This window comes from Peromyscus maniculatus, chromosome 13 (assembly GCF_049852395.1).
Source record: "Peromyscus maniculatus bairdii isolate BWxNUB_F1_BW_parent chromosome 13, HU_Pman_BW_mat_3.1, whole genome shotgun sequence".
Classification (NCBI taxonomy): Eukaryota; Metazoa; Chordata; class Mammalia; order Rodentia; family Cricetidae; genus Peromyscus; species Peromyscus maniculatus.
In genome coordinates, this window is record NC_134864.1 from 62461600 (window position 1) to 62533688 (window position 72089).

The window sequence follows — 72089 nt, forward strand, 5'->3', positions numbered from 1 at the left end:
AACACACCAGCTAATCATGGACTAGACTGCTGAGACTTTGACTCATGAACAATAATTCTTCCTTATCACATATTTTGCTACAGTAATGGAAAAAACACAGAGACTACTGTAGTGGGTAGCCATTCCAGCATGGATCTGAAAGTTCCAACCCCCACTGAGACTCTGGCAACTGTCATGCCTACGAGGCAGGGCCAGGGGAGGCACCTGGAGACCGGAGAGGTGGATGGGCGAGCGCTCACTCAGTGCCGGGAAGCTGAACAGTGAAGATGGACTGAGCAGAGCTCCAGAGAACACTGCTGGACTGCGGTATACCTTCCCCAGACCCTGCGACCTACCTATCCCTTAATTTGTGAGTTACGCCATTAAATAAATATCCTTTTAACTACATGGAGTGGCCTTAATAATTTCACAAATATCTGGTGCTCACATGGGGCAAATTCCAAAGGACTGGGCAGCTTCCACCCTCTCCTCCCCAGCTGGCGGGTACCTAAACCTGCCTGCAAAGTTCCATATAACCAGGGAACACCTACATGGTTCCATTCCTGAAAAAGGAAGCAACTAGTCCAATCTCAGTTCCCTAGCTTAGCCCTGAGACCAGCGAAAGAGGCAGGGGAGTGCTGGCTCCGATTTCCTCCATCTCCAACTCCAGCCAAGATCGCCCCCAGGCCCTGTTTTGGAGCTGTACCAATGCCACCTGCTGACTGAAAAGTCCTACTACACATCCCTAAAACTTCAAAAGGTAAGCATATTATTTCAAGTAAAGGTACTTGATAATTTTACACCTTAAAATTGACTAACAAATTTTGAGTAATTTGTGTAATATGGCCAACAACATTACCTCACAAGAACTTAAAAACCTTTTTGCCTGTGTGATGAATGACATCTTCCTGGAAATATAGGACATTCCTAAGGCATATCTGGCCTGTACCATTTTGGCACTCATCACAATAATTCACACAGTGTTCAAACACTGGTTTAAGAACAAAGATGAATCATTATTGGGACTGATACAGGCTTTAAAAGATAGCAATGAAGGCTTACAGAAAAAGATTCTCTTTCTGGAATGTGCTAACCAAGATTTACAGGCTTTCAAAGATAGCAATGAAGGCCTACAGAAAAAGATTCTTTCTCTAGAATCTGCTAGTCAGGATTTATAAAATAGGCTTGTACCCAAAATTTATTTTATTGATAATAAATATGAATATTTAATGGATAGAACACTAACTCTCCAGAGTGAAGTTGTGGCTACTCAGACAGTATATAAGGAAGAAAGATTATCGTTAATTGATAGGATAAGGTCCATGGAATCATGTGTTTCTGAGGAACATAAAAACTTCTATGATTCCATGAGAAATCTGGAGTCCCTTGCAAAAGAGGAGGTTCACTCCCTAGAACAGACCCTAGGTGCTCATTTGCAAGCCCTAGAAGAAACTCTCAGTAAACATGACAAGGGAACTAATAAGCAGAAGGTCAAGACCATAGAGGTTGTAACATCTCCAAATGGCTCTCATACAATGGCTTATCCTTTTATCATCCATGAGAAGCCAGAAGATGACACACACCCGAGCCGTATATGACATATATATTACAACCAATTTCAACAAGGGACTTTAAAAATATGAAGGAAGCAGTAGTTGCCTATGGGATACACTCCACATACGTAAAACAGATGTTAAATTCGTGGTCTACCCCACATAGAATCATTCCAGATGACTGGCATCAGTTAATTTCAGCTGTTCTAGAATATAGCCAGCAGTTACAGTGGAAAAGCTGGTTGAGAGAAGAGGCAAAAAATTTAGAACAACAAGGTAAAATCAGAGGTTTTGTGATCTCCCAAGAGCAAATACTTGGTGAGGGGATGTTTCCCTGACAGGAATGTACAAGCCACTTATGATGAGCATACAATATCCCTATGCCATACAGCAGCTCTAAATGCTTGGGAAAAAATTCCAGAACCTGGAAAACAACTGAGGTATACACAAAGATACTTCAGGGACTGCACAAACTCTTCACTGATTTTTTACAAAGACTGAACACATCTATAACAATAGCTGTGTCAGACAAAGAATTAAGAAAAGTATTAACTGAGTCCTTGGTGTTCAACAATGCTAATGCAGAATGCAAAAGAATACTTACACCATTAAAGATCAGACAGCTCCTTTGGAAGAATGGATTCAATATACTAATGGTGTTCAGTCTCTTAACTACAGTATTGAGGCTTGGATAGGAGAGACAAATCCCAGAGGTGAAAGAAGGCTCCATAGTACCAAATGTTTTAAATGTGGTACACCAGGTCATATAAATAAAAACTGTACATGGGGTACTCCTGGAAGTAATACTCCTTCTAGGAATAGCCTAAGCAGGAGACCCCAACCACCTCCTGGATTATGTAGAAGATGTGGCAAAGGCCAACATTGGATCAGTGAGTGCAGATCAAAAATAGATTTACAAGGCAACCCTTTACTGGCGGGAAATGCCTCAGGGGGCTTCTTGCAGGCCCCCAAATCGAACGTAGTATGAACATTCCCAACCACTGTGGAAGAAATTCCTCTACAGGACAACTGAATAAACCAATGCCTAATGTAAAAATCAATACTGCAATGGATGATAAAACAACTTTGATAGATGGATCACAGTTTGCAAAGAACACTATAAAACAAATATTTCGGCAGACTTCCATAAATGAACAAAGACCAAAGCTTAGAATTCGAATTAATGGCCTGGTTCTGGAGGGCCTGGTAGACATAGGTGCAGATGTGACTATAATTACACCAAAATCATGGCATCCGAATTGGCCTCTTCAAGAGGTAGATGTCCAACTTTTAGAGATTTGGCACCTTATCTCAGATAAAACAGAGTTCGAGATGGGTTGAATGCATAGGGCCAGAAGGACAGAGAGGAAGGCTGGAGCCATATGTAGCAAATGTAGCAGTAAATCTTTGGGGCCGAGATCTGTTACAACAGTGGAATACACAGATTAAAATTCCTACACTTTCAGAAAAGGAATACAGACCAATGCATGTTTCTAGGAATAATATCATAACATGCTATAAAAATCAGTCACCAACCATTCAGGCTGTTCACAAACAGAGCATGACTGTTGTTAAACTCTCAGAAGTACCAACTGCCTTACCTTTAAATGGCTAACTAATAAACCTGTCTGGGTTGGACAATGGCCCTTGACAAAAGAGAAGCTACAAGCTTTAGAACAGCTGGTTCAAGAGCAGTTAAATGCTCAACACATTGAAGAACCTACCAGCCCTTGAAATTCTCCTGTATTTGTTATTTAAAAAAAAATCTGGTAATTGGAGAATGCTAACAGATCTGAGAGCTATTAATAAAGTAATTCAGCCAATGGGCTCTCTACAGACTGGGATGCCCTTGCCCTCTCTGCTACCCAAAGAATGGCCTATAATAGTTATTGACTTAAAAGACTGTTTCTTTACCATACCCTTACAAGAAAATGATAGAGAAAAATTTGCCTTCACAGTACCTAATTATAATAATTCTCAGCCAGTCAAGAGATATCAATAGAAGGTCCTCCCACGGGGAATGTTAAACAGCCCTGCTTTGTGCCAATACTTTGTGCAGAAACCATTAGAGATAATTCGTGTAAAGTTTCCACAATCCATAATTTATCACTATATGGATGATATCCTATTAGCTGATTCAAAGTTAGATACATTAGAAAGCATGTTTGAAGAAGTAAAAAAAGTTTTGCCTTGCTGGGGACTGCAAATTGCTCCTGAAAAAATACAAAGAGGAGATTCTATTAATTACTTAGGATATAAGATAGAGCTACAAAATATTAGACCCCAAAAGGTACAACTAAGGAGAGATAGATTGAAGACTCTTAATGATTTTCAAAAGTTATTAGGAAGCATTTCCAATTTTCTGGGGATCATGGGGATACCCAAAGATGGACTACAAAATTTGGCTAATACTCTAGAAAGGGACAAAGAATTAAATAGTCCAAAGGAATTATCAGCTGAAGCTGAAAAGGAATTGGCTCTAGTAGAAAAGACAATTTGAGAAGAACATGTGGATCGTGTGGATCCAGAACTTAAATGCATTCTTGTCATATTCCCATCCAGACATTCCCCAACAGGTATTTTGATGCAGAGGGGAGATATTATATTGGAATGGATATTGTTACCACATAAACCAAATAAGAAATTAAAAACTTATATAGAAAAGATCTCTGGGTTACCTCACTCAGGATGATTTTTTCTAGATCCATCCATTTGCCTGCAAACCGTGTGATGTCATTGTTTTTCTCTGCTGAGTAGTATTCCATTGTGTATATGTGCCACAATTTATTTATCCATTCTTCAGTTGAAGGGCATCTAGGTTGTTTCCAGGTTTTGGCTATTACAAACAATGCTGATATGAACATAGCTGAGCAAGTGCTCTTGTGGTATGATTGAGCATTTCTTGGGTATATGCCCAGGAGTGGTATAGCTGGATCTTGGGGGAGATTGATTCCCAATTTTCTAAGAAAGCGCCATATTGATTTCCAAAGTGGTTGTACAAGCTTGCATTCCCACCAGCAGTGGAGGAGAGTTCCCCTAGTTCCACATCCTCTCCAGCATAAAGTGTCTTCAGTGTTTTTGATCTTAGCCACTCTGACAGGCGTAAGGTGGTATCTCAGAGTAACCCAGACTCAGAAAGACAAATATGGTATGTACTCACTCATAGGAAGATGCTAGATGTGGAACAAGGATGACTAGACTGCTACTCACATCACCAGTGAGGCTACCTGGAAAACGGGACCCCAAAAAAGACACGGAGAAATGGACAAGATCTACATGAATAGCCTGGTCATGAGTGGGAACAATGAAGGGCGACAGTCGAGGGAAAGAGTGGGAGATCCTAGCTGGATCAAGAAAAGAGAGGGAGAACAAGGAATAGGAGACCATGGTAAATGAAGACCACATGGGAAGGTGAGAAGGGGAGGAAGCAGAGAGCTAGGGAGGCCCACGGAGATCCACAAAGATACCCCCTCAAAAGACTGCTGGCAATGGTCGCGAGACGGCAGGAACTGACCTACTCTGGTGATGGAATGGCCAGACACCCAAATAGTGATGCCATAAACCCCATCCAAGGACTGAGGAATCTGAAGGCAGACATCCACGGCTGGGCCCCTGGTGGAGCACTGGGAGTCTAATTAGTGAATATGAAGAGGATTTATATGAGCGAGAATTGTTGAAGCCAAGGTTGGATAAAGCTCCGGGATAAATAACCAAATGAATGGAAGCACAGGATCTATGAACCAAAGGCTGAGGGGCCCCCAACTGGATCAGGCCACCTGAACGGGTGAGACAGTCAGTTGGCTTGATCTGTTTGGGAGGCAGCTGTGCATTGGTGCCAGGTCCTGGGCTCGTTGCATGAGTTGGCTGTTTGAATCCTGGGACTTATGCAGGGACACTTGGCTCGGTCTGGGAGGGGGGAATGGACCTGCCTGGACTGAGTCTACCAGGTCAACCCCGGTCCTCGGGGGAGACCTTGATCTGGAGGAGGTGGGAATGGGGGGTGGGCTGGGGGGAGGGGTGGGCGAGTGGGGGAGAACAGGGGATTCTGTGGCTATTATGTTGAACTGAATGGTGTTGTAAAATAATAATAATAATAAAAAAAAAAAAACCAAAAAAAAAAAAAAAATTGGAAAAGAGATAGGTAAGTAGCTCATTTGTTCAAAAAAAAAAAAAAAAGAAAAAAGAAAAGATCTCTGATTTGATTCAAAATGGTAAATTAAGACTTTGCCAGTTGACAGGAATGGACCCAGCAGAAATTGTAGTATCATTAACTAATGAGGAAATTTCATCACTATGGAAAGATAATGAATAGTGGCAGAGAGCCTGAAGTAACTTTTTGGGAGAGATTAACAAACACTATCCCAAAAGCAAGAGAATAGAATTCATAAAGAAGACTGAATGGGTCCTTCCTCACATTGTACGACAAAAGCCAATTTCTGGAGTCCTCACATTCTATACTGATGCAAATAAATCAGGGAAAGCAGGATATAAATCAGGAGACTTAAGTAAAGTGGTGCAAAGTCCATATAGCTCTGTACAAAAGGCAGAACTGTATGCCATTCTTATGGTACTGATGGACTTCACAGAACCCCTCAATATAGTCACCGACTCTCAATATGCATAGAGAGTTGTTTTACATATTGAAACTGCTGAATTTATTCCTGGTAATACAGAATTAACTTCATTATTCATACAATTGCAGGAAATCATCAGAAAAAGGGAACATCCTATATATATAATACATATCAGATCCCATACAGGTCTGCCAGGACCTCTAGCACAAGTTAATGATGAGATTAATCAGATACTAATAGGTAATGTGCTAGAAGCCTCAGAATGTCATAAGAAATGCCATGTAAATAGCAGAGGTTTGAAGAAGGATTTCTCCATCACTTGGCAACAGGCTAAGGATATTGTGAAAAAGTGTCCTACTTGTTCCATCTATAACCAAACTCCATTACCTGCAGGGAGCAATCCAAAAGGTATACAAAGAAATGAAATTTGGCAGATGGATGTGTTTCATTTTGCAGAATTTGGAAGATTAAAGTATGTACATCATACCATTGACACCTATTCAAGATTTCAATGGGCAACTCCTATGAGTTCTGAAAAGGCTGATTCTGTGATTACACACCTATTAGAAGTTATGGCCATCATGGGAATACCTGTACAAATTAAGACAGACAATGCCCCAGCGTATGTCTCCAATAAAATGAGACAATTCTTTGCTTATTACAATATAAAGCATGTTAGAAGTATACCACACAATCCCACAGGCCAAGCAGTCATAGAAAGATCCAATCAAACTTTAAAGGATATGCTAAATAAACAGCAACAGGTAACAATGACTCCTAGAAATAGACTGCATAGTGCTTTATTAACCTTGAATTTTCTCAATGCTGATGAGAATGGAACAGCTGTGGAGAGACATTGGACAACAGAGAAAACTGAGCTAAACCAACTGGTTTATTTCAAGGATGTGCTGACCTCAGAATGGAAACCTGGATATGTTCTACATTGGGGAATGGGTTTTACCTTTGTTTCTGCAGGAGAAGGAAAGCTATGGATACCAACAAAATTAATAAAAATTCGATTCGAACAGGAAAAACCCCTTGATGAAGAGAAGTAAAAGATCATCCACCAATGTGACATCTCTACAAGTTTTAAGAAAAAATTTAACAATCAAAGGGTGGGGTAGCGTTCTGTTTTTGTCTTTCCAAGATAATGGAAATACCCATCTTCCAAAACTCATAAGGCCTTGAATATCCGGATGTTTACAGCAGAAAGGAAGAATCTATTGGTACCAATCTACACATGATAAAATCTCACTGTCTAACATCTATCTCTCTATCAATCTAGAAAAGTTGTGGTTCCAATTCAATTATAAGCCAAGGTGGCTTTGGAGATGGAATTGGCTCACTCCTTCTCTAAACCCAAGCATGTTGCTAAAAGAAAAGTTTGAGAGATTCTTCAGTCCCGTATCAGAAGAGCCCTCTGGTGTGAGACAGAAGGAAACCAATAAAAAGGGACCATTGTCTTCTAAATTCTAATTCTCTCCATACTTACTCTTGATTTCTCAGAATCCTTCCTTATATGCTATGTCCTCTTTAAATCCAAACCTCCCATTTTTGATGACAAATACGTTTTTCCAATAGCAATCTCAGAAATCTCCAGAAGGAAGATTGGGCCCCAACAACAACAACTCTACTCAATCCAGAATGATGCCATGGTAATCATCATCATACTACACTTCTTGCCAGAATTTCAGACAATCTTACCCATTACTCTAAAACTTGCAGGAGAATTTACAGTTAGTCTAACTGAGATTTAACTATCTGAGCTTTCTCACAGTATCCAACAGAGATAACATCACCCCCTAAACAGCAGGAAGCAATTCTAAGGAAATGATGCCCCTTCTCCCTTAGGTTTCATAATTCTCAGGGTTATGGATGATGGTTATAGGGTTGGGGGTGGAAAAAATATTAGACTCGGTATTTTTTTAAAAAAAGGGCGGGGGGAAAGAAGAAATGGAATGGATAGGCATAAGACATGATGGTAGATCATTGTATATACTAGTAAACAAGTTTAGTAAAATAGCAACCTTAGATAATTTGCACTCTAATTTGTACTGTTATGGATTCTTATATGTTGATACAAATGTAAACTATTTTTATATTCCTGTTTAAGATAATTTGTGTATTGATACAAATACAGAACTATATTTGTTATAATGTACATATATTTCTACTCTTATTTGAAATATTTTTATATTGATACAAATGTAAATTTATATCTGTCATACTTTATGTATGCTCTACTACTGTTTAGGATATTCGGTATATTGATATATATTTAAGATTATTGTCATATTGCATATCGCACTATATATTCCTACCTCTGTTATAAATATCTTGTGTATTGTCACAATTTTGAAGTCATCATTCTTCACCATACATTTGCTTACAGACTGCTTACCTTGTTTACATGAAGCCTTAGTCCTTATGTTATTTCAGTAGATAAGACTTATAGATTTATAGTCACCTATGCCTGTCATCTCTATAGCTACATTAGTTAGGTTATCCAGATTTACAGATACATAGGTCAGATGGACAGGTAATCTTCAAATACTTCACAGACCTAGAGAATATGGCATTTAAATAACTTAGAATTCTGTTGACATGAGAGATACTGGTGCTGCTGGCTGCATCAATTTGATCCCGAGAGAAGGTTGGGCTTCAAAGACATTTCCATTTGGAAGTTTGTCTTTTTGGCACAAAATGGCCTACTGGGCAAAAAAACTGCCCTTGCCTTGACAGCTGACAGTACAAATGCAATGCTGTCCTTTCTGGACAAGTGGGACACAAGGAAAGCGACCACTGTACTCTGCCAAGACAGGGTAAGATGGTCTTTCAGAATTCCTGCTTCTGAAAATGGTCTGTCAGATACTCTAGACCTGTAGCCAATTTGAATGCACCAACAATGCTGAGAAACATTAGGTGACTGTCCAGGCTGCCAGCTGTCTTGGTCTACTCTTGTAAGATTCCCGAAAGTTGTTTGCATCCATCTACCATTTCTCAGGTACCATTATGTTCCTTCTCAGGTCTTTGATGGGCTTGAAGACTAGCAGTTATAGTTACAACTTAGTATATATAATATCTTAGATAGAACATATTAAGTATTAGATTCAGTTTCTTTAGGATAGGACACTTTTTGGAATGGTCTTTATAACATGCCATTTACCTATGCTCAATACTTCTCTGGATTTTAGTATGTGTTTCTTGCTTGATATTGTTTGCATTGGTTGTAGTTCCATTTTATCTAGGTCATTATCCCTCATTATTCCTGGAAAATATTTGATAACCATTCCTTTGTATATTGTCTTGTATTAGTTTAAAACCTTCTTATTTAGACAAAAAGGGGGAGATGATATTTGTGAAATTATTATGGCCTCTCCACGTAGTTAAAAGGATATTTATTTAATGGCATAACTCACTAATTAAGGGATAGGTAGGTCGCAGGGTCTGGGGAAGGTGTATCACAGTCCAGAGGTGTTCTCTGGAGCTCTGCTTGGTCCACCTCCATTGTTCAGCATCCCAGCACTGAGCGAGCGCTCACCCATCCAGCTCTTGGGTCTCCAGGGACCTCCCCTGGCCACGCCTCATAGGCGTGACAGTTGCCAGATTCTCAATGGGGTTTGGAACTTCCAGATCCAAGCTGGAATGGCTACCCACTACAGACTACTAAAGGATTTTTAGTTCCCTTGGATTTTAATGATCAACTTTCAGCTTTTCTGGAACTCATTACCTGTAGACCTTAGGTTGGTTAGTGTTGGATTCCACTTCTGCCTTCCATGTCATGTTCCCCTTGCTCATCGTTCTCTGCTGTTGGGTCGATGCTATTTAAGACACTGGACTCAGAATATTTCCTTGATGTCAAATCTAAAACAGTACTTTTATGTGATTAATGCTGTCATCAACTGTACATATTTAATTCAGAACATTATAGAACTTTTATAGAAGTTGTTACAATTTCTGTTTTGGCACTAAACAACTTAGAAAGAGAGGCATCATCACTTCTGCTGTGAAGATTGAAATATTTTTTTGTGAATGAATGGTTTCATTAGTAATGGAAATAAAGGTTATTTTGCATTGTAGTAGTTGATATTACACAATAAAAGTCTAGTTGAGACTTTGCCTCAACTAATACATTTCGAAGAAAGTACCTATAATAGAAGTGTTCTGGATGTTCCTGAATTCCATTTTTGTTTTAATTCTTTTCAGTGGTGTCAATCCAGAGTTCAATTTCTGGTCCAGAAAATTTGGAGATACTGATTCTACATTTATCTATCTTGTATGACAGTTCCTGGCTTCTGTGTTTCAGAGTAACTAAAGTTCAGGGTATAGGAGCTCATCTTTTCTGAACTCATTGATATTGACTGCATTGCTGCAAACAACTTTTGGGTATTTTTCATTTGTTTTTAGAAAAATTAAGACAAAGAAATAAATGCCTGGCAGCGAGGTGTATGTGTGTGTGTGTGTGGGGGGGCAGTGGGTTTCTGTGTTTTGTGCTAGCTGATATAATGATCTACAAACTAATCAAAAGATATTCATTTGAACCTGTATCCTACATAAGGGAGACACAAAACGCTGCTTATTATAATATTAAATGAGCCTTTGTGAAAACTCTCCATGATTTTTCTGATGAAAATGATATCAAATTTCAAGAAGCCAGTCCTAGTTGGCCAATGACACTAAATAAATAATTTGTATTATTGTCTAACCAAACCAGTCATGTACTAAAATGTTTAAAAATACTTATCAAGCCTTATCAGAGACTGTACTCCTTGAGACAATAAAGAACCAAATTGATGTTATTTACTTCAAAATTAAAAGCACTTTGGATGAAGTAGAAGACCATCCTTCCAATCCAAAACACCTTTCATATTAGAAAACCAATGTAGCCCTGCCAAAAATCTTATCAGTCATATTATCTAGAATTCCACTATAAATATTGTTAAGCCAATTGTGTTGTGATTAATATTAACTGTCTATTTGATTAGATTGAGAAAAGCTTAAGAGATCAGTAAAGCACATCTCTGTGGATGTCTTTCATGAGCTTGCAAGAGACAATTATGTCATGAGAGCTCTAAACTAAAGACTAGATTAATCCTTTGATAGAATTATAATACAATGGTATTGCTGAGGAACAGTGAGGAGACAAGAAGTAACATCTAATTGGAGGAAGTTATGTCACCAGGGACATGTGTAGAGGTCATATCTGGCATTGGCTCTGTCTCATATTTCATTTATCTACTTCCTAACAACTAAGAGATGAATGAACTATTCTGCTCTGCTATACTCTTCCTTCAATAGGGACTGACATCTCTAAAACTGGGAGCTAAAATAAACATCTCCTCCTTTAAGTTGTTTTCCCTGGGTACTTGGATATGATAATGCAAAAACATAATACATGCTGATGCTCCATTTTTGTTATCAAATGACTCAATATAATCCCATTCAATTTGTAGGCCAAACAAAGAGGAAATTACATTAATAATGACACACACCTTAAAACACCATTTGAAATTGAACAACAATGACTGCTAAATACAGCAATTTATATTTGTAAAATAATTTGCCTATTTCAGTTGATTTAAGGAGGGCCTGGGTGCCATACTGTCAGATGAAAATGCTGCTAAACTGTGCATCAAAATTTGAAAGTACTCAATATTTATACATAGCCATCATTTATCTTTATAAATTTGATGGCACGAGAGAGGGAAATTTATAATATATAAAAGAATAATCTGTGAATGACTCATATACACATTTAAAATTCTTAATCAATTAGAAAAAGACATATTCCTAATAAAAAGTAATTGCAGGATGTAGCATAGTTCTACACAGAGATGATGAAGAAAGAGTGCAATGGGTATTGCCAGAGTAGAATACTTGTAACAAAAGAGAAGGATCTTCAAGAACAGATATGAGTTAAAAGTTATAATTAAAGAAACAATCAACATTCTATGGAAAGGAGAAAATATTCCTATATATAATATAGTGGATTGAGAAATGAAATAGCATCACCTAAGAGACATAGTTTTTTTTATAACAATGTATATTTTAATCTGATTGACTTATTTTTTTCTTTTATAAACCATGTGAAACTAAGTTGATATGTACATTATTTTCCTCACAGATGACATGATGTCATGCTCCAACCTCAAGCTTTATCAAAAAAGTGACTATGTCTAATGATTTAACATTTTTTTAGCTATAATGGTGTGACTGCTGAGTGTCATTGACCCTGACAGTGTAACCACGGCAATAAAGCAGTCATTTTTTAATGCTATTTTCATGGAAATAAAAAATTTATATTCAATTTCATGAAGATAGATGTTTGGTTTTACTTTGGATTCATTGTCACATAGCGTGAGAAGAGACATCCAGTCATCTATTATTATTGGCATCATTTGTAAATGTGGAGTAATCATTCTTGACAGCACTGATACATAAAATTACATGGGATAAAAGTAGATGAACTTAACATATTTCAGTTTGCAAATAAAACAATTTATTGAAACAAAGATCAGTGTTCTTGTAGACACACTTATTAAAAGTTTCTTTCACTTTCCTAAAGTCCATTTCAAAATCAAACACATTTTGTTTTGTGATTATTTTTGATTACTTGCAATGTGTTGTCAGATGTGAGGAAACTGAGAAAAATGACAGCAGTAGTTCAACCCTGATTATATTAGTGATTTTGATGAAACATCTAAAAGCCTTCGAAGTTGGAAGTAATGTATCCTAGGGACAAGAGATGTCATAGCACAAATACTAAGACTTTAAAGTACTGTGACATTGACTTTAAGAAGGAGAGGGAGCACGACTGTACTGATGTGTGGGGCTGAGATCCAGCAGAGAGAGATGGCAGCAGAATGCTGCTCCCCTCAGTCTCCACATGGAAAGTTTATCATTTTTCAACCCAACTGCTACAGGGTTGAGCTTCCAAGTGGGAGAGATTAATTTTTCTTGTTTAACCTTGTAAGAATTCTTACAGGGCCAAGAGGTAACTGATCAAGAACTTGTAAACTCTTTTCAACATACAGTGAACATCTCACTTGAATTATATTGCTGTACTTGAATTCAGTTTCTTGCAGAAGTAAGATTTAACTTACAATAGTGGCTATATGTAATTTTCCCTGACACATATGATGCTACATTCTATTCTACTTGGATACTTGCACCTTTAAAAAGAAAATGGTCCATTGAGAATGTCCCGTGACTATTCTTTAATAGAAAGGCATGACAAAATCAATAATTCAAGTGACAGTTGATGTTGAAGAGATGTGGAATAAAGAGAACACTCCTCCATTGCTAGTAGGAATGCAAGCATGTACAGCCAGTATGGAAACCAATATGGTGGTTCCATGGAAAGTTGGTAATCAGTCTACCTCAAGATATCTGTTTTGGGCATATACCAAAAAGATGCTTCCTCATACCCAAAGGACACTTACTCAACCATGTCTATTGCTACTCTATTCATAATAGTCAGAAACTGGAAACATGCTAGATGCCCCTCAATAGAAAAGACAATGTGGTACATTTATACACTGGAGTGTTATTCAGCTGTTAAAAGAAAAATGACATCATGAAATTTGTAAGTGTGTTGGCAGATGCTTCTTTCTCACTCACCAGTTCCCACATAACTTACATGGAGGCCTAATATTAATGACAAATGCTCTACCAATAGCTCAGGTTTGTTACCAGCTAATGCTTACATTTAAATTAACCCATATTTCTTATCTATGCTTTGCCATGTGGCTTGGTGCCTTTTTTCAGTATAGCATGCCAATCTTGCTTCTCTCTGTGTCTGCTCACAACTCCTGACACCTCCCTTCCTTTTCCCAGTATTCTGTTTGGCTATCCCACTTAACCTTATCCTGTTCAGCTACTGGCCAGTCAGTTTGTTTATTAAACCAATTATAGTGACGTATCTTTACACAGTGTTAAGGAATATTCCACATTTCCCCTTTCTTTCTAATGAAAAGAAAGGTTTTAATGTTAACAAAGTAAAATTATATACAACAAAAACAGCTATCAAGTAAGAATTACAGTTACAATATCTAGTTCATTGTTATTTGGCAAAATTAGAGAAAATATTCTATTATCTATTTTATCTTTGTGACTCTAAAGTTTTATGCCTAATTTATAGTTTATCATAACTAAGGAAAACTTTAACTATGACTCTCTTCTTCAACTCCAGCAAAGAACTCAGAAAGTTGAAATATTACCTAACAACAGGAACATTTGGTTGTCTGGACAGTCACCCAAAGTTCTTCTGTAATGTTGGGATATCTATCTATAGGCCTAGTATATCTGACAGACTTTACTGAGATGTAGGGAAAATTGAAGGACTGGCCTTTGCCATGGCAAATTCTGGCAGTCACTTTCTTTTTCATCCTGCTGGCCCACTTTGGACAGTATACTGTCAGTAACTGAGGAAGGAGCAGTGTCTTTGCCAAAATGGATAGCTTTTGTCATAAAGAAAGCAAATTACATATGGAGGTTTCTGGATGCCAATTATCTTCTCTGAAGTTCATTGGTGCTGCAATGAGCAGACATGTGTTCCTGTCAAGAAAAGCCTTATATTATTAAAACACTTTAAACGCCATATTCTATAGGTCTTTCAAGTGTTTGATGACCACTTAACCTAAATATATCTGTTTAACCTTGAGAACATACCTAATATGACTACAAGTTTGATTACTATAGATGATTAACAACTAACCTATATTTCTTAATTATACATTACATTTTAAAAGAGTTGCATAAGCACAATACCCAAAACTAGAGCATAAATATTCATATAGTATAGTACAAATAACTAAATTTTGTATCAATAAACCAAAATTCATACCAATGAAAAATAATTTGAGATTAATAGTTGGTTTTTAGATTAAAGTAGATACAATAATCTACCTTTTTATCCTATCATTTCTATACCACTCTTTTTCTTTTCAAAACAAGATCCCTGGATCTAATCTCCTTTGCTCAGCTTTTGTTTTCTGACCATTACCAAGAACAAACTGTAACCAAACTCCCTTAAATGATAATAAATAGCCATAAACCATCTTTTTGGGAATGTGGGCATAGTTCTTTAGAATACTTCTTATTTTGGGGCGTCACTGGTATCTTTGGACCAGGCAAAAAAATTAAGATATGGTTAAGTCTTGGCTGTAGTAGTCAGTGAGGCTGGATCATATCAGCCAGCAGCCTTGAAACTGTTAAGGATACTGGATCACCTGGGCCATCCATTTTCATTGGTATCTGGCTCCCTTGTTCTGAAAATATATAAACTTTTAAAGGTAACATACATATATGCATTAGTACAAGTATAGACTGCATTGTACACACAAGTCATCCAAAGATTATTTTTGTTATGTGTATGAGCAGTTAATATATACATCATGTTTCTTATAGTTCTTCTAGGTTTATTATTTTTCTATGTCAGGATGGTCAAGAATCAGAGGCTGGATAGCCAGAGACCTTGGATAGAATCAAAAAACAACTGGAGAAAAAATCTTCAATGAGATGATAACTAATGATATTCTGTTTTACTCTGTCAAGAATCAGAGGCTGGATAGCCCAGACACCTCGGATAGAACCAAAAATCAACTGGAGAAAAATTCTTCAATGAGATGACAACTAATGACATTCTGTTTTACTCCTAGACTGGAGCCTAGCCCAACTGTCTTCCAAGAGGCTTCATCTAGCAACTGATGAGAGCGGATGCAAAGACCCACAGCTGAACATTAGGTGGGGCTGAGGAAGGCAGGAGAAGGAGGGGAGAATGGGAGGAGCCAGAGGGGTTGAGCACATCACAAGACCACAGCCCAAAGAAACAACTAAGCAAGGCTCACAGCGGCTCACAAACACTGAAGCAATACTAGTAAACCTGGGTGGATCCTACCTAGGCCCTCGGGTATATATTTTCCTTCGGTACCTTGATGTTATCATGGGACTCCTAATAGTGAGAGTGGGGGATATCTCTGACACTTTTGTCTGCTCTTGCGACCCCTTTTCCTCCTTGGTTGCCTCATCCAGCCCCAATATGTGGGTTTGTGCCTAGTCTTATTGTAACTTGTTATGACATGTTTGGTTGATATCCCTGAGTGCCCTGCTTTTTTCTGAAGGAAAAGGGAGGAGGTGTGCATCGTGGGGAAAGGGTAGGAGGGTGAATGGACTGGGAGGAGCCAAGGGAGGGGAAACTGGGTGGGTATATAATATATGAGAAAAAAATTTAGAAGAACAATTAAATAACAGACAAATAATACAATTTACTATTTATATAGAAAAGATACATAAGACAATATTTCATTCTTATGCTACCAATGGAATAGAATACTTAATTGTAGCAAAATAAAATACTAAATATGTACTTTTCACTTAGACCCATGAATTAAACAGAATTTACTTTTCAAGTAGTTACTACACATCTTTTTTAAAAATTAAATACATAGTAATAATAGAGATCATATTGTTCTTATGCAGCCACAATCTTTAGAGACCTACAAATATTCAGGTCTGTGATGCCATAATTGCAGAGTGTCTTCAAAATAATCCTCAAATATTAATTATTAGACTCATATCATTTAACTGTGATTCTTATACCAGAGTCATGTTTTAATTTTTCAAAATGTCGTTGTCTTACAAATTTAGGCAGAATGGAAGGCATTCGTTATAGGTGGCTTTAGCATGAAGGAAAAATCTCACCAATTCCTGCAAGTACTTGGCTAAAGTGAAAAAATATTCTCTTAGTACTTTTTTAAAAAAATATTCTATCTACCAGTAATTTTCAATGAACATTACTTTATTTAAGACACTAATAGATGCTTGGGATAATAGTAATTACAAGAATAAACAGAGGATATGTTGATGTAGATTGGCACATTAGATTATAGCCTGTCGTAAATTATAATAAAATCCTGAGCCAAGTACTAGAATATCTACATTCAGGTTTTTCTAATAATGCTTCATTATTAGAAAATGTGAAAACCAGCTTTTCTTCAAAATGTCATTTACTAATCATGATGTTAAATGCAATAAACAAGACTCAATTTAAAAGATTGTACATGTTGTCTCATATGTTTTAAGATAATGTAAGGAAATACTATGGTAAAGCAGAAGTGTCAGAAGCAGCAAGTTGGAGAACTAAGAGATATATAAGGGGTGGATATGATCACTTATATAATATTCATCAATTAATACAACACAGTGAACCCCTTACTGTGTATAGTGATTATCTGCTAATAATAATAATGAAGTCCTAATGCAACAGTTTGTAAGTCAGTGACTATAAATTCATATGTTTATAAGAATAAGAATCCATTAATCAATCAGTATACTATTTCATTAGGTGTGGATTAATTTCTTTTTAACTATTATGTACTCTTCTTGAAATGAGGAATAAAATATTAAGAACCTATTTCATAAACAATATACACCTTTCTAAAAAGTAAACTATTTTGAATATAATTTTCCACTGTCAACACAATTTTACAAGTTTTAATCAAATAGGTTATGGATTCTTGTCATGCTAGTCTTTGATCCAATCATTTAGAGTAAGGACAGAGGTGTTGGAGAGATGGCTCAGCAGTTAAGAACAACTGCTGCTATTGAGAGGTCCTAATTCAGTTTCCAAAATACACAGGATGGTTTACAACTGTCTGTAACTCCAGCTCCAGGGCATCTTACCCCATATTATGACTTCCATGGACAATGAACATATGCTGTACAGGCCCTTACATGTAGGCAAAACACTCAACACATGAAAAATAAAAATGAACAACTATTTTCCTAAGGAATTTAATATTTTGTGGTATTCAGAAACTATAAATGAATACTTTGTCTAAGTTTAATTTTGCAATTTCAGTTAGTCTGTTGATACAATGATACCCAAAGGAGTGATTGTATGCATTAGTCCTTTAAATTTCATAGATAGTTATTTGAAGGAATGAACATGTTAAGTTAATCAAAAGTCTTTCATAGCATGATTTACTGAATATACTTTTAGTCATTTTAGAGTTTAGTTCTAGATCAAGAAAAAAAATAACCTTGACTTTCATCTCTAAGATGTATGGCTAAGTGAAGTCTTTCAAACACAGAACTTTCAAGATCTGCTGCAACTTTCCATTAAGATCACATTCTTCTTGGACAGCTCATAGAGTTCAATGAAGCAATTAGAGCCAAGTAAAATTTTTTTATTTTATTTTATTTTTTTTACCATTTATGTCATTCTGTCATTCTATAAAACTAAATGATATTACATTAAAGCTAATTGATGACAGGGGCTGCTGCCTGAATATTTTACCCCAGTCAATATAATAGTACCCAATGTTTATGTCCACTGGTTAGAATACTTACCAAGGACTACATAAAATATCACATTTACTTAAGTACATGATTATCCATTGGATTTGTAATCATCCTCCTGTAAGTGGTTTGGAAAGATGTAAAATTAATTAATTGTCACTTCAGAGAAAGTTAGTTTTGTAAGTACAGCAATAAATTTTGCTGTTATTTTCCCTACATTCAGCTTTAAGTCATAACTCAAGAGCTAATACTTAATGATGATTTTTTTCAAGGAACCACTGTCTGTATACTACAGGTATGTTCCATATAGAAACAGAGATAATATTAATGTATGTATTATATATATTATATCTTCCATGGGATATGGACAGAGGGATAAAGAGAAAAAAAGTGGTGGGTAGGTTAATCAAAGCCAAAAATATATGAAAAGTCCTTATAGAAATACACCATTTTATAATTTAAAATATAATTATTATAAAAGGACTTGGAACATAGGTTCATTGCTTACATGGACAGTGCCCTTGCCAGAAGACATGGGTTATTAAATGACCATCTCTGTGTCTGACAAAGGATAACTCTATACAGGTTATTTCTCAGTGATACCCCAAAGGCCACCCAAATTAAAATGCTGTTGCCATTGATCTTTATTGTGCACTAATCAATTAAAACATTACATGACATTGCTACCACCATTGATTGCCTCAAGAGGTGAAAGATAATTTCCTGTTGCAGAAGGGCCAAGAGGCGCCTGAGCTGGAACTAAAAAGAGTGACTCCTACCTGAGGGCTACCATTTGCGATTCTAGAAGCCATCATACAAGCTTCCAATGAGGAAAGCAACCAGCTGTCCTACTCAGCTATGGAACCTATGGATCACAATAACTACCGGGACATGATAACCCTAAGGAGACAGGTGTGGCATACATACCTTGGATGTAACCAAAACTACTCAATTGAACTTAAGTACTCCTCAACTAGAGGGAAATTGTGCTTGATATTGGAGATCTAGCTTAATTACTCATGGCTAATGAAGTCATAGTCTTGGAGGAGAACCTTCAACCAGCAATTTACTAAACCACATACTTCTAAACTACATCCTAAATATTTGTCCTTATACTCACAATTAAGTTTAGTCCTCACCCCTCATCAGGGAAATTTTTCTGCAAAACAGATATAGATTATAGAAAACTATACCCAATCAAAATGTAAAGTTGTGTAACTCAGTCTCAATGGATACTTCTTCAATACAACTTTGGTGCCTAAACTTTGTGATAATGGATCAAAAGATACATCCATAAAGTCTCACCAATATTACTACTTAAACATTAGCTGAACAAGGACAACAACAAGTGATATTGCTAAATGGATGTGGGGAAAGTCCATGATGCCTCAACCATACACAAAGAATCACAGACAACGAAAGAATTCTAAGAATGGCAGAAATCTTTCACAGGGAAGAGAACACAAATTGGATATTCAATACAAAATTGTCAGTCCTCAAAAACATACACATATATAGACTGAGAAGGTTGTATTCTTTTTTTATCTTATAATTTAATTTAATTTTACATATCAGCTACGAATTCCCTTGTTCTCTCCCCTCCTGCCCCCCCCACCTTTCTCCCAGCCCATCCCCCATTCCCATCACCTCGATGGCAAAGCCTCCCTTGAGGATTGAGTTCAACCTGGTAGATTCAGTCCAGGCAGGTCCAGTCCCCTCTTCCCAGGCTGAGCCAAGTGTCTCTGTATAAGCCTCAGGTTTCAAACAGCCAACTCATGCACTGAGTACAGGACCTGGTCTCACTGCCTGGATGCCTCCCAAACATATCAAGCTAATCAACTGTCTCACTTATCCAGAGGGCCTGATCCAGTTGGGGGCCTTTCAGCTATTAGTTCATAGTTCATGTGTTTCCATTCGTTTGGCTATTTGTGTCCCTGTGCTTTATCCAACCTTGGTCTCAACAATTCTTGCTCATACAAACCCTCCTCTTTCTCAACAATTGGACTCCTGGAGCTCCACCTGGGGCCTGGCCATGGATCTTTGCATCCAGATCCCTCAGTCATTGGATGGGGTTCCTAGTATAACAATTAGGGTGTGTGGCCATCCTGTCACCAGAGTAGGTCAGTTTCTCACCCATTGCCAGTAGTCTATTGTGGAGGTATCTTTGTGGATTTCTGTGGGCCTCTCTAGTACTTTGCTTCTTTCTATTCTCATGTGGTCTTCATTTATCATGGGTCTTTTATTCCTTGTTCTCCCTCTCTGTTCTTGATCCAGCTGGGATCTCCTGCTCCCCTAAGCTCTCTTTCCCTCGAACCTTGCCTTTCATTACCCCCACTCATGTCCAGATTGTTCATGTAGATCTCATCCATTTCTCCATCACTGGGTGATCTCTGTGTCTTCCTTGGGGTCCTGTTTTCCAGGTAGCCTCCCTGGTGATGTGAGTAGCCGTCCAGTCATCTTTGTTTTACATCTAGTATTCTCCTATGAGTGAGTACATATCATGTTTGTCTTTCTGAGTCTGGGTTACCTCACTCAGGATGATTTTTTTCTAGATCCATCCATTTGCCTGCAAACCTCATGATGTCATTGTTTTTCTCTGCTGAGTAGTATTCCATTGTGTATATGTACCACATTTTATTTATCCATTCTTCAGTTGAGGGGCATCTAGGTTGTTTCCAGGTTCTGTCTATTACACACAATGCTGACATGAACATAGCTGAGCAAGTGCCCTTGTGATATGATTGAGCATTCCTTGGGGATATGCCCAAGAGTGGTATAGCTGGATCTTGGGAGACATTGATTCCCAGTTTTCTGTATGTTTAATTATTACGTGGCGAGGGGACTTTTTTGGGGGGGTCTAGTCTATTTGGTGTTCTATAGGCTTCTTGTATCTTCATAGGCATTCCCTTCTTTAAGTTGGGAAAGTTTTCTTCTATGATCTTGTTCAATAAAATTTCTGTGCCTTTGAGTTGGTATTCTTCTCCTACCTCTATCCCTATTATTCGTAAGTTTGGTCTTTACATGGTGTCCCAAATTTCTTGGACATTCTGGGTCATGATTTTGTTGGCTTTAGTGTTTTCTTTGACTGACGAATCTATTTCTTCTACTGTATCTTCAGTGCCAGAGATCCTCTCTTCCATCTCTTGCATTCTGTTGGTTATACTTGCATCTGAAGTTCCCATGCATTTACTCAGATTTTCTATTTCCAGCATTCCCTCTGTTTATGTCTTCTTCATTTTTTCTATTTCCATTTTCAGGTCTTGGAATGTTTCCTTCATCTGTTTCATTGCTTTTTCATGATTTTCTTTCAGGGATTTAATGTTTTCTTCCAGGGCTTTATTGTTTTCTTCTGCTTTATTTGTCCTTTCCTCTAGGTTTTTTATAGCATTCTCCCCATTTTTTGTTTGTCTTTTCCTCAATTTCATTTGTGATTCCTTCTATATAATCCTCTACCTTCTTCATGTTGTTATTCATAAAGCTTGTTTCTTTTGCTTCTTCCATTCTTTGATGTTCAGGTCTAGATGTTGGAGGAGGAGTAGGTTCTAGTGATGCTGTATTGCTCTTCATTTTGTTGTATATACTTCTGCCTTGACGTCTGCCCATCTCCTTGTGGTTTTGTTCTTGGTCTTATCAGCTCATTTGGTCCAGACTGTGCTGACAGATTCAGGAAGTCTCTCTCTCTTGTCAAGATGGGAGGTCCGGGGCAGGATGGGAGCTGGGGGCTGGTCTCTAAATCTCAGGAAGTATCTGGGTCTCTGGTGGATGGGCGTGGGGGCAGGGTGTAAAGATTGCAGGGTCTGCTGGGGGTCTTGGAGAAGGGGATCCTTCCCGATGGGGGTAGAAGGGATCCTGCCTGATGGCCAGAACCTGGGGCCAAGTTGGGCAGGTCTTCCCCGGAATGGCTGGTGCCCAGGGATGGGATCTAGGCTGAGCCCAGACACTCACCTCTTGTCCAGATGGGAAGTCCGGGGCAGGATCCAGAAGGTTGTATTCTTATAGTTAGCAATATATATGTATATAAGTATACATACATTTAACTGACAACAATTCATGAATGAAGATCATTATAGAAAGAGAGCAAGGAAGGTTATTTGGAAGAATTTGGGGGGGATTAAAAAGGGAAATGATGTAAATATGTCTTAATCTTGAAAATTACAATAAATAGTTTTTAAAACCCCTATTGCAGATAGCATAAATCGCTTTGGTTGTAGGACATGTTGAAATCAAAATGTAAATGACCTGAAAACTTTTGTGCTGGGCAGCTTTAACAGATCCTGAAGTTGCTAGGCAGGCCACTAGGGGAGAAAAAAAAATCAATGGCTTTAAAGGGGACTGCACTCTGAACATAACAATATAGATCAAAAAAGGCAGAATGTGGCCACTTGCACAGTAATGTCAGGGAGGTTAGGCAGGTGACCCACTACTTTATAATTAGATCTGAGGCTTGCACCATAGAGGGAATGAATGCTTTGTGCAATAAACCTGGTCAATGGCCCAGAGCTCAGGAAATTATAGCCCCAATGAGGTATTAGTCTGGTTGTTTTGCTAAAAGTAAATATTGTCAAATTTTATTTATACCATACGTTGGTGTTGCTTTCAACCTTCCACAGAGAAATCCCTTTCTGCAGTGTGCAGCATTGCAGAGACTCCTAACTTATCAGACACCTGAGGAAAAACTTACTGTTCATTGCACAGCCATAAGCAGGGTATTTATACACACACACACACACACCGATTCCCACCCCATCCCAAGGCTGAGAGAGCGTGATGGAAGAGGGAGTGAAAACAGTGAAAGAGCCAGGGGATGGAGAGGAATGCTTTGAAGTTGGTCATGACATGGCCACTGAAGCTGTGAACTCACTGAAGTTATGGTCATCTGCACAAGATCAAGACAACAAAATCAGTTGTGATTACAACAGATAGCACTAATTTGACTCAGTTGGATACTAAACAAAGAAAACAATAACAAAAGACATCCTTTAAGATAGGAGGGAGATAAGTTGGGAGGTTCTGGGAGGAATAATATTGGGGAGTTGGGAGTAGTTATGCTCAAGATACATTGTATACATATATGAACTGTAAAAGAATAAGTAAAAACCATTCTAAAAGAATATCAAGATTGCTAAGAACAATATTGAAAGGGGATATTTTCTAAGGTCAAATTCTCTTGAATTTTAGAGATTTTACAATATGTCTTTTAAAATTCTATTACATCTCCCCCACAATGAGCTTTTTATTTTTACACATTTTGACATGTTAAGAAGGTTCATGGGTTTTTAAAAACTGACCACAAATTAATTCACTTCTTTAGTAGCAAACTCAGGATTCCCACTGGATTCTACATCATAATTTTTGTCTATTTCTTTTTTTTTTTTTTTTTGGTTTTTCGAGACAGGGTTTCTTTGCGTAGCTTTGCGCCTTTCCTGGAACTCACTTGGTAGCCCAGGCTGGCCTCGAACTCACAGAGATCCACCTGCCTCTGCCTCCTGAGTGCTGGGATTAAAGGCGTGCACCACCACTGCCCGGCTTTTTTGTCTATTTCTTATTGGATTTCAATGTATTGATTGAATAAAATATTTATTGAAAACATTTATTTACATTTACTCAATTTCAACTTTAATATTAGACTTAGATTCTCATTTTCAATTTTTTTATACCTGCTACTTAATCATATTTACTGATGATTTCTTTGTTGTTGCTGTTCTTGGATGAGATACTGGTTGGTACTCATAGCTCCTGTGAACTCATTTTTCTTTACTTCATCTTATCATTTATTCACCTAGTACTTGTCATCTGTTAATATTTAATTCATCTAAGAGTCATGCCATCACAAGGAACTTCTGTTTTCTAGTTAGAAAACCATATATTTATGCCCTTTAAGTATTATAAAACAGACAGTAAAATAAAATTATAAAATCTTTGCAACTTACCCAGAGAAAATAACATATTTACTGCTTGTGTTTACTGAAAATTTTACTGAAAATTACTATTTAATATTTCCTAGATATTTAACACCAAATATATAAATAACTAAAATATTTCTTACAAAACATTCATTCACTTAACATGTTTGTGTGTGTGTGTGTGTGTTTGTGTGTGTGTGTGTGTGTGTGTGTGTGTGTGTGTGTGTGTGTGTGATAGATGTGAGAGAACGAATTTCCAAAAGAAAATACTGTGTCAGAAAAATATCTTGCTGTACATCTGGGAAGCAAAATAGAATTTAGGTAAATAAAAGGAGCATATTCCAAACCTAACAAAAATAAGATAAATAAAAAACATATTTGCCTTCCCCCCTCTAAATGTATATGGAGTCTGTTATTCTGGAGTTTGGGGGGAAAAACTGATATTCCATTAGAAAATAACTGATTTTCCCTTTTTTAGCAGCTTCCAATAGCAATAGTGTCCACTTTGGGAGTGAGACTTTTCATTTGCATCCTCTTTTTTTTATGTGCTAGGGTTTTATCCTGTTTGAACATTTTATGCCTGTTGTTGGTTTTCTTATTTTGCTTTGATTTTTGTTTCTGTGTTGTCTTGCATTTTGGAATTCTAGGATCAACAGAGAGAAAGAACAGGAAGTTCCTCTGGGTAGGATAATGGAAGGATTTGGAGCAGTTAGCGGGTGGGAAGAACATGATCAAAATGTTTTGTATGAAAAATTTAAACAAAAATTAAAAAATAAACTTTTAAATATCAAAATATGCAAATTGGGGAAGACACTAGAAAATTGAAAGAACTCCATGGTCCTGAATTGATGGAATTATCCTAAACATAACTATACTACCAAAATCAATTTACAGATTCAATGCAATATCAGTAAAGAACACCATGAAGTTATTCAAAATAATAGTACAAAATGATCATATGGAAGTATAAATGAGAATGGATAGCCAAAACAATCCTGAGCAAACAGGATAATGCTAGGAGGATTCCTTCCCAGATTTCAAGTTATATTACAGAAATACAGCAATAAAAATAGCATGATACTGGCTGAAAATATAATTGTAGATCAATAAAGCAGAAGAGAAGATGCAACTTAGATATGCATAATTACAACAATTTGATTTCTGACAAAGATGGCAAAGATAACATTGAGTACAAAAGTCAACCAATTAATAAATGGTGCTAGTCAAATTGGATGGTTTTATATATAGAAGAATGTAAATAGAACCATATTTATCAGCATGCAAAAATTCAATTTCAATTAGGTCAAAGACCTCAACATAAGTCCAGAAAACCCAAAAATTGATAGAAGAAAAGTGTGGAATAGTCTTAAAGTCATTGGCACAGAAGAAGACTTTCAAAGAGCACACCATTAGCACAGTCTATAAGAACAACAATAAATGGGACCTCATGAATTTAAAAAGCATCTGTACAACAAAGGAAACCATCATTTGGACAAAATAGAAGGCTTGAGATTAGGAAAAGATCTTTACTATTTACACATCCAGTATAGGGTTAATTTCTAAGATGTATAAACAACTAAAAAACTTGACATGCAGAAAACAAACAGCACAATTATAAATGATGTATTGCACTAAACAAAGAGTTCTCAAAATATTGAAGATAAATAGCTGAGAAACAGATACGGAAATGTTGAATGTCTTAAGTCAGTAGAAAAAAGCAAATAAGAACAACTTTGATATTGGTGGAACATACTGCTCTCGTTCCTCTCGTAGACCCTGTCAACCACCTCTCTCCACCCTGCCCACTGCATACCTAAGTGTCAGTTCCCAATACCCAGAAAAACATTTTTACCTGGAACCTACAGTGGCCACACCTATCAAGAACCTAGAAGAATTTTCTATCAGAAAATACACAGCTAACCCACCCTTCTAAGAATCAGAGAGTAAACAGAAACCACTCATGAACAAATATGACAGAAGGTATCATCACTAAAAATTACAATCTTCCTAATCCCAGATGCCTAGACTTCATCATAAAACCATAATCAGTAACATCCAGGATAATATATCCCTACTATAGCCCAGCAACCCTGACACAGATCCTGAGTATTCCAACGTAGCTGAAACAAAAGACCTTAACACAGCCTTTGCGAAGATGATAGAGGTCCTTAAAGAAGAAATACATGAATATCTTCAAGAAATATATGAAAACACAAACCAACAGTGGAAGGAAATGAATAAGACAGTTTAAGACCTGAGAGTAAGAAAAAGAAACAATAAAAAGAAACCCAAACTGACAGAAATCTGGAAATGAGAAATTTAGGAACTGATACGAAAACCACAGAGGCAAGCCTCAACAACAGAATACAAGAGATGGAAGAGAGAAGCTCAGGCTTTGACTACACTATTGAAGAAATGGTCAAAAAGTACAGTGTAAAAAAAAATGTTGACAAGTAACTTCCAGGAAATCTGGAACACTATGAGAAGATCCTATCTATAATGGGAATAAAGGAAAGGATAACAAATGTGGGTCAAAGGCACAGAAAACATTTTCAACTAAACCATAGCAGACTGTTTCTTTAACCTAAAGATGGAGATGCCTACCAAGGTACAAGAAGCATACAGAGCACCAAATAGACTGGACCAGAAAAGGAAGTCCCCTTGACACAGAATAATCAAAACACTAAACTTAGAGAACAAAGAACACATTAAAAACTGCCAAATTGAAATCAGAAGCCAGCTGCTATACCTGTAAGATCTGACAAATGGACTGCAAAGAAAAAGTAATCAAAAGAGATAGAGAAGGACACTACACACCCACCAAAAGAAAAATCCACCAGAGGACATCACAGTGATTACCACCTATGCACAAACCCAAGGGCATTCAAGTTCATAAAAGAAACACTACCACAGCTTAAATCACATATTGACTTCTACACTACTACAGCTTAAATCACATATTGACTTCACACACTAGTGGGAGACCTCAGTACCCTCCTCTCACCATCAGGGAGCTCCTCTAGACAAAATCTAAATAGAGAAATGCTGGAACCTACACTTCAAACCAAATGGACCTAACAGATATTTACAGAAAGAATATACTTTCTTCTTAACATTTCACTTGGCTTCTCCAGAAGTAACCACATACTCCACAGAAAGTATATCTCAAAAGATACAGCAAAATGCTATCATATAATCTCACTTCCATAGATCCTAGCTAGATATTAAAATAAACTCATGGAAACTGAATAACTCTCCACTGAACTAAAAAATGGATCAACACAGAAATTTAGAAAGAAACTGAAGAATTTTTTCAGTAGGATGAAAATGAATACACAGTACATCAAAGTTTATGGGACACAAGTAAGGTGATTTTAAGGAACAAATTTATAGCACTGAGTGCCTGCATAAAACAAACAAACAAACAAACAAACAGACAAACAGACAAAAACTGGAGAGATCTCATACTAGTAACTTAGCAGCACACCTGAAAGCTCTGGAAGAAAAAGAATATATAACACCCAGACAGAATACATGGCAAGAAATAATCAAAGTCAGGCACGAAATCAATAAAACAGAAACAAACAAAAACAACACAGTCAGTGAAACAAAGAGTTGGTTCTGTAAGAAAAGTAATAAGATTGGCAAGCCCTCATTTATTTAACTAAAAGCCAGGGAGAGAATATCCAAAATAATAAAATTAGAAATGAACAGGGGAAGATAATAAACACTGAGGAAAACCAGGGATTACTTTAAAAACTGTATGCTGTCAAATTGAAAAAAAATATAAAAGAAATGAGTAATTAACCAAAGTTAAATCAAGATCAGATAAGCAATTTAAATAGACCTATAACCACTAGTGAAATGGAATCAGTCAGTTAAATCTATGAATCAAAATCAAGGAAACAAGCAAATAAAACAAAACAAAAACCCTAAAACAACAAAACAAAACAAAAACAGAGCCAGCGCGTTTTCATGAATAATTCTATGAGACTTTCAAAGAAGAGTTCACGTTAACACTTCTTAAGTGATTCCACAAAATAGAAATAGACTGAACATTGTCCAATTCTGTTTGCCAGATTCTAGTTACCCTGATATCTAAACCCCATAAAGACTCAACAAAGAAATAGAATTACAGACCAATTTTCCTTATGAACACAGATGCAAAATCTCAGTAAATTACTTGCAAACTGATTGCAAGAATGTATCAAAAAGATTATCCAACATGATCAAGCAGACTTCATCCCAGAGATTGGGGATGGTTTAAGATAAATAAATCAATAAATATAATTCACAGTATAAGCAGACTGAAAGGCAAAAATAACATCATTTCATTAGATGCAGGAAATAACTTTGACAAACTCCATCACCCTTTCATGATAAACCTCTTGGAGAGATTAGGGATAAAAGGCGCATAACTCCACATAATAAACATATTTCATACCAAACCTATAGCCAACATCCACTTAAATGGAGAGAAGCTCAATGTCATTCCAATAAATTAGGAACAAGAAAAATATATTCATACTTTCCACACCTATTTGATATCGTGCTAGAAGTCTAAAGCACAAGGACAGCAGGAGACCAAGGAGACACACTTTGGAAAGGAAGAAGTTAAAGTATTTTTATTAGCAGATGATATGATAAGTGACCCTAAAAATTCCTCCAAGACACTTCTACACCAAAGTGTTCATCAAAGCAGCTGAACACAAAATTAACTCACTAGAAATCATTAGCCCTCCCATGTAAAAATGACAACAGAACTGGGAAAGCGATTAGAGAAACAATGCCTTTCACAAAAGTATCAAATGATATAAAATATCTTGGGGGTAATTCCCAAAAAGCAAAGTGAAAGACTTGTAAGATAAAAGCTTCATTATTAAAAAAAAAATACTGACTAAGCCAGCCACAAACTCTTGATCTACAATGGTTTCCTGCCTGAAAGATATGAGAGGGCAGTGATGGCACAAAGTTTGTGGGAGTTAACCAACCAGTAACAGATTTGATTGAAGGCCCACTCCACAAAATAGAACACAAACTTCACACTCCTTAGGTGACCAAGAACCAGAGACCAGATCCTTAGGGTAAAATCAAATGCTGTTGTTCTTTAAAAAACACAAGTAGTACTAGAATGACTCCTTACACCATTCTGCTGTGCTCATACACCAGTGCCTTGCTCAGACATCAGAGAAGTTTGCTCCTGCAGTACACGGGAACAAATATAGAGACCGACAGCTGGATAATGTGCAGAGACAGAGACTTTGGGACACTCGAGCACAAATATGAAGACTCTATCAAATCCCTCCCCTTGGCATTAAATGTAAGAACCAGAGGGGAGGGGGAGGACACCAAGAAAACAAGGTGCTCTAAACCAACATAATCAAAACTCATGTGAACTTACAGAGGCAGCATGCACAAGGGTCTGCAGCAGGTATTCTGTGTATATTGACAATATGTACATACGTGTGTGTGTGTGTGTGTGTGTGTGTGTGTGTGTGTGTATGTGTGTGTGTATGACTTCCAGTTTAGTAGTTTTGTGGGATTCCTGAGTGTGTAAATGAGTGGATCTCTGACTCTAGTGCCTTCTTTTGTAATGTTTTCCTTTTGTTTGTTTATCTATTTTAACTCCAGTGTGACAGTTTTGGCTTTATTTTATATTTATATTTTGTTTTGTTATATTTGAGTGTTATCTCTTAGAATCTTGTTTTCTAATGAGAGACAGGAAGAGACTGAACAGTGAGTGAATTGGTATGGGAAGATAGGTGGGGGCAAACTGAGTCAGTAAAGTGTGGGAAAACCACAATCAACATATGTTATGTGAGAAAAAAATCTATTTTCAGTACAAGGAAAAATTAAGTAAAAATAATAAAAAAGACCATTTATAATTTTATTTCATATTTTGCTTCAGATAGTTGTGCTTAGTATCTTTGTTATAAATATATGTCCAAACTAGTATAATATTTTAAAAATATCAATATATTTTTAAAGAATGAATGTTAAAAATATTTTTAATAATTTGTCTAGTTATTCATTTCACTTGAAGAACTAAGGATTAATCAATGATTTTTCACATGCTATGGAATTATTTTGCCATTGAGTTATGGCTGCAGCCCATGAATATTTCTTTAAATTAAGAAAATAGTGAAGGTGCTTGCTAGCAATTAGTTGGTTTTAGCTGGATCATTTGTCTGAGTGCTGAATTTGCATATGTATTGAATGTTTAGTTTATTTATTAAACCACTGTGATAATGAATTATTATACTTTGAAGAGTTATCCTTGGGAAGACAGATTCTCAAATCATTGTAAAAGATCTTCTTTCACTTCAGTATTTTCTGTTTATTTCATTCCTAGTAATTTTTTTTTGTTTTAAGCTGCAATAAATTTTGTTGATTCCACAATATCATTTTTCTCTTCTTTGTTGGAAGTAATTCTGTATCATCCTAGTTTTGATATGCTCTAGTACACACCCAAAATGAGGAGGAGTTAGTTCAATGTGTGCAACTTCTGATGAGAAAATTGTTTCACTTTTAATTTTTCTATTTTATGTTATTCTCTTTAGTCAGTGATGTTAAGATATTTTATCAGTGTATGGCAGTTTTATAGAGCTTTTTTAAAAAATCACTAGGTGTATTTATTCCTAAACATGTCATATGCAATTGTAAATACACATAGTCAATTTTCTCTGCAAACATTTGTTTATACAATTTTATACATAGCTATATTGAAAAACTTGGAAGTAGTTTGTTATTTCATTTCAGTTCCATATTTACTAAATGTTTTAATACTTATATTTCATTTTGGAGTGGGAGTGCCACTTTTTGATCATATGCTATCTATTAAGGTTTGATTTGAGTTCTTTGTTTTATTTTTCAAATATTACTCTTGTTTAACTGACAATTTTTTCAATTCCCTCATTTTGTCATTATAGTTTATAATATTTTAAAGCCATATAATATTTAACCCCTAAATAAAATTCTTTTTGCACTAAGCTTTTTTTGTGTGTGTTTTTTGAATACTTGATATATGAGAATTTGTTTCAGTAGTTATTCTCAGATAGGCAATTTATTTCTTTGTATGATTTTAGCTTCCTAATATAGATTATATGCCATAGATGATTATTTTCAATGCTATTTTTATACTTTGTAAGTAATGACATTTTGACAATCTTATCTTCAGTTTAATCTCATAAGTATCCCAATGTACCAAGAATCATAGTTAGGTCAGTCTGATGATTCCTATGCCTTCAAGTGATGCATATTTGACTAACACAGTATATTGAATCTCAAATTTCCCTTCTTGTCTTATTTAAATAATCAATATTTTCTGTTTCCTTTACTTCTTTCTTTGCATTTTAAAAATTTATTTTAAGTTAATTTTTATTTTTAGCTGTTATAGTAAAATAAGATTCTTACCGAGTTATGGAGACATGTGACGATGTGATTAATGCACATGATAGAGACGCTTTTGCCTCAGACAGTATACATTGCTCTATATGATTCCTTATCCCCCCACTGGGTTGATTTGCTTTTGGCTTGGGAAATAATAAATTAAATAATGGATAGTCTTTATTTTAAATTATGATTAATTGTACATTTTACTGGAATTAAGTACATCCACAAATTCATACCTGCACCATACCCATGCATCAGTTGGTTCTGGATTTTGCCTAGGATAATTTCAAGAACAACATGTAATGTGGCATTTGTCACAATTTTCTTTTTTTGCCAGGATAAATTATTTTTTATGTAAGTATCATTTTATTTTATCCATAGGTGTTACAAAGGGGATTTATGATGTGTTCACTTTTTTATTGCTATGTTAATTTAATGTTTACTTTTTCTACTTTAGATGGAATAGAACTGAGTCACTTTCTGATATACCCTTTCCTCCCTTCAACATCCATTCCCTCCTCCCCTGACTCTCAGATTGGTAGCTATCCCCTCCTTCTTGGATTTTTATTGTTACTTACATATTTGTAGTATATATTATGACTCTATACATATTTATTATGCATGTAAGAGAATAAACAATTCTATAAATATAACCTGCTGGGACTGCTTTTGTTGTTTGCATAGATTAGTCTCACGGAAGACCTCTTTGAATCAGATTAGCTCATTCTTGGGAGAGGCTAGTTCATTTCCCAGCAGTCCATAGCTGTCCATGGTTCTTTTTCTAGGAATGAATGGGGCCCTGTAAAATTTCTGTCTTCCAAGTTAGCATGGCTATTGATTAAGCCATTTTTTTCCTCAGGCTTGTTTATGCAACCATTTTTAGGAGAGATTCTTGCACAGCAGGCTTCTCAGCAATCTGGCTCTTAAAATTCTCCTGATGCCCCTCTCTTAATGTGCAAAGAAAAAATGAAATTATGAGATTTATAGGTAAATAAATGGAACCGTAAAAGAAATATACTGAAGTAATGCAGGACCAGAATAAGGAATGATACACATTCTTTCTTATTTGTGGAAAACATCTTTGACTATTTAAAGTTTGTGTTTAACTTGAAGCACCTGTGAAACTCAAGAAATTTGAAGTAATATTAAAGGAGTGAAAAAATGTAGAATGAAAGTATAGAACAGGATCCAGTACTAGAAAGTTGCAAATAGGAGCTCAGTTTCTGTGATCCAAATATATCACGGCAGGGAAGAGAGTAAGTTAGATGAAGGTGAGTGAAAAAGACACATGGAAATGCAGTGCCTCGTGTGCCAATTGCATATGTAATAATGACAAAGAACCTGAAGGGAGAAAAATTACAAGTTTTTCCAGTATCAATGAGTTAATAAACAAAAATTGCAGTTGTAGGTGTGAAAACCCTCCATGGATGTTGGTGGTCTGGGAAGCCACAGAGACCCCCAGAACAGTACAGGCATACGCTCTTCCTCTCCGTTGTCCACTAGATGCAGACCAAAGGGCTCTATTACTGAAGACACCTCACCCCGGTTGGCAAGACACATGGAAAGGAAGCTGGAAATAAGCTGAGAACTTCGATTTCTATACTCTCAATACCATTCATTCCTTTGATACAGAGTGCAGATATGCAAATGTAATTATGAAGAATTTCATGAAAAACAAAGAGTAAGTTTAATATATAGTATTCATCACCTGCCACATCATCCTAAGAGCTGTGATAGAAAACATAGAAATAGTCCATTTTGTTTGATGGAGGATGGGATGGTTCACACAATGAAGTAGAAAAAAAAAGTGGTAATTTTTTTTTTTTTGTAGCTGAAAGAAATACATTTTATAATTCAAAGACCTCTCCCATTGAATTATTCTATGTTCTAAAGGGGTGAGCATCTCAAGCCATACATGGCACTTTGTTGCCATGGATTCGCCTTTAGAGTGTCAGGAATATTTAAGAAAACAAAATAAACCTTTTATGGTGAAAATCATCAGAGCAGAGAGATCATGTACCTCTTTTTCTACAGCATTTAAAATGTGTCAGGAGGTCACTTAGACTAAACCTTCCTGCTTAAAACTGATCTTCATTTGCATTTTATTTCACATCAACTATTCTGTCTTAGTATTTATCACCACAATTAACTTGTAATGATTTTTGACATCTAGAGGAAGGAGAGCTGAGAGGTGTCAGGTGCTAACACAAGCATGAATTTGACTGTAGTGCCATTTTAAGTTGATGATTAAGACAACTTGACAGTTTTTCTTAATTCTATATTTTTCCAGATTCTTTAAAAGGTCTTCTAGTGAAAATATAGGTGATATTTTCTAAGTGTAAAAGAAGAAGACAAAGAAAAAGATGAAGAAGAAAAAGAGGAGAAAAGGGAGGAGGGAGGAGGGAAATCAGTAGGAGAGAGAGGAAGCGGGACAAGAGAAAGAGAAAGGAGAAGATAAGAAAGCCATTGGCCTTTTGGAAGTAAATATATTTCTTTCTATAACTGACTATATAATAATAAAAGTAGCATATTGTGGTGATATTGTGTTCCCAATATATTGTGCACCCTAATAAACTTATCTGGGATCAGAGAACAGAACAGCCATTGGATTAGACATAGAGGCCAGAAAATGGTGGCACACACGCCTTTAATCCTAGCTTCCAGAGGCAGAGATCCATGTGGATCTCTATAAGTTCAAAGCCAGACGTGGTGACACATGCCTTTAATCTCAGGTAGTGATGGCAGGAAGCAAAAAGATAGATAAGGTGTGAGGACCAGGACTAGAGCTTTTGTTAAACTTTTAGCTTTTAGCAGCAGTTCAGCTGAGATCCATTCAGGTGCAGATTCAGAGGCTTCCAGTCTTAGGATTCGTGGAAACATGATCGGCTGAGAAGTTGGCAAGGTGAGGTTGGATGTGGCATGTTCTGTCTCTCTGATCTTTTAGTATTCACCCCAATATCTGGCTCTGGGTTTGTTTTTATTCATAAGACCTTTTAAAATTCACGTTACAGCATATGGCCACAGACCCTTAATTTGTAATGATAATAATCTCACAAAAAGGATACTACCTGATTAAAGTCACACCACACTCTGAGTGCCTATGATCGGTGTTTTCCTTGTTGTGAGTTAGAACATGCCTTCTTTCTCAACATCTGCTTTGTTGCTCAACATAATAAAATAAAGTATCTGTGTCCATGACTTTTATCCATTGTTTCCAGTTCATAGAAAATTTGCAAGACCAGAACGAAGTCAGTGAAATGAAACACTGTCAGTTTTGGATGAAAATTGCCAAAGCCTCTAGATTGGTTTCTTTTCTGAGCTAGGCCTTCCTATTTCATTCAGGTACTACCTCTTCCACATAGCTAGACTTTCAATACTATGTCCATCCATGATCTACATAAGATGGCCAAACATTCCTAATTTCCAGAACACAGTATAATCTAGAATTGTATATAACCCTCCTTCACAGCTCTTCAAGCTACTGCAGTGGAGTACTGTCCTCTGGGGATGTTTATGACCATGCTCAGACATTATTATGTTGTGGATATTACTCTTTATGCTGTGAATGTGTTGCTCTGATTGGTTAGTAAACAAAATGCTGATTGGCCAGTAGCCAGGCAGGAAGTATAGGTGGGACAAGCAGAGAGGAGAATTCTGGGAACAGGAAGGCTGAGTCAGTGGTCGCCAGCCAGACACAGAGGAAGCAAGACGTGAAGGCAGAACTGGGAAAAGGTACCAAGCCACGTGGCTAAACATAAATAAGAATTATGGGTTGATTTAAGATATAAAAACTAGGTAACAAGAAGCCTGAGCCATTAGGCCATACAGTTTTAATTAATATAAGCCTCTGTGCGTTTATTTGGGTCTGAGCAGCTGTGGGCCTGGGTGGGACTGGAGAAAACTCCAGCTACATTATTATATACTTATTTCTTGTGAAAAACACTCTTCAGAATAGAATCTATCTTTCTTTTTTCAGTCTCCTTATAGCAGCAAATGTGTTACCACATAAAAATGTGCACAGATGAATTGCACTATGAAGAAAAATCAAGACTGACTTTCTGCAGATAATATCACAGAAACAACAATTTCCTTTTTTGGTGTATGTAGTTTACAAGGAACAAAGGGAAACACAACCCCAAGGGATGAAATGGTGCATTTTTGTTAATAGCTATAAAATTCTACAATCAAGCGCTATTAGTTTCATTATCTAAACTGTTTGTTTTTTTAAGATTTTAATGAAAAACAAAAGTATCAAAGGGATGTCAAGATTTAGTAAAAAGCATTTTGTATAAAATAAAGTTCTAGATTTATTTCCCATTGTTGTCATTAATCTGTACAAACAACACCAGCATTAGAATGAATTTTTATGAGCCCCGTTTTCTTCAAAGGAAAGTCTGAGATCCATTGTTGAGCCTCTTTCCTGACCTGGTCCTGGAAATCAGTTTACTCTGCACAAGCCACATGTCTTAACTGCAAGTAATTGTAATAAATGTAATTCTATGATATCTTAAAACAGTCAGTGAAGCATTATCACAAGGAAGAATAGTTTAAATGTGTCAGATGCATCAAGTTTGAAGTTTATACTAACAGCCTATGTTGAAGGTCAAATCCCCAAAGCAGAGAAATATAATGCTCTAATGGAAAAGGATGGGCGAATTTCCTTGAGACTTCAGTGAATTAGAATATGACATTACATGTTGGCATGTTCCCATTTATTTTCATAACTTTGGTTGTATGAGTGTATGCTAAATGACCTGGAAAAATGAGAACATTGATTGCCAAACACACAATGTTTGTTTGTGGTCGTTGAGGACTACTTAGGTGATGCTAATTTAATTATACTCACCTACAACATACACACCATCATGGTACTTAATGTACTGTAAATTTTCATTGAGCATTTTGACACTATTTGTATATTACTGATACATAACATTGCACTCTGACACTATATTAGTAAGTCACTGAGATGGCATCCAACATGGAGACTAGATCAGAGTTTCTGGCTTTAATTTAAAAATGGGAATGACTCCCAGCATAGAAAACATCATTGTGACTTGAATTTTTTATTTGAGATTTGAGTTTCTACTTTGGTATCCTATGATATTAATAATGGGTGAAAATGTGTATTTTAAATAATAAGTACAATAATGAAAGGAAAAAAGATCATCAGAAATAAAATATTGAATTTACAGTGCTTCAACATGCTTTCAATTTCACTTGTGCTATGCAATTATTTGATCTCCTCAGTTACATTTAAAACACTTGATAGAATTCTGATATCTCCCCTTAGCTATGAGGACAGAATAACTAATTGCTTTGCATTCACTATCTTGGCTGAAGGGTGGAAAACTGAAGTTAACCAGTAATTGCTTCATTTGTGAACAGCAGCATCAAAGACTTGATGTGTTTTACTGTAGTCTCTTGGGAAGGCTCATGTCTAATTTTTATGCTGATATAGCTCATAATACAGTTCTCTGACTCTTCTATTTTCTCTTGCAATTACAAGGTTTCTTATTCCATTGTGAATATTCCCCTGAACTAAGATTAGCTTAACTGAGCTTCCTTTGAAACCTGCCTAACCATCAAATATGTCAGACCTAATGCATTCAGTAGCCACAGAAAATCAATGAGCTGCATGCTCTCCCGCTTCCTGCCATGATCAATAGGGTTCGCATAATGGGTGGAAAATTTTTAATCATGACAACTCAGAATCTCCTTAGCATAGAAACGCTCCTGCATTAGAAACTTTTCATTTCCCACTTCCTGAAGCGGAGACATTGAGTAGCTTCTGTACAGAAGCTATCTTCAGAGAAGTAGGGCAATTAGACTTTCACACTTCAATACTGATGTTTTCAGATCCCAAAGGACTATGTTCTGGCCAAAGTGTTATCTTCTGTATCTTCTAATTTAATATATGCCTATTGAAGATACTCCACAACAGTGTGAAAATTTTTTATATATAATATTATTTAAATATGCATATAGAAAAAAGATTGTTCATGTATTTTAATAACTAAATTATCAAGCATTCTTTGAAGCTTTTAAGACTGTTTTAAAGGTTTGTTTTTGTTTTAGTTTCAGAATATATATAATCTAACAGACCTTTACAGTTGAGGTTTGTGAAAACAAAGAAAAACTCCAAGTGCCCATTTGTTTAGAATTCTCTCTCTCTCTCTCTCTCTCTCTCTCTCTCTCTCTCTCTCTCTCTCTCTCTCTCTCTCTCTCTCATCTAAATCATGGGTGAGCCTCATATACAGTAAGTATGTGTTCTACTACCAAGTTACTTTACTGCTGTGTTGCAGAATGTTACATTGTAAACCTTTCATTAAATGAAATGTTTAATCATCTGCAAACAGTTCTCCTTTTCTCTGTTTGGTTGGACTGAGCTAGCTTCCTGAGGTTCTGAGCACACACATAGGAGAGAATCACTGTCTTGACCTAGTTCATGCTAGTGAATGAAGTAGTGAAGTAAGCATAAATTCATATGTGTATTAAACATAAAATAAAACACAGTAAAATGTGGTCTTAAACACATATTTCCTACACTACTTCAAAGGGAACTAAAATTCCAATATTTAATAGTTTAAAGTAAACAAACATTTCAATATTCTAATACAACTAAACTTACATTTATTTTCAGAAAAAGGATGTATAAAAATGTGATAAACTCATATTTTATAAGGCACTATATTTTTCTCTGTTGGTTCATAACATATTTTTGGTTATAAGTTATTTTTCTAGGCCATCTTTTATTGTAGTCAAAATATCTAATGAAATGACATAAATACGAAAATTAGATATTGTAGCTTGATTTTTCTGCCTTGCCCACAGTCAGGACAAACCTCTGTCACCCGCGAGTCCCACAGCCGCTCAGACCCAACCAAGTAAACACAGACACTTATATTGCTTTCAAACTGTATGGCCGTGGCAGGCTTCCTGCTAACTGTCCTTATCTTGCTAACTGTGCTTTTATCTTAAATGATCCATTTCCATACATCTATACCTTGCCATGTGGCTGGTGGCTTACTAGCGTCTTCACATGCTGCTGGTCATGGCGGCGGCTGCAGTGTCTCTGGTCATGGCAGCGGCTGCATCGTCTCTGGTCATGGCGGCGGCTGCTGCCTCTCTGGTCATTGCGGCGGCTGCAGCGTCTCCTTCTGCCTTTCTGTCCTTTTATCCTGCCTAGCCACGGCCGATCAGGTTTTATTTATTAACCAATCAGAGCAACTTGACATACAGACCATCCCCCAGCACAGCCAAGTGCAGACCATCTCAAACACCTGCACTCAGGCCCATGGTCCTAATCATCCTCTATACGGACCTGCTGGGTAACGCCACAAAGAACCTGAGAATGGGCTCCCACAGGACCTACAGAACATCCCACAGCAAGATATCATATATAATTCCCTGTTAGTGCCATTTTAAATTCTCTACTTAATGTATTTATGAAAATAAGACTGATTTTATCACGTTTTTCTCTTAATGATTACTGTGGTATAGTAAATAAACTGGTCCATGTTTTTCTGTTACTTTATACCTTTGGACTATATACAACTTTCCCAACATAAAAGATTGTAACATATTAACATCTGAATATTTTCAGAGCTATTCCATTGATACTAATGCAATAACACAGTCTTTTTTTGTTTTTGGTTTTTCCAGACAGGGTTTCTCCTTGTAACTTTGGAGCCTGTCCTGGAATTCACTCTGTAGCTCAGGCTGTCCTCAAACTCACAGAGATCCACCTACCTCTGACTACCGAGTGTTGGGATTAAGGGAGTGTGTCACCACCACCTGGCTCATAACACAGTATTTTTAAAAGCAGACAGTTTAAATTGATTGTTAGTGTATTGATTTCTTTAATCACAGTTTGCATAAATTTATTATTTACACTCACAATAACATTTTTGTGTTATAGAAAATCTTAAAAATATAATAGTGTATCTAGTTCTTTAATTAATTATCTGTATTCTGTGAGGACACAAAATCTAAGACAGAATGCTTAGTAGTAATTTTATTTAGTTTATAATTTCATGCTGTCCTCAATATACAAAATGTATTTAAAATTTTTATATAAACCTCTATTGATTTATCAGATTATAATTTATTTATCTTTTTACTAATTTTGCATTACTATGCATAATTTTTGTGAGAAATTTGACTGTGTGACTATTTGAAAATATAGCCACTTACAAAAATGTTGCCTAAAATCATTGGGGCTGGAGATTTGGCTCTGTGGTTAAAAGAGTGTCTTGCTCTTGCAGAGGTCCTAAGTTCAGATATCATCACTCACATCCAGTAGTTTACAACCACTTTTAACTCAAGTTCCAGGGATGAGAAACCATCTTCTGTGCTCTGTGACACCTGCACACACATTTGCATACAAATATGCACATGCACACATACACACACAGACAGACACACACACTTTAAAATAAAACGAAATTTTAAACAAAGTTTATTTAAATCCATTCATACCAGGAAAAAATTAAAATACGGTGGTGTTTTTCATTCTAATGTAGTGTCAGTCCGAGATGATGATATTAGGGTAGATAATCCATGTTGTTGGATTTCTGTTTTGCATATGAAAAACAGGAGTAAAATCACTCTTTAATTAGAGTGAATCCAAGTTAGTTAAATATACCCTAACACAGCCCCTCCTGTCTCTGGCTTCTTCAGATGATCTTTTGTCACTGCCTGCAAGGGAACTCTCCTGTGATGCCTTCATCATAGCCCTCATGTCCATCTATATGAGCATAACGCCAGGGTCAACTGGCATCAAACCCTTCAGTTCCAGTTCCTAGACTGTTTTAATGCAAAACAGGTTTCATGTTGAATTTGCTTGCAACCACCAGACTTTAGTTAAATCATTCTTATTAGCAAGGGTTAAAATTAACCCTCTTAATATCCTACAAAATACATATGTGGTATGTGATCATTCAGGCATTTGGTTATTTGTGTGTGTGTGTGTGTGTGTGTGTGTGTGAATTATGGAGCCATAGAATTTGCTTTGGCCTTTCTTATACTGCATCTAATTCACTGCATATTCAATTCCCTTCTCATTTTATGGCCTTCTTAACCTGTAGGGATAGAAAGAATTGCCAACACATTCAAATGTGAAATATTAAAAGGTCAAGGCTGTAAAATCTCTACTTAAATTTTAAGATATTTTAGTAATTAAATTTTGTAACTACTATGAATTATTATAAATAATAAAGGTAATTAATTTCTGTGTTAACAATTCCAGTTGTAAGTTATCAATGAATGCCTTTTTCCTTTTCTTTCTTGTTTTGTCAGTCACTTCATCCTTTCTTTCCTCCTTTCATCCCTCTCTCTGTTTTTCTCTATTCCTTCCTATTCCTCTCCGACTATCATTTTCTTCCATTCATTAATTTTGACAGCCTCCTGATGCTGAGGCTGACCATGAGCTCTCTACACAGAGGATGACACTGAACTTACTGATCATACTGCCTGCACTTATTTTTCTAAATTTGTAAATTTTAACTCTGGAACATAATACAGGCATACTCTTTCCCAGTTCTAACACGCTTCCGATATAATGAATGTATAACAAGTCTGGAAATTTGTTCTTATCTGTAATTGTCCTTTGAAGAAACTACACCATTTTTCAAAACTAACCTTTAAAACATTCCCTGCTTTCTGAATGTTTGTATGTATTTATCTGTAAAATTATCAAAACTTAAGTGTCTTAGTAAGTGTTCGACTGTTATGATGAGACATCATGACAATAGCAACTCTTATTAAAAAACATTTAATTAGAGCTTCTTTACAGTTTCAGATGTTTAGTTCATTCTCATCATGGTGAGGAATATGGTGGCACAGAGGCAGACATGGTGATGGAGAAGTGGCTGACCTCAAAGCTTAACCTCAGTGACATACCTCATTCAAGAACAACACATCTCCTAATCCTTTCAAATAGTACCATGCCTGGAGACCAAACACGCAAATCTATGGCCTATGGGACCCATTCTTATTCAAACCACCATAGCAACGAAGCTACATGCAATACTCTTTCCACACAGAAATTCCAAACATTTACAATAAAATTATAGTGCTCTAGAAACAATCAACTATTAAGTTGACATTTCCTTCTACCCTCCACCAATGTCTGTCTTTTTACTCATCATTTTACTACTTCACAAATTGGTATTGTTCTTGAGAATTTTATAAATGAGCGCTATATTTATATCATGTCCATGCCCTTCTTTCCATTTTTCAGCTTCTGTGTTCCCTCCACTCCCTCTCAAATTCATTACACACACACACACACACACACACACACACACACACACACACACACACACACTCACACACATATATAAAGATTTCCCCTTTCCACATTGGAATATCAACTGGTCTTGTCACTGTGTTATTTTTAGGCAATCATATTTTTGAGATTTCAAAATTTATACAGAGGGCACCATCTCACAGTAGATGTCCTGGTCCTCTGGCTTTGTAATCTTTCTACCCCAGTTTCTCCTTACTGTTGAAACCTTGGATGTAGGCATTTCAGTGGCATTGTAGATGTATCATTTGTGGACAGACAGTCCACAATCAACTTTTCTTTACTTTATAACTAATAAATTTCTTTAAAAATCTCTGCCTGCTGTAAAAGTAAGCTTCCTCAATGAGGACCGAGAGCTAAACTTACCTGAGAATATAAGAATATACATGGAATGCAGTTGTGCATTACATTGGTTTAGGAAAATGGCAGTAGTAGCTTATCCTCTAGGGTCCCTGACTTCATCAGGCATTAGAGTTGACTTGCTTTGCAGTACAAGCCGTAAATTCCCTTGTACTGAATGTCCTAAAGTCTAATTACAAGGCTGTTGGTTATGCCAAAGATCTAAATGCCACTATTTCAATTTTGGGTTTATCATGCCATGTTGAACATTGTTGTGGTTCATAGGCTTACAGATGGACAAGACTACTGATTGCAATTCTTCCTTCACAGCTTGACAGCACCCTCAGAGATTCTGTAAGATCTAGTCCTCAGCTCACTTTCTCCAAGTCCTATATAAATGTGTGCTATCTTCAGATATAGCATTGTTCCTTTAAGTTATGGGATCAGTCAATGACAACAATACTTGCCTATCTTGGTTCCAATCTTTTCATCCGATGAGCTAGACTAGGAGTTGCAATAGTGGGGATGATAATTACTACTTTATTTTTCAAGACTCCATGTTCTGTAAGCACCTTATTTATCAATCTCTTAGAAGAACATCTATTGTTTTAGAAAAGGTAATATCTCAGAAATTAGTCTAATAAAATTCTTTAGCAAACACAGGTTAGATCACATATGTGATTCATTCTTCTTTTGACTTCCTGAGCAAATTAAACTAGTTGTACTTTTTCAGCCATTACAAATAGAAATTACTGCTGATCAAATGTATTGTAGGAAATAAGGTGTGAAAAAAGTTTTAGGTTAGACATAAGGAATTTTTATAGAATTTCATAAATCCTTTTATGAGTCCTTGCTACTATTATCTCAAATACATTTGATATTATACACCTCATAGATCAGGCACTTGGTAGTTCCTTTGTGCCATTTTAATTGTGTATTGTATCATAAAATGAAAGAGAAAGTTAATTATCTTTCATTTGATAAATTGCGGAAAATTGTATAGTGTAGCAGATAACTTTTTTAAAAAAGAAAAGAAGTATTATTTTATTTACCAAGTGCTTAATAAATGCAAATTCTATTCCAAGAACTGTTACAGTGGTTGTTGATACAGTAATAAAAATAATTTTAACAATTCTCGCTCATATAAACCCTTGTCTTTTTCGCTAATTGGACTCCCGGAGCTTCATCCGGGGCCTAGCCGTGGATGTCTGCATCCAGATTCCTCAGTCCTTGGATGGGGTTTCTGGCATGACTATTAGGGTGTTTGGCCATCCCATCACCAGAGTAGGTCAGTTCCGGCTGTCTCTCGACCATTGCCAGCAGTCTATTGTGGGAGTATCTTTGTGGATTTCTGTGGGTCTCTCTAGCACTTTGTTTCTTCCTTTTCTCATGTGGTTTTCATTTACCATGGTCTCCTATTCCTTGTTCTCCCTCTCTGTTCTTCATCCATCTGGGATCCCCCACAGGCTCTCCTTCCCTCAACACTCGCCCTTCATCACTCCCAAAGCACAGGGACAAATAGCCAAATGAATGGAAACACATGAACTATGAACAAAGGCTGATGGGCCCCCAACTAGATCAGGCCCTCTGAATAGATCTCTGAAGTATTCGAAGGCCACCTGGCCAAACATCCTACTTGTCATGCTAGAAACCCCAACCAATGACTGAGGGAACCCGATGCAGAGATCCACAGTCAGGCCCCAGGTGGAGCTCCAGGAGTCCAATTGTTGAGAAAGAGGAGGGTTTGTATGAGTAAGAACTGTTGAGACCAAGGTTGGAAAAAGCACAGGGACAAATATACAAATGAAAGGAAACACATGAACTATGTACCAATAGCTGAGGAGCCCCCAACTGGATCAGGCCCTCCGGATAAATAAGACAGTTGATTAGCTTGATCTGCTTGGCAGGCATCCAGACAGTGGGACCGGGTCCTGTCCTCAGTGCATGAGCTGGCTGTTTGAAACCTGGGGCTTATACAGGAACACTTGGCTCAGCCTGGGAGGAGGGTACTAGATCTGCCTGGACTGAATCTACCAGGTTGAACTCAATCCTCGGGGGAGTCTTTGCCCTGAAGGAGATGGGAATGGGGGGTGGGCTGGGGGGAAGGCAGGGGGGTGAGGAGTGGGAGGGGGGAGAACAAGGGAATCCGTGGCTGATATGTAAAATTAAATTTAATAAATAAATTTTAAAAATGAAAAAAAATTAAAATCACCTGCTTATTCATATTTAATTTTCTTTACAATGAGATAAACAGAAAAATAGCATAAGAATGAAAATGTTCTTGTGTTATAGATCTAATTACTCAGTGGAGAAACAAAAGGAAAGAAGGGAATAGAAGGATATAGTTTCACCAAGAATTATCATTGCCCTCAAAAAGAATGTCATTATGAGTTCATAGCAAATACACTGGGTTTTGTTTGTTTGTTTGTTTGCTTGTTTGGTGACTTTTTATTAATTGAAAAAAAATGTGTACAATACATTTTGATCAAAGTTTATTTTTTTTAAAGATTTATTTATTATGCATACAGTGTTCTTCCCCCATGTATGCCTGCACACCAGAAGAGGGCACCAGATCTCATTGCAGATGGTTGTGAGGCACCATGTGGTTGCTGGGAATTGAACTCAGGACCTCTGGAAGAGCAGCCAGTGCTCCTAACCGCTAACCGCTGAGCCTTATCTCCACCTAGATCCGTCTTATCTCTTGACACACCAAACTCCATGACCTGTCCTATCTTTCTTTATCTCTTTCAAACACAAAGAGGTAATCAAATCCAAATGGAAAAAGAAAAAGCACAGAAGAAACACACACACACACACACACACACACACACACACACACAAATACAGAACTGGATATACATCATATACCAACAAAAGACCAGTAAGACAAAAATGATCAAAGGACGCAACATGAGAGGAATGTCTACAAAACACCATTGAGTTTGTTTTGTGCTGCCATCTAGTGCTGGGCATGGGAACTGCCTGCGAGTGCGGTTAATGTATTTAGCCAGACTCCATATTCTCTTGGCAAGCGTCTGTTGGAGATAGATTCTTTGTTCAGGATGGAATCTCATGTCGACTTGTACCTTTCAGCACTGGGACCCTGTCTGGCTTGAAAACCTTTGCAGCGCCTGTGCACACTGCCACAGTCTCTGCGAGTTCATACGTGCCGCAGTCCTGTTGTGTTTTCCAATACTTCTGTGTATATGCTAACTTATCCTGGCTCTATTTCCCGGAATCCACTGAATTATGTGTATTTACATCATACACTCATAAATGTATATAACCTCAATGCCTTGTACATGTACATATCAAATGCATGTATATATATATATATACACATATATATATACGCACATATATATACACATATACGTATATATATATATAATTTTACACACACACACACACATATATATATATATAATTTTAAGAATCAATTATATCATGAAAAAGACTCCAAAAAGAAACAGACAACACATCATTTTATCTGTAACTTTAAAGTGTTTTTCTTCCACTGAGTGTGTGATTATGTGGGCAGACTAAAACCTGACTTCCCATAAGCTTTCACCACTGAAAGCTAAAACTTTATTTTATTGACAAACAACAGGAGGCAAAGCCATTTTTATAAACTAGAAGTATAAAAACTTATTAATATGTCTATCCATCCATCTATTTATTTGCTATGCATTTGTGTTTGCTTGTATATATGCATTATGTGCATGCAAGAGACTGTGGAGGCCAGAAGAGGGCAGGCATAATATACCCTAGAACAGGAGGTTTTATGGCTAGTTGTATTGCATCTTGTTAGGCTGAGTTCAGTTGATATCACTGGGAGGCCTGCCATTTTCTGAAGGGAAACAGAGGAGACCTGAATCTTGGGCAGAGAGGAAGTTGGGGTGACTGGGAGGTGAGGAGGGAGAAAAGGCTGTAGGTTGGGTGTATTGTATGAGAGAATACATGAATACAATTAAACTAAAAAATAAAAATAAATAAAGCATGTCATCATGAAAATGTATGTTTCAAAGGACCTGTTTATGTCTTAGACCTTATATATATATCATTAGTTCATCTGGCAGTTTTTTTTATAGCATAAACCTTTTCCATTTTCCAAATATCTATTTTATGGAATATGGTCAGTGTGGAAATAAAGACTCTGGAGAAGAAATTCATCTTATAGTACTTATATCTACTAAAATTTCCAAACTGTTTTTCCTCTCAATCAGCACAGGAATTTTAGATTTTTTTTAGCCAGTCCCAAAGTCATTTGATCCATTTTTTTTTCTAAGACAGGATTTCTCTGTGTATTGATCTGGTTCTATAAGGTAAATTTCTATCTCTGTATATATATATATATATATATATATATATATAATATAAATATATTGTATGTATATATTATATGTATATAAATGTATATATACATATATACATTAAAATAATTTTGTAGTCTTTTGTATATCTATGATATAATATCCATATTCTACTTTTGTTATATTTTCATATAATAAATATATAAATAGAAAATATGCATGTATTTTAATATATCAGAATATTTGAAAAGAAATCGTATTTATAATATGAAAAATTTTCATTTCAAGTGAAAAATGAAGAAATACTAAAATATTTGGATTCGTCTTATAATAGCTAAGGCACAAAATATTAGTGGTGTGCAACAAATTATTTTGCTGATATTGTTTGTAATGAAATGACTGCTATCTTATTCAAAAAAACTAAGTCATACTGTTTTTTTCCTAGTTATGGAATCTTTTTAAGAGAGAAAAATTGTACAGTTTTGAAAATTTTCTAGCAAGAAATTTTGCAAATTTGTAATAGCAAAACTAAATAATAGTAAACTAAAATGCATCATATGTATACAAGTTTGAATTATTTATTTCCAGTAAGAATAGTAAATATATAGTAGTATACATACAAAAATTGAAACAAATTAATCAAAAGCAGGTTAAAATGGTATGCAAATGTAAAAATCTCACATAATTGGCTGATATAAAGTAGTCACAGAGATGTTAGCAGAAAAGTTGGTGAGTGGATATCAATGCATGAGGTTAAAAAATTTCGGTATGCCATGCCCCATGTTAGCATGCATGATTTTAAGCTTTGTGAGTCAGAATATTTAGAACAATAAACCATCTCCATCATCTTTTTGTAGGCCAGTAGGTTTACGAAGAAAACCATGAAATACATGTTCAATATTATTTCATTGGTATGAATGTTTATATAGAGGAGAACTTTAAAAGCTAATATTCTACTGTTAGATTTTGCCACCATCAATGGTGTAGAGATAAAACACAAAGCACTGAAACATAAGACTTGACACATTTTTTGATGATGCAAGGTTTTTAAAATGACTTTATTAGTATCTATATTACAAAAAGGATAAATCTTATATCTTAGTAACAAAGAACTCCTTATTTTATGGGGGGAAATATATCAAAAAAAAAACAAAAAACAAAAAACAAGTGACTCCCTAGCTTCTGAGTCCCAGAGTCTATCGTTTCCCAGTCTTCTAATGTACAGAGAATCTGGACTCCAAACTTTCATAAACTCAAAACCCAGTACCTCCTAAAATGATATGTAGTGAGCATTGCCTCTCCTCTTGTTGTTTCTGTGTTCCCATAATCACACTATCTTAGCATGCAGATATAAACCTACTTTGTAAGTACACAAGTTAAGGTTAAATATATAATAGTACCTTGCATGAAGCAGGATTATTAGTTCTGAAGCAGAGTAGAATATAAACATAGTACTTGAAATCAGCAATTCACTCTGAATAGATCTGACTTGTGATGCTCAACAACACTTTGAAGACTTCATTTATGAAAGAAATGCGCTAACAAACCCCTTGACTGTACTCCTGTATGATGGGCACTTTCTGAGGAAAGGAATCCATTACTGCTCAACTACGTGATGACTACAGGAATTAATACAATAGAAACCCCTCTGTCTATACACACTATACAAGTACGTTCATCTTGAGAGTCCCTCAACTGTTCTTCCAGTGATAAATATGAAACATCTGTTGGAATAGTCTTCATACTATTTTCCATAAATATGTTTTCATATTTAATAGTCAATTTCTTTCAAATATTTTTTGAACGTGTTGGTTGCAGCAATTACATTATCTGAAATAGTGTCAATAAGTTTTCTTGCTTGTAAAGATACCACTTTCTGTCTGATCATGTTTCTGCTTATTAAGTATACTACACTTTTAAATATTATCCCCAATAGGAAGGACACGCATCAATTCTTGAAAGAGAGCTGTTCTAGTCTTCCATATTAATGACAAGTCACCTGACATCATTTCTTAAGCTTTATTTCCTTCTCCACTTCTCTTCTGTCATCTTCATCATTAAGATGCTAAGAGATCATCATTAACTTTTCTGTAGACCTCTCCAGCAGCAACTAGATGACACCAAGTTGTCTGTCTTACTAGGGTTCTATTGAAGCCCTTTTCCAAAGCAGCTATAATCACAGGCATGCTCATAAAGAAGGCAGAGATGTGACATATTTTGATTGAGAGAAGCCACCTTTTCTCGTCCATGTCAGTACAATGAGTTCTTCACCTTAGCTCTTTCAGTGTGCATGGGAGAGTTAAGAACAGTAAACTACGAGTGTAAAGAGAGGTTTCTGTCCTACTAGCAACGCCCAAATACCTGGCAACCAATTCCCAAGTTACCACACAGAGGCTTATATTAATTATGAATGCTCTGCCATTTGCTCAGGCTTATTACTAACTAGCTCTTACAAGTTAACCCAATTCTACTAATCCATTTACTACCCTGAGGCTCATAGCCTTTATTTCTATTCCATTTTGTATGTCTGAATTTTTCTCCATTTGGATCATAATTATCTCAACTTGGCCCTTCTCCCTGGATAGCCACTTGGCTCTCCTGTCCAACCTTATTCTGCTTGGCTATAGGCCAAATCAGCATTTATTAGCAAGCAATGAGAGTAACACACATTCACAGCATACAGAAGGATCTCCCCACAGCATTTTCCCCTTTCTGTCTAATCAAAAAGGAATGTTTTAATTTTAACATAGTGAAATTGCAAATTACAAATACTTACCAAGCAAGAATTACAGTTACAGTATCTATTCTATTTGTACTGACAACATCAAGAAAAAATTCAATTATCTATCCTATATTGGTGAGTCTAAAGATTTATATCTAATTGACCCTGTAGCTGGAGAGCTTTCCCCTCCGGGTCCCACCAGTCCTGGAGACCACTTATAAAATAAACATACAGACGCTTATATTATTTAAACTGCTTGGCCATTAGCTCAGGCCTATCATTTCTAGTTCTTACTCATATATTTAGCCCATTTCTATTAATCTATTCTTGGCCACGTGGCTTGTGGCTTACTGGTACCTTACATCTTTCTTGTCCTGGTGGAGGCTCCAGGCAATCTCCCTCTCTGCCTTCCTGTTTCCTCAATTCTCCTCTCTGTTAGCCCTTTCTATACTTCCTGTCTGGCTACCAGCCAATCAGTGTTTATTGATACAGAGGGATATCCACAGCATTACCCTTTTCTTCTTTTGCAAAAAGGAAGGTTTTAACTTTAACATAGTAAAATTATATACAACAAAACAATTATTAAGCAAGAATTACAGTTACAATATTAAAGAAGATATTCTATCTTATATTTGTGAGTCTAAGGTTTTATATCTAACCCATCTTTTATCATAACTGAGGAAATTATAACTATCTAGTCTTCAACCACATCAAAGACCTCAGAAGGATATAATACTACCTGAGAAATGGGAGAAGGATGCAAGCAAGTTTCAGGAGTCTTGCTGGGTAGACAGAGACATCTGGCAGCCTGGACAGTCATCCAAAGTTTTCTTGTAAAGTTGGGGCATCTGTCTTCAGCCCATAGGCCTAGAGTCTTTCAGTCACTTTTTTCTGTGTCCTGTAGAATGTCTGGCAGTTTCCTCCACAAAGCAGGAACCTGAAGGACCATTTTGTCAAGCAAACTTCAGTGGTCACCTTCCTATGGGTCCTGCATGTCCAGTTGATCAAGCAGTCCAGGCAAGAACAGTTTCTTGCCCAAATGGCTATTTTTGCCAAGGTGAAGATAAACTCCATATGGAGTGTCTTCAATGCCCATCCTCCTCTGAAGTAAATCAGTGCTGCCCAGAGCAGACACGTCTCACTGTCCAGAAAGTCTAAATTTTTAAAACATTTTAAATGCCATATTCTGTAGGTCTTTGAAGTGTTTGAAGATTACCTATCTATCTGAAATATATCTATGTATACCTAGAAGACTTAACTAACATGGCTATAAATATGATTATCATAGATGACTAATTATTAATATATTTCTTAATTATCCATTACAATTTTAAATGAGTTACATAAACATAATACCTCAAACAATAATAGAAATATATATACAATATAACAAAATTAAGTTTAAACTTGTATCAATAAACTAAAATCTATAGCAATGTAAAACATTTTAAACAAGTTGTTACTCTTTAAAAGTAGGTTCATTAATCTACTCTTTCATCCTATCATATCTAAAGATTTATTTATTTATTATGTATACAGAAGAGGGCGCCAGATCTCATTACAGATGGTTGTAAGCCACCATGTGGTTGCTGGGAATTGAACTCAGGACCTCTGGAAGAGCAGTCGGTGCTCTTAACCACTGAGCCATCTCTCCAGCCCCTCATCCTATCATATCTAAACTATTCCCATTTTTTCTTTAGAAAGAGATTGTATTTATAATCATCCCACTTTAAATAAAAAAATATTTGTTTTTCTCTGTCCCATACCAGAGGGCTCTTCTGAGTTGGGACACAAGAATCTCTTAACCATTCTTTTTAAGCAATATGCCTGGGTTTAGAGGGGGAGTGAGCCAATTCCATCTCTAAAGCCAGCTTGGTATATTAGGGAATTTGGGCGTAGCTTCTCTTACTACTTCCTGCTGGGCAGGGGGCGCTGTATCTTATGGGGACATAAAGAAAATTTTAGGATTATGGGGTTGTCCGTGAAGCTGTATTGTGTGAGCCAGTTGCCTAGAAACCATTCCAGATGTTAGATTATCTGGGCCATGGTGTCACTGGAGATCTTTCAGGGGGTCTTAGCTGGTCAAACCTGATGTATCTTAATCTGGAACAAATCCATTGCCTCTGGTTTTCTGTGGAAACAAAAGCAGAGCCTCTTTTCCAAAGCAACATATCCTTATATCCAAATTTTGAAGCCAAGGTACCTTTAAAATTTACATTTTGGAATAACTCAATAGCTTTTGCAATCAAATGTTTTTCTTCAGTTACGAATATCAAAGAGAACATAATCCAGATTTTCTGTGTGATAGCCATCTTTACGTGGCTTATTTTTTATATTAATTTTACTGTCTCTTTAAAGACTTTATTTTTAAAAACTATCTTTGTTTATATAACTCTATATATTTCTTTTTCTCTCTCTTTTAAGTCTACGTACATTTTTACATACATTGTAAACTACTCCAACTGAATCAGTCTTATTGTGAACCTATTGCTTTAAACTACAGCATTCTAAACCTGAAATGGCACTGTGGCTATTGGCTCCGCCCACTTCAGCTTCCCAACATGGCCGTGGTACATTTTCCACCAGCTCTGGGAGCCATCAACTCTCAGAAATAGTGGGTCTATGCTTCTATCAAAGCAGCGTGTAGCCCAGAAACCTCTTTTTTTTTTTTAATACTAGTAAAGACTAAATCTACCACACAGCATAATGCGCCACTGGCAGACACCTCATTCCCGCCATACTGCAGGTCAAGTGCAAAGGCCAGGAACCCGCCAATAGCACAAACCCACATTTGGTGACGTCTAGCTGCCCATATGAGATATGAAGCAAGAACCTGGTTTTGGCTCTGTTTAGAATTGGTTATTAAATATTCTCAGGTATAAGGTGGAAACTCGAGCCATTGGGCACCATTTGTAGCTGGAGAGCTTTTCCCTCTGGGTCCCACCAAGTTCTGCCAGTCCCTGAGCCCACTTATAAAATAAACACACAGATGCTTATATTATTTAAACTGCTTGGCCATTAGCTCAGGCCTATCATTGTCTAGCTCTTACTCTTATACTTAGCCCATTTCTATTAATCTATATTTTGCCATGTGGCTTGTAGCTTACTGGTACCTTACATCTTTCTTGTTCTGGCGGAGGCTCCAGGCAGTCTCCCTCTCTGCCTTCCTGTTTCCTCAATTCTCCTCTCTGTTAGTCCCGCCTATACTTCCTGTCTGGCTACCGGCCAATCAGCGTTTATTTATACAGAGCAATATCCACAGCATTACCCTTTTATCATATCTAAGAAAAATGATAACTAGGACATTCTAGTCTTCAACTCTATCAAAAACTTCAGAAGGATAAAATGTTACCTAGTGACAGGGACATCAGGCTACCTGGACAGTCACCCAAAGTTTCTCTGCAATGTTCGGGCAACCATCTTTGGCCTACAGGCCTAGAATATTTGACAGAACTTTTTCATAAGCAGGAAAATTTGAAGGACTGTCCTACCCTGTCTTGGCAAAGTTTGGCAGTTGCTTTTATATGTGTCCTGCTTGTCCAGATTGGACAGCGTACTTACTGTCAGCAGCTGAGAAAAGGGCAGTTTCTTGACCAATAGGCCAGTTTTATCAAAAAGAAAACAAACTGCATATGGAGTATTTTAGGTGCCCATTATATTCTCTGAAATAGATTGGTGCTGCCAGGAGCAGATGTATCTCACTGTCATGAAAAGCCATAGGTTATTAAAACATTTAAATGCCACATACTGTAGGTTTTTGAAGTGTTTGAAGATTAACTATATAACTGAAATATATCTTTGTATACCTAGAAAACCTATCTAACATGACTATAATTTTGACTACTATAGATGACTATTAATCTGCATTTTTAATTATACATTACATTTTTAAATGAACTGCATAAACACAATACCTTAAGTGAGAATAAAAATACACATACAGTATAACAAAATTGACTTTACATTTGTATCAATAAATTAAAATCCATACCAATGTAAAATATTTTGAGATTAACTGTTATTTTCTGGATTAAAGTAGGTTTAATAATCTACCTTTTTTTCTATCATAATAATCTACTTTTTTCATCATTTCTATATCATATCCCCCTTTCTTCTTTAGAAAGATATTGATCATGACCAGTAACAATTTATAACCAACCCTGTAGACAAAGACAAACATCCACAAACTATTTTTTGGGAATGTAGACACAGTTCTCTAAACTAGTTGCTGCTGATTGGGGGTGCTAGTAGTCTTGTGTGGACCTTGAGAAAACTTAGGATAATTGTTAAGTCTTGGCAATAGTATTTTGTGAGGCTGGATCATCTTAGTCATCGGCCGTGAAATTGTTTTGGATGTTGGGTCATCTGGATATCATTTTCATTGGTGTCTGGTCCCCTTGCTCTGAAAATACATAAACCTTTAAAGGTAACATACATCTCTGCATTAATACAAATATAAACTGCATTATACATAAGTCAATCAAAGATAATTTTTTTTTGTTTTAACTCTGAGCAGTAAAACATATATTAAATGTCTTGTAGTTACTTTAGGTTTATTTTCCCATGTCTGTAGTCAGGATTTTCAGGGGGTCTTCCTCAATCAAATCTGATTTTCCTTAACCAACAATGACTCCATAGCCTCTCATTTTCTATGGAAACAAAAGCAAAGCAGAACCTCTTTCCCAGAGGAACATAGCTCTTGACTTAAATTTTGATGTTAAATTTTGACACCAAGACAAGTTAAAAATATATAGGTTGGTTTAATCAAGCTTTTGTAATCAAATGTCTCTCAGCAGTTATCATTTGTTCATTAGCCATCAAAAAATTTAAATACAATAACATACAGTATCCAGACTCTCCTTGTATTTTCCATCTTTATGTGGCTTTTTTGTTAGTACTACTTTACTCCTTTTTTAAAGTACTTTACATAATTATTTTAAAACTGCATCTCTTTTTTATGATTGCCTCTACCTTCTCTTTTCTCTCCCATGCCTATGTACATGTTTTTAAACACATTGTGACACATTTAGAGGCTATATTTGTCTGAATCTGTCCTTATTGTGTATTTGTAACCTTTTCAATGTCCATGAGCAAAAAACAAAACAAAAAAAAGGTGCCCTGTAACTTAGTTCATGGGTTCATGGCTGCCTCCTCCCACTAGGCTCCCTAAGAGACTAGTCTTATGATGGTGCTGTGTTTACCAAGAGCTTTGGGAGCCATGTTTACAGCTTCTTCTCTGGGAAATTTTAGGTCCATACTTCCACCAAGTAACTTGTCACCAGCTGCTCATAAACACGATGTAAGTGTTTGGTACCAGGGTCTCTTAAGAGTTGCCTGATTTTGCTGCTAACTTTGAATCAGGAAACTGCCTCCGAAAGGATCTGTGCCTCTGCTTTCTCCTAGCAAACAGAGCCTATGTAAGAAAAAGCAGTTATCAAGAAACCAAGTTTGGTTCCGTTTCTGTGTGTTTAGAATCCTTTTTAAAGTTTTCTCAGGTTTTATGTGGAAATTCTCACCAAACATTTGGGCGCCATATGTAAACGGAGGTTTCTGTTCTGTCAGCAACTGCCTAATACCCAGAAGCCACTTCCCAAATAACTACAGAGAGGCTTATATTAATTATAAATCATCAGCCATTAGCTCAGGCTATTACTAACTAGCTCTTACAAGTTAACTCATTTGTATTAATCCATGAACTGCCCCAAGGCTCATAGCCTTTATTTCTATCTCATTTTTTTTGTGTCTTATTGTATTCCATCTGGCTTCTGACTGTCTTGACTCTACTCTTCTCTCTGTATATCTGTTTTTGCTTTCCTGTCCAGCCTTATTCTGCCTGACTATAGGCCAAATCAGCTTTTATTATCAACCAGTGAGAGCAACACCCATTCACAGCATACAGAAGGATCCTCCCACAACATATGAGACATTTTTTCATGGATTCATAAAGCAATGATATGATATTATTCATTGAAATTGAGGTAACTTGAGCTAGTAGTCAACCATGAACACATTCTAATAGGTATTCACTGAGATATCATCTAATCATAACTTATTCCTATAATCTCTTGCGTGCTATTGAGACTGGAATACCTACTCTATGATTATTTATTGGTGTGTGTGTGTGTGTGTGTGTGTGTAAGAAAAGACCCCGTTCAAAAATGCAAAGTTCTTCTTAAAATTATATTAATTTTTAATGTATACTTTGTTTTCTCAATTTAAGCATGCCATAATTAACATTGATTTACTAATGGTTGAAAGAAGATACTTTTGGATTAGAATACCCAGAAACATTCAAGAACAGATAATATGAAACACGTTAATTGGGCCATCTTTAATAAGGAGAAAGGAGAATAAGTAATTAAAGAATATATAATTAAAACTCTGTCAAAAGGATCACCGGACCCAGTCCCATTCCTTGCTAAATACACTTAATATGATACATATCAACAATATTTTGGTCTCAGATAAGTAATCCTGAATAACAAGCCAGATGTTCCATTTAGGAACACAAGGGAAATATCTATTAGGAAAATGGCAGTGATGTAGCATTCTCTCAAGGCTTCCACTTTTGGATGCATTTATGCATTTTTTGTCTTTGTCCCCTTGCCAAATATGACTCATGATTTCTAGAGCATCTTTCCACCTGAAGATTTTTGGATGTGGATTACAAATCCATCGTGTGCTTCTATTAGAAGTGGGTGTTGGGGAGGAGGGCTCACTTAAAAGGGAGCCTTCAAATCCTACATAGTATCTATAATGTTGAAACTAATCTTGTATCTACTATTTGTGTGACCTTTTGGGAATGTTCCAGACATTATTTCATTTGTTGCTGCTCGCAGAGTTGTATATTGTACAATAATTTTATCTGCATTTGAAAATTAAAAAGCAGAGTTACATCAACTTCTCCATGGATATGCAGCCATAAAGTGGAAATTCAGTTTGAATCAAAGAGATCTATTCTAGAAACCCTGGTATGACCTTCCTTTGTAAAGTCCATACGTGAGGAAACAAAGTACTGGCTGCTGTTACCAGTGAGTAAGGTTGTTGATTCCCTCACTGTTGTAGCCACACAAGAAAATCCTCTGATTTTCTTTCTATGATGCTTTGTTGAGACACAAAGCTGGATCTGTGATACCTGTTGTGTTATGAATAAATACAATAAGCAAAGCTCTAGAGAACATTGATAGTATGTGGAATGTGTACTTGGAGCTTATCTCTACTGACAGGCAGGTGTACTCTCCATGTAATGACTACTGGCTTTTACTGTTAAATGGATAGCTCTTTCATTTTCTAAGGCAATTTTAATTCTTCCTTTAGTGTTTTCATATTTGTAGAGAATATTCAGTCTCCAGCAGTTTGAAACAAAAAGCTTATTGAAATATGATCAGAATTTTAACAATTCATTATTGGGAAGGAGGTGAGAGAGAAGGCTCTTGTTGGGAGTGAATTGACCATAATGGGTCACAAGTAATGTCAATGTTCTATACCACTTAGGGTTAAGGCTAATGTGAAGAACTGTCATCTTTGAGTAACTAAACTATCATCTCAATAATTAAATTCATTAGATTAATTCATCATTGATAGATAAATGGAAGGATCAATTGTAGCTGTAAATTTCTCTGGTCCTACCCAGCCCCGTAGTCCTGCAGACACTTATAAAATAAATACACAGAGGCTTATATTAATTATGAATTCTATGGCTTATTGGCTCAGACTTCTAACTAGCTAGCTCTTACAACTTAACTCAGCCTATTGCTATTAATCTATGCATGTCCACGTGGCTTTGTGGCTCACCGGTCCTTTCACACCTTGCTTCTCCTGGCAGCAGCTCACAGCATCTGCCCACTCTCCTTTCTTCTCTCTCTCTCCAGTTGGAATGTACCGCCCAACCTTATCCTGCCCTGCCATAGGCCAATAAGAGCAACATATAGTCACGGCATACAGAAAGACATCCCACAGCAATCAATAGAGAGAGAGAGAGAGAGAGAGAGAGAGAGAGAGAGAGAGAGAGAGAGAGAATACAAAGTTCCACATGGACAATCTGGTCTTCTTCATGTCAGTGTTACCTCTCATACCTGAGGCTTTTATATTTGTCAGATGTCTGAGAAAATGTGTGGGAAGACATGGAATAACAGTGCAGGGCTATGAATACTTCCCACAGAAACACACCTGGCATTACCTAGCATATTTTAATTGGTCAGCGTGGGACAACTCCCACTCTGATACAGGGAGAGCAGACAAAGGCCTGTTGCTGAATATAAGAATTAATCACGGAAGTTGAGGGTGTTTGAAAACTGACGTCCTAAGACAGGAAAATTTAAATTCTTTCCGTATCTTATAAATTTTGTGAATGCTCAAGACAGTAGTGCTATGAAAACTGGTGTAAAAATATGCAGAACAAAGAATGACTGCGGTGTTTTGAATGAGATTGTCCCATTTAGGATCATATCTCTCCATGCTTAGTCCCCAGTTGGTAAGATATCCGGGACTGATTAAGAGGCACAGCCTTGTTGGAGAGGCTGTGTCACTGAGAGTGGGCTTTGAGGTTTCAGAAGCTCACACCAGGCCCAGGGTGCCCTGTGCTCCTCCCAACCCTGCCTGCTTCCTGAGCATCAGGGTAGAAAGCTCTCAGCTACTTCTCCAGCAACAGGCCTACAAGCATACAAACATGCTCCCCAACAATATAATAATGGGTTAAGTGTCTGAAAGTTCAAGCAAGTCCCCAGTTAATTTTTAAAAAATAATTTATTCTTCTCAATTCTCCCAGGAGCAGTTTGGCATTTTTAGGCCTGGTGGAGTATGGAGGACACATACTTCCCTCTGGCACTGGGCAGCCAGAAACCACTATGGTGAGTGTAGAGTGGTGAAATGGGAAAGAGAGAGAGGCAGAATGAGGCTGTGGTGAGAGGCAGATCTGAAGGGGCTATGGCAATGAGGATTGGACTGAGGTAGATGGGCTGCTTACTCCCCCTAGGGAAATGGCAGTGTTTGCTTTTGGGCTGCTGTCAAGGGCCATGACTTTGTCCATAGCCCTGATCATTCTGAAAACAAAACAAACATAACAACAACAACAAAAAAAAACAGGATATAGAAATGATAAGACAACTGCTTAGCTGTGGATCTCTGAATCTAGACACTTACTCTATCATTTCTATACTCTTTTTTCTTTTCAGAACAAGATACCTGAATTTAACGTCCTTCGTTTAATTTTCTCCATGGCCATGATCAATAACTTGTAACCAACCCCCTTAAATGATGACAAACATCCACCAAACTACCAAAACACACCTACCCCATCTCTCAGGAATGTGAGTGTTGTGTTTTTAAATTTTCTTTTTGTTGTCTTGGGGTGAAGGCATATTTAGGGGACCCTAAAAATATAATAAAGATCAAGTCCTGGGGGAGCTGGCTGATTTTAAGTTTCAGTGAAATGGGAATGTGTAAGGCTTATCTAAAGTTCTGGCTAGAGTAGTCTGTGAGGTTGGGTCATCTCAGCTAGCAGCTTTGTTGTTCTAGACACAGAATTTTGAGGAAACTGCAACAGAGGAACGTTGAGAGGTTGAATCACCTGGGTTACTTCTCTTCCTTAGTTTCTGGTCCTTTTTTTCATTCTGAAAACACATAAACTTTTAAAGGTAGCATATATGTCTCTGTATTAATACAAGTGTGGAATATGTGGTGTGTACAAGTCAGCTAAAGATGATTTTTTTGTTCTATGTTTGATCAGGAAAAGGCAGCTATTAACTTTATAAGTCTGTTTGGACTGAATAACCAAACCTCTATCCATGCCATATGAAAGGATGGCATGTAATAATAAATCATGAGGACTCTGTAGCCAACAAGATTTATCATGTCTCACCCAATTTCAGAGCTTTTCCCATGTAGAGGGATCAGCATATACATCACCTGTCATGTAGTTTTTCTTTTTTTTTCTTTTCTGCAGCCAAGATTTTTAGGAGGTTTCCCCCAGTAAAAGGTGATCTTTATTAATTTTGAAGGAATCTATATCTTTTCATTTTCTGTAGAAACAAAAGTACAACCTCTCCCCAACACAACACATTTTCTGACTTCCATTCTTAAGCAAAGATATCCCTAAAGCACATAAGCTGTTTTAATTCAGCAAAGCTTTCCACGGTCTAGTGTCTCTCAGCATCGCCGTTCTCTGTTAATTAACACTTAAAAAATTCAGAATAAACAAAGTGCTAGCCCCACCGGGAGGGATCCCCATTTCCAAGCCCCCGGCAGCCCCTGCAGTCTCCGCGCCCTGCCCCCCGCCCTTCTGCCCAAGACCCCACCCACTTCCTGAGACTTAGAGACCGGCCCCCAGCTCCCAGCCTGCCCCCGACAACTTCCCTTCTGGACCAGAGGTGAGTGCCTGGGTCCAGCCCGGACCCCATCCTTGGCCACCAGCCACCCCGGGAGGACCTGCCCAGCTTGGCGCCGGGTTCTGGCCACTGGGCAGCTCCCCTTCTAGCCCCACCGGGAGGGATCCCCATTTCCAAGCCCCCGGCAGCCCCTGCAGTCTCCGCGCCCTGCCCCCACGCCCATCTGCCCAAGACCCCACCCACTTCCTGAGACTTAGAGACCGGCCCCCAGCTCCCAGCCTGCCCCCGACGACTTCCCTTCTGGACCAGAGGTGAGTGCCTGGGTCCAGCCCGGACCCCATCCCTGGCCACCAACCACTCCTGAGAGGCTTGCCCAACTTGGCACCAGGTTCTGGCCACCGGGCAGCTCCCCTTCTAGCCCCACCGGGAGGGATCCCCATTTCCAAGCCCCCGGCAGCCCCTGCAGTCTCCGCGCCCTGCCCCCACGCCCATCTGCTCAAGACCCCACCCACTTCCTGAGACTTAGAGACCGGCCCCCAGCGCCCAGCCTGCCCCCGAAGACTTCCCTTCTGGACCAGAGAGTTGGACAAGAGAACTCCCTTTTGGACAAGAGAGAGAGTCTTCCTGAGTCTGTCAGATCTTTGTGAAACAAGTCCACTGATAAGACCAAGAAGGAATCACAAGGAGATGGGCAGACGTCAAAGCAGAAGTACATACAGCAAAATGAAGAGCAATACAGCATCACCAGAACCTAGCTCGCCTCCAACATCTAGACCTGAACACCAAAAATTGGAAGAAGCAGAAGAAAGTAGCCTTATGAGTAACTTCATGAAGAAGGTAGAGGCTTGTGTAGAGGAAAAGACAAGAAAATTGGAAGAACGCTGTAAACAACTAGAGGAAAGGGCAAACAAATTAGAAGAAAACAATAAAGCCCTCCAAGAAAACAATAAAGTCCTGGAAGAAAACATTAAAATCCTGGAAGAAAACAATAAAGCACTGAAAGAAAATCATGAAAAAGCAATGAAACAAACAAAGGAAACAGTCCAAGATCTGAAAAGGGAAATTGAAAAAATGAAAAAGACACAAACAGAGGGAATGCTGGAAATAGAAAACCTGAGTAAAAGATCAGGAACTTCGGATGCAAGTATAACCAACAGAATGCAAGAGATGGAAGAGAGGATTTCTGGCATTGAAGATACAGTAGAAGAAATAGTTCCATCAGTCGAAGGAAACACTAAAGCCAACAAAGTCATGAACCAAAATGTCCAAGAAATCTGGGACACCATAAAAAGACCAAACTTACGAATTATAGGGATAGAAGAAGGTGAAGAATACCAACTCAAAGGCACAGAAAATATATTCAACAAAATTATAGAAGAAAACTTTCCCAACTTAAAGAAGGAAATGCCTATGAAGATACAAGAAGCCTATAGAACACCAAACAGACTAGACCCCCAAAAAAAGTCCCCTCGACACATAATAATTAAACAACTAAATGTACAGAATAAAGAAAGAATATTAAGAGCAGCCAAGGAAAAAGGCCAAGTGACCTATAAAGGTAAACCCATCAGAATAACACCCGATTTCTCAATGGAGACTTTGAAAGCCAGAAGGACCTGGAAAGATGTAATGCAGACACTAAGAGACCATGGATGTCAGCCCAGACTAATATACCCAGCAAAACTTTCAATCATCATAGACGGAAGGAACAAGACATTCGAAGACAAAGCCAGATTTAAACAATACCTATCCACAAACCCAGCCCTACAGAAAGCACTAGAAGGAAAATTCCAACCGAGGGAAGTCAGATACACACTTGAAAACACAGGCAATAGATAAAGCCACAACAGTAAACCCCAAAGAAGAGAAGTACACACACACTACCACCAAAAATAACAGAGATGAAGAATCACTGGTCATTAATATCCCTTAATATCAACGGACTTAATTCACCTATAAAAAGACATAGACTTACAGAATGGATACGAAAGCAGGACCCATCCTTCTGCTGCATACAAGAAACACATCTCAAATTCAAAGATAGACACTACCTAAGAATAAAAGGCTGGGAAAAGACTTTTCAATCAAATGGTCTTAAGAAACAAGCAGGGGTAGCCATCCTGATATCCAACAAAATAGACTTCAAACTAAAATCAATCAAAAGAGATCAAGAAGGACATTACATCCTCGTCACAGGAAAGATCGACCAAGATGAAGTTTCAATTCTGAACATATATGCCCCAAACATAAGGGCACCCACATATGTAAAAGAAACATTACTAAAGCTTAAACCACATATAAAACCCCACACATTAATAGTGGGAGATCTCAACACCCCACTTTCACCACTGGACAGATCTCCCAAATCGAAACTTAACAGAGAAATAAAGGATTTAACCGATGTCATGACCCAATTGGACCTAATAGATATCTACAGAACATTCCATCCTAACAAGAAAGAATATACTTTCTTCTCAGCACCCCATGGAACTTTCTCTAAAATCGACCACATACTTGGCCACAAAGCAAATCTCAACAGATACAAAACAATCAGAATAACCTCCTGTGTTCTATCAGATCACCATGGTTTAAAGCTAGATTTCAACAACAACAAAAACTACAGAAAACCTACAACCTCATGGAAACTGAATAATGCTCAACTGAATCACCAATGGGTTAAGGAAGAAATAAAGAAAGAAATTAAAGACTTCCTAGAGATCAATGAAAATGAAGACACCACATACCCAAACTTATGGGACACTATGAAAGCAGTGCTAAGAGGGAAATTCATAGCACTAAATGCCCACATAAAGAAGTTGGAGAAATCGCACACTAGTGAATTAACAGCACATCTGAAAGCTCTAGAACAAGAAGAAGCAAAGTCTCCTAGGAAGAATAGACGCCAGGAAATTATCAAAGTGAGAGGTGAAATTAATAAATTAGAAACTAAGAGAATAATACAAAAAATTAATGAAACAAAGAGTTGGTTCTTTGAGAAAATCAACAAGATAGACAAGCCCTTATCCAAACTAACCAAAAGACAGAGAGAGAGAATCCAAATCAACAAAATCAGAAATGAAAAGGGGGACATAACAACAGACATTGAGGAAATCCAGAGAATTATAAGGTCATATTTCAAAAACCTCTACTCCACAAAACTGGAAAACCTAAAAGAAATGGACATTTTTCTGGATAGATACCACATACCTAAGTTTAATCAAGACCAGATAAACTATTTAAATAGTCCAATAACCCCTAAGGAAATAGAAACAGTCATTAAAGGTCTCCCAACCAAAAAAAGCCCAGGACCAGATGGTTTCAGCGCAGAATTCTACCAGATCTTCAAAGAAGAGTTAAAACCAATACTCTCTAAATTGTTCCACATAATAGAAACAGAAGGAACATTACCAAACTCCTTCTATGAGGCTACAATTACCCTGATTCCTAAACCAAACAAGGATGCAACAAAGAAAGAGAACTACAGACCGATCTCCCTCATGAACATTGATGCAAAAATACTCAATAAAATACTGGCAAACAGACTCCAAGAACACATCAGAACAATTATCCACCATGATCAAGTAGGCTTCATCCCAGGGATGCAAGGGTGGTTCAACATACGAAAGTCCATTAATGTAATACACCATATAAACAAACTCAAAGAAAAAAACCACATGATCATCTCACTAGATGCAGAAAAGGCATTTGACAAAATCCAACACCCCTTCATGATAAAAGTCTTGGAGCGATCAGGAATACAGGGAACATACCTAAACATAATAAAGGCAATATATAGCAAACCAACAGCCAACATCAAATTAAATGGAGAGAAACTCAAAGCAATTCCACTAAAATCAGGAACGAGACAAGGCTGTCCACTCTCCCCATACTTATTCAATATAGTACTTGAAGTTCTAGCCAGAGCAATAAGACAACATAAGGAGATTAAGGGGATTCAAATTGGAAAGGAAGAAGTCAAGCTTTCCCTATTTGCAGACGACATGATAGTATACTTGAGTGACCCCAAAGATTCCACCCAGGAATTGATAAAGCTTATAAACACCTTCAGCAACATAGCAGGATACAAAATCAACTCAAAAAAATCAGTAGCCCTCCTATATACAATGGACAAAGAAGTTGAGAAGGCAATTAGAGATACATCACCCTTTACAATAGCCAAAAATGACATAAAATACCTTGGGGTAACACTAACCAAGCAAGTGAAGGACCTATATGACAAGAACTTTAAGTCCCTGAAAAAAGAAATTGAAGAAGATCTCAGAAAATGGAAAGATCTTCCATGCTCATGGATAGGCAGGGTTAACATAGTAAAAATGGCAATCTTACCAAAAGCAATTTACAGATTCAATGCAATCCCCATCAAAATACCAACACAATTCTTCACAGATCTGGAAAGAACAATACTCAACTTCATATGGAAAAACAAAAAACCCAGGATAGCTAAAAGAAACCTGTACAATAAAACAACTTCTGGAGGCATCACAATCCCCGACTTCAAGCTCTACTATAGAGCTACAGTAATAAAAACAGCCTGGTATTGGCATAAAAACCGACATGTGGACCAATGGAATCGAATTGAAGACCCTGACATTAACCCACACACTTATGGACATATAATTTTTGACAAAGAAGCCAAAAGTGTACAATGGAAAAAAGAAAGCATCTTCAACAAATGGTGCTGGCATAACTGGATATCAGCGTGTAGAAGGCTGCGAATAGATCCATATCTGTCACCGTGCACAAAACTTAAGTCCAAGTGGATCAAGGACCTCAACATAAATCCAGCTACTCTGAACCTGCTAGAAGAAAAAGTAGGAAATAGTCTTGAACGCCTTGGCATAGGAGATCACTTCCTAAATATAACACCAGTAGCGCAGACACTGAGACAAACAATCAATCAATGGGACCTCTTGAAACTGAGAAGCTTTTGTAGAGCAAAGGATACGGTCAACAAGGCAAAGCGACAGCCTACAGAATGGGAAAAGATCTTCACCAACACCACATCTGACAGAGGACTGATATCCAGAATATATAAGGAACTCAAGAAATTAGACATCAAAAGGACCAACAGTCCAATTGAGAAATGGGCTTTAGAACTAAACAGAGAATTCTCAACAGAGGAATCCCAAATGGCTGAAAGACATTTAAGGAATTGCTCAACATCCCTAATCATCAGGGAAATGCAAATCAAGACAACTCTGAGATACCACCTTACGCCTGTCAGAGTGGCTAAGATCAAAAACACTGAAGACACTTTATGCTGGAGAGGATGTGGAACTAGGGGAACTCTCCTCCACTGCTGGTGGGAATGCAAGCTTGTACAACCACTTTGGAAATCAATATGGCGCTTTCTTAGAAAATTGGGAATCAATCTCCCCCAAGATCCAGCTATACCACTCCTGGGCATATACCCAAGAAATGCTCAATCATACCACAAGAGCGCTTGCTCAGCTATGTTCATATCAGCATTGTTTGTAATAGCCAAAACCTGGAAACAACCTAGATGCCCTTCAACTGAAGAATGGATAAATAAATTGTGGCACATATACACAATGGAATACTACTCAGCAGAGAAAAACAACGACATCACACGGTTTGCAGGCAAATGGATGGATCTAGAAAAAATCATCCTGAGTGAGGTAACCCAGACTCAGAAAGACAAATATGGTATGTACTCACTCATAGGAAGAGGCTAGATGTGGAACAAGGATGACTGGACTGCTACTCACATCACCAGTGAGGCTACCTGGAAAACGGGACCCCCAAAAAAGACACAGAGAAATGGACGAGATCTACATGAACAGCCTGGTCATGAGTGGGAACAATGAAGGGCGACGGTCGAGCGAAAGAGAGTGGGAGATCCCAGCTGGATCAAGAAAAGAGAGGGAGAACAAGGAATAGGAGACCATGGTAAATGAAGACCACATGAGAAGGGGAGGAAGCAGAGAGCTAGGGAGGCCCACGGAGATTCACAAAGACACCCCAGCAAAAGACTGCTGGCAATGGTCGCGAGACGGCAGGAACTGACCTACTCTGGTGATGGGATGGCCAGACACCCTGATAGTTGTGCCATAAACCCCATCCAAGGACTGAGGAATCTGGATGCAGACATCCACGGCTGGGCCCCTGGTGGAGCACTGGGAGTCTAATTAGTGAGAAAGAAGAGGATTTATATGAGCGAGAATTGTTGAAGCTAAGGTTGGATAAAGCACCGGGACAAATAACCAAATGAATGGAAGCACAGGATCTATGAACCAAAGGCTGAGGGGCCCACAACTGGATCAGGCCACCTGAACGGGTGAGACAGTCATTTGGCTTGATCTGTTTGGGAGGCAGCTGTGCATTGGTGCCAGGTCCTGGGCTCGTTGCATGAGTTGGCTGTTTGAATCCTGGGACTTATGCAGGGACACTTGGCTCGGTCTGGGAGGGGGGAATGGACCTGCCTGGACTGAGTCTACCAGGTCAACCCCGGTCCTCGGGGGAGACCTTGATCTGGAGGAGGTGGGAATGGGGGGTGGGCTGGGGGGAGGGGTGGGCGAGAGGGGGAGAACAGGGGATTCTGTGGCTATTATGTTGAACTGAATGGTGTTGTAAAATAATAATAAAAAAATAAAAAATAAAAAAAAAAAATTCAGAATAAACAAAGTGCTATATGTGGACCAACTCCCTGTGTTTTATTTTCCATCCTTACATGGCTTATTCTTTTTTATTACTTTACTCTCTCTTTAAAGACTTTAATATTTTTAAATGTTTTTTTATGACTGTCTATAGCATGAATCTTAAAATATCTTATTAATAAAAACAAACCCAGGGACAGATATTGGGGTGAATGCTGGAAAATAAGAGAAACAGAACAAGCCACATCCAACCTCACCTTGCCAACTCCTCAGCTGATCTTGTTCTCAAACTAAAAGCCTCACAGTCCTCACCCAAATGGATCTCAGCTGAACTGCTGCTAAAAGCCTAAAAGCTTAACAAGACTCTAGTTCCTGGTCCGCATGCCTTATACACCTTTCTGCTTCCTGCCATCATTTCCTAGGATTAAAGGTGTGTGTCACCATGCCTGGCTGTTTCCAGCGTGGCTTTGAACTCACAGAGATTGAGACAGATTTCTACCTTTGGAATGCTGGGATTAAAGGTGTGTGCTACAACTGCTTAAACCTATGTTTAATATAGTGGCTGTTCTGTTCTCTGACCCCGAGATAAGTTTATTGGGGTGCATAATATATCAACCACAAATGTTTTACCCATTTTTGTTTCTTTCTCCAGCATCTAAGGACCTTTCAAAGCATGTTGAACCTTTTCAGAGGTACTTTTTGTCTGGACCTGGCTTTCTTTACCTCTGCAATATTCCTTGACTGCAAGAGCCTAGTCTCGAAGGGCCAGCCATCTGTCACGTGGCTCTGCCTAGGACATGGTACTGGTAACTAGCTCAAGCCTGCAGGCAGTGGCTGGGAGCTATGCCTCAGTGTTTAACCAACACACGAATAATGACATGAAGACTTGTTAATTAAGAAAACTCAGCCTTAGATTAGGCTTGTTCCTAATTAGACCTTAGAACTCAAATCATTTTGTAATCTATCTTCTTCCATACGGCTAATTACCTCATCTCCATTCTGCCCATTCTGTTTCCTCTGCATCTGTCTAGAGGCTCTGTCTGTCTTCCAGTTGCAGCTGTCTCATCCTTTACTCTCTTGCTCCATCCTTTCCTGCACCACCTGCTGCCTCCAAATTCTGTTCCTTCCTCTCCAGTCCACCTGAAAAACTTTGCTATTTCCCATTCCCAGGGATATCCATGTATCCTACCTTGAGCCCTCCTTGTTACTTAGCATCTCTGGATCTGTGGGTTGTAGCATGATTACCCTTTACTGAGTAGCTAATAACCACTTCTATGTGAGTAGATACCATTTTTGGCTTTCTGGGTTTGGGTTCCCTCACTCAGGATGAGTTTCATCTTTGCCTGCAATCATGATGTCATTTTCATTTTTTGAAACACCTGAATAATACTTCATTGTATAAATGTACCTCATTTTTTATTATTCATTTTTCTATTGAAGGAAGTCGTGTTTCCAGTTCCTGGATATTATGAATAAAGTTATAATGAACATCGTTGAGCAAGTATAGGTACCAAAGAGTAGTATAGCTCAGTCTTGAAGTAGATCAATCCCCAATTATCTGAGAAACTCCATATTGATTTCCGTAGTGGCTGTACAAATTTGCACTCCTAACAGCAATAGAGGAGTGTACCTCTTGTTCCATATCCTTACAAGTATAAGCTGTCACTTGTATTATTGTTCTGAGCCATTCTGACAGGTATAAAATGGAATTTCAAAATAGTTTTGACTTGCAATTCCCTAAAGCCTGTGTTGTGCGATAGTGGTACACTATGTGCTGAGTCTGTGCTGCTGGGATTGAAGTAATAAAAAGCTAAACAGCCAATAGCTAGGCATGAGAGAATATGCAGGACTTCCAGACAGAGAGAGAACTCTGGGACTTCTAACAGTTGGAACAGGAGTCTCTCTGACTCTTGCCTGCTCCAGAATTCTTTCCTCTGTTGGGTTGCCTTGTCCATATAAGTGCTTTTGCTTTGTCTTATTTTATCTTGGTTTGTCCTGTTTGGTTGTTGTCTATTAGAGGCCTGCTCTTTACTGATGAGTGAATCTGTGGGAGAGGGGTGGTTGGAGAAGCTGAGAAGAGAGCAAACTGCTGTCAGGTTGTATTACATGAGAGAAAGTTCTATTTTTTGAAAAATGTAATTAAATTAAAACTACAAGATGTCTATTGGGTAATAAGAAAATAATAGTAATATTTGGGAACAATAGGAAGAATAAACAGTGAATAAAGTTTTAATTAATTAAAAGTGAATATAACTTTGTAAGCATTCCATTTTTTTTCTGTTAAATAGAGTAAAAATGTATAAAAATAAATTTCAATGATAGCAATAAAAAATCTCCATAAATATAGAAATATTTCTAAGTTATATGGATCTATAAGAAAAAGTAAAAGTACATAAAAGAATATCATGTAAAATTCAACATCTCTACAAGAAAATTTAATAATATGGCATAGAAGGATTATAGTTTAGCTTAATAGGTACTGTGTATGAAAAATACCATTGCCAATGCCATAGGGAAAGCACTTAAACTGAAGGCATTTCTCAAAACTGGCACTGTCACAAGAATATCTGTTCTTACCACTCTAACTCAATATAGTAAAGAAAGTCTTCACAAAAGTAATTAGACAAGAGATCATAAGTTTAGTTAATTCAAGACCAGCACAGCCTGGGACATATAATGAATTGAAGACCAAGAAGACACACAAAGAGATATCATGTGAAACAAATAAATTAATAAAATACATAGATCATAATAATGACTCCTAAGAGGGATTCAATGGTAATTCTCAAATTCCACATTCATAACAATAATACATCTTAAATTTAAATTTTTTTTCAGAAGATCTTACATATGCAAATGTATCTAGTGGTACCTTCAAATTAACATATTTTTAAATTACTAAATTGATATACTTTAAGGATAGCATTATGCAAGAGATAAATATGAAATTTTTTAGAAGAGAGATTTTTTTGACATTTCATGGTAGATAAAGTTTTTAAAAGAAAATATTCTTCAAATTCAAGTGTGATGTTCTCTTCCATTTATAACGAACAGGCTTAATTTAAAAATCCCCTTCTTTCTTTAACTACGAAGATAACTTTCATCTTAGTTTTCATAATTTTCCTTGGACAGAACTTCTATTGCTGCCACATAGAATATTTAACTTGTTCTCCAATAATCTACAGGCACAGTCTTACAGGCATAGACTTAATGTTGAATCATTATGAATCTCTAATAAATGATGTGGTGTGCAGTTTAGAAAGTGTAGAAGCAGTTGTGTCTACATGTAAAAGTATACATAATACATGAATGCATAAAATTATCAATCAATAGAAAATTTGAAAGGCAAAAGTACATCTATTTGTCTTAACTTAGATTGCATATAAAGATTTGCATTGATATAGCACTAACACAATTTAATAATATAATAACTAGCATTAATATAACCTTGAGATGGATTACAATGTATATTTCATTAATTCCCTGTTCTTTTTATTTTTTTATTTTATTTTACAATACAATTCAGTTCTGCATATCAGCCATGGATTCCCTTGTTCTCCCGCCTCCCGTCTCCCTCCCCTTCCCCCCAGGACACCACCCATTCCCACCTCCTCCAGGGCAAAGCCTCCCCCAAGGACTGAGATCAACCTGGTAGACTCAGTCCAGGCATGTCCAGTCCCCTCCTCCCAGGCCGAGACAAGCGACCCTGCATAAGCCCCAGGTTTCAAACAGTCAACTCATGCAATGAGCACAGGACCTGGTACCACTGCCTGGATGCCTCCCAAACAGATCAAGCCAATCAACTGTCTCACCTATTCAGAGGGCCTGATCCAGTTGGGGGCCCCTCAGCCTTTGGTTCATAGTTCTGATGTTTCCATTCATTTGGCTATTTGTCCCTGTGCTTTATCCAACCTTGGTTTCAACAATTCTTTTTTTTTTTTTTTTGGTTTTTCGAGACAGGGTTTCTCTGTGTAGCTTTGCGCCTTTCCTGGAGCTCATTTGGTAGCCCAGGCTGGCCTCGAACTCACAGAGATCCGCCTGGCTCTGCCTCCCGAGTGCTGGGATTAAAGGCGTGCGCCACCACCGCCCGGCGGTTTCAACAATTCTTGTTCATACAAACCCTCCTCTTTCTTGCCAACTGGACTCCTGGAGCTCCACCCGGGGCCTATCTGTGGATCTCTTCATCCAGATCCCTCAGTCGTTGGATGGGGTTTCTAGCACAACAGTTAGGGTGTTTGGCCATCCTATCACCAGAGTAGGTCAGTTTGGGCTGTCTCTCAACCATTGCCAGCAGTCTATTGTGGGGGTATCTTTGTGGATTTCTGTGGGCCTCTCTAGCACTTTGCTTCTTCCTATTCTCATGTGGTCTTCATTTACCATGGTCTCCTATTCCTTGTGCTCTCTCTCTGTTCTCGATCCAACTGGGATCTCCCACTCCCCCACTCATGTCCAGGATGTTCATGTAGATCTCATCCATTTCTCTGTCAGTGGGCGACACCATGTCTTTCTTGGGGTCCTGTTTTCCAGGTAGCCTCTCTGGTGATGTGAATAGTAGTCCAGTCATCCTTGTTCCACATCTGGTATCCTCCTATGAGTGAGTACATACCATGTTTGTCTTTCTGAGTCTGGGTTACCTCACTCAGGATGATTTTTTTCTAGATCCATCTATTTGCCTGCAAACCTCATGATGTCATTTTTTTCTCTGAGTAGTATTCCATTGTGTATATGTACCACATTTTATTTATCCATTCTTCAGTTGAAGGACATCTAGGTTGTTTCCATGTTTTGGCTATTACAAACAATGCTGATATGAACATAGCTGAGCAAGTGCTCTTGTGGTATGATTGAACATTCTTTGGGTATATGCCCAAGAGTGGTATAGCTGGATCTTGGGAGAGATTGATTCCCAGTTTTCTAAGAAAGCGCCATATTGATTTCCAAAGTGGTTGTACAAGCTTGCATTCCCACCAGCAGTGGAGGAGAGTTCCCCTAGCTCCACATCCTCTCCAGCATAAGGTGTCTTCAGTGTTTTTGATCTTAGCTATTTTGACAGGCATAAGGTGGTATCTCAGAGTTGTTTTGATTTGCATTTCCCTGATGATTAGGGATGTTGAGCAATTCCTTAAATGTCTTTCAGCCATATGAATTTCCTCTGTTGAGTATTCTCTGTTTAGTTCTATAGCCCATTTCTTAATTGGACTGTTGGGCATTTTGAAGTCTAATTTCTTGAGTTCCTTATATATTCTGGATATCAGTCCTTTGTCAGATGTGGTGTTGGTGAAGACCTTTTCCCATGCTGTAGGCTGTTGCTTTGCCTTGTTGACTATATCATTTGCTCTACAATAGTTACTCAGTTTCAAGAGGTCCCATTGATTGATTGTTTCTCTCAGTGTCTGAGCTACTGGTGTTATATTTAGGAAGTGATCTCTCATGCCAATGAGTTCAAGACTACTTTCTACTTTATCTTCTAGCAGGTTCAGAGTAGCTGGATTTATGTTGAGGTCCTTGATCCACTTGGACTTAAGTTTTGTGCACGGTGACAGATATGGATCTATTTGCAGCCTTCTACATGTTGATATCCAGTTATGCCAGCACCATTTGTTGAAGATCCTTTCTTTTTTCCAATGTACACTTTTGGTTTCTTTGTCAAAAATTATATATTCATAGGTGTGCGGATTAATGTCAGGGTCTTCAATTTGATTCCATTTGTCCACATGTCAGTTTTTATGCCAGTACCAAGCT